General features: G+C 46.9%; 1 protein-coding gene across 1 annotated transcript; it reads right to left on the reverse strand.

The window, feature by feature from the left end:
- Positions 1-7384: 7384 nt before the first annotated feature.
- LOC119444559 (putative phospholipase B-like 2) lies at positions 7385-57646 on the reverse strand. Its single transcript, XM_049662584.1, has 11 exons — positions 57435-57646; positions 56395-56641; positions 48872-48969; positions 46382-46607; positions 38993-39082; positions 36349-36509; positions 20566-20658; positions 17170-17241; positions 15897-16049; positions 9825-9984; positions 7385-7627 (listed from the first exon to the last, which is right to left on the reverse strand). The coding sequence occupies exons 1-11, from the start codon at positions 57644-57646 to the stop codon at positions 7385-7387; spliced, it is 1755 nt and encodes a 584-aa protein (XP_049518541.1).
- Positions 57647-72089: the final 14443 nt, after the last annotated feature.

Genomic DNA, 72089 nt, shown 5'->3' on the forward strand with positions numbered 1-72089 from the left:
TAAAAACTCTGATGCTATTGGTTCATGTTCTGCGCTGGTATCTCGCCCAAACTTTAATGCTAAACGTCTATGATCGCTTCCCAGGCTATTTTTTCCATTTTCGTCTATTATCATTTGGTCTAGTTGTTCGTAGACCATTTCTGAGACTAAGGCGTAGTCGATACATGACTGCCTGTTTCCGCATTGCCGCGTTACCTGTCCATGAAACTTATTCTCCCTGTTAACTACTATAAGGTTCTGTTCATCATACAAATCCAGCACTAGAGAGCCGTTGTAATCACTATATCCGTCTAAATCGTCCATGTGCGCGTTCATATCTCCCACTAATATCAGCTGGCCCGAGTTACTGAGCTCATTAATATCGCTTCTAATGCAATCGACCAATTCCTTATTTTTTTTTCTGCTATCACTACCTGTCCTTACGTAAGCTACTCCCAGCCACGTCTTTTTACCTTGCCATGTACCACTAATCCATAAATGATCTTTACATATCTCGTTTACCCTTCGCCACTTCAGACCTCGCCTAATTAGTACGCCTACGCCTCCGCCTTTCCTTGACCCGGTCATTCTGTTGCACCCTTCCCATACAATGTTGTCAATAACAGGCGGCTGCTCCAAATCTCGTAGATGCGTTTCGGTCAAGGCGTACACGCTAATCGCTTCATCATTCAGTTGCGTTTGAATTTCCAGCCATTTTTCCTGCTTGCGACCACCCTGCATGTTAATGTAGCAAATTTTACCTTCTCTATTCTTATCCTTTCTGCGTCTTTTCCTGACTCCTGGTCGCCTAATCCTGCCCTTTACTGGTGTTTCGCTATGTTCAATACTCAATCCTGCTTCCTGATTGCCTGGGGCCCGCCTAAAAAAGCTACAGCGCGTGCCGCGAATCGACGTCCGACCGGTGTTGCTACACTTTCACTAAAATGTATCCCGTCACGCACAAAAGCGCCTTCGCGGCCTGCTCGGTGCACTTCTCGGTTGATGTCAATGACCGTAAAATTCATTGCTTTAGCTAGAGTCCAAATTTCCCTGTTTACTGCAAGAACTGCCCTTTCAATTTTATAGCCCTGCCTTCAACCTCTGGCACCGTGCACATCGCGATTTGTACTTCCTTTGAAACATTCCGCAGGTCGGTGACCCCTTTGGCTATTTGCTTTGTGATCCCTGCTCCTCGTCCGTTCAGTAAGTCAATCACTCCGCCCATTATCACCACTAGGTGTCTCTCCTCCATTGTGTCCCACATGCGTTCCTTGGCCTTCGCTATCACCTCTCTAATCGGCCTTCCCGGAAGCGCGCTAACCTGGACTCGTTCGTCTGCCCCTACCCTCTCTGCTATCGCCGGTTCTACTTTACGCATGTTGGAATCCCCAACAAGGACAACTTGACGCTTTCCTTCCCCCTCACCGCCGAAAGCTGCCCCCGAAGTCACAATGCCCTCACCTCCTTTCTTATCCTTGCCCTTGGCTTTGTTTTCTTCCCCGGCCGCGTCAGTGGTATCCCCTTCGTGACTATCACTGACGTTTCCGCCACTGCTTCCCGGCGTGGCGGGTTCGGCTGTCTCTGCACTCGCATCGGAGCCAGCTCCGTTCGCGGTGCTCGCCTCGATGCGTTCATCATTGCTTTGCAGAATGGTGGCGCTCAGCTGGATTTCTGCGTTAGCTAGCTTTTCTTCTGCCTCCTTCCTCTGCTTCTGCTCGATTTTAAGTTCCTTTTCTAGCTTTCCAACCCACTTAGCTAACTTATCCTTGTCTTGCTCTAGGCGGTCTAGCCGCGACCCTAGCACACACATCCTACCGATAAAATCTGCACCATTCGCTTCGCGTGCTGACTTAAACCGCGTTTCTTCCAGCGCGTAGGAACGCTCGCACTCAGAACAACCCACGCGTGGGTTCCCCCTAGTACCAACCATCATCTCGTACTAACAAGGCGTAGATGTGGCAAAAAAAAATTTTATTTACCTACTTTTATCTAAGCGAGAAGACCAAGAAAGTGAAAAAGCATTAAAATAATTTATAAAGATTGCCTGGCTAAGCTAACCCTCCTAAAAAAACCAAAAAGTGAAATATAAATAACAAAACTTATCTCTTTGGCACGCTGCTCCTGCTGCGCTGAAATGGCACCTCAACTCGACACGTCCCCCGCTCACTCTGATGAGTGAAGCCGTCAAGTAATGTCGTCGGGCAAACGATGGTGTTTGCAGCGCCACCTCACAGGAATCAACAAAACTATTCTAACAAAAGCATGGCCTCCAAGAACTGCACGCATACAAAACCCGCCGACGCCTGCTTGACAGGCTCCGTTGTGCGATCAAGGCTCATTCACACTAGGCCGACACGACACCGATTTTGGTCAGCCGACTGTTGGCCACAGCAGTCTACATGATGGAAAACGCTGTGGCCGTAACAGCGCACAGCGGAGCCTGTCAAGCAGGCGTCGGCGGGGTTTTGTATGCATGCAGCTCTCGGAGGCCATGCTTTGGTTGGAATAGTTTTGTTGATTCCGGTGAGGTGGCGCTGCAAACATTATTGTTCACTGCAAAACATTGTTATTTTGGTATTATTCCTTCAACTTCTGCTTGAATTTTTGTTGCATTGCATAGCAACGGAAGCAAGTGTTAAGCAGCAGTATAAAGAATAAAAAAATCAACGCATGAAGTAGTAAAAATAACGGAAAAACATTGTCTCCTCCCAAGATTCGAACCCCGGTTTTTTGCGTGGGAAGCAGACATTCTACCTCTGAGCCACGGCGGGCCTGCGTGCTACCGATCGCAGTGCCCCAAGCGGCGTTACGGTCGTTTGGCTTCACTTTTGGAAGCCCGTTCCGGGCACTCTCCAATTCTAGGTCCTGAGATGTTAAAGGCTAAGCGGCAATGCAAAGGAAGGACGTGTTTTGTGCCGTTGTGCCGAAGCGGTTATCGGTCGAACGAAGAAAAGGTGTCCTTGTTCACCGCACCGGCGGACCCAGGATTTCTCACTGAAAACACGGCTTGTGGACTTACGGTTACGATCAGAAGTACGTTAGACTGGCTATCTTTCTCAGCTCCACTGTAGAGTACAACTACATCTTCACGTTGTGTCTAAGTGAAGACAAACTGGAAAACGTTTTTGGCATTATAAGGCAGTCATCCGGTTGTAATGACCACCCTACCGTGTCACAGTTTCTGGTGACTGTTAACTTAATGTCGTTTTATAACCTGGCAAAACCACCGGGATGAACAAACTGCTTACCAGATGTTATCAAAGCATTGTTGAGCGAAGAACCTACATCACAGCCTAGCACCGGGGCAGCCCCACTCTTGAACATTATTGATGACTTATTTGCCCATGGAAAGGTTGATGAAGTTGAAAATGCGATTGACAGTGTTCTGTTCAAAAGTGATCATGCCGGGTACGTAGAAAGAAAAAGTAACGCTGCCTTGACCTACTATGCTGCCGGCTGTGTGGCGAGAAAAACAATCGCAAAAAATGTCACAGTTTCGCCCTAAGGGCGAAGCAATGAATGCGATAGCAACACAGCAATGTCATACGAAGTAAGGTGAGCGGCTTTGGTAGCAATATGAATTGTAGTAAACATGAGCTGATTAAGTAAGCAGGTGTGCTGCGGCGTAAGTAAACCGACATGAAGAGAGACTCGATGACCACGAGAAGGGCGCGTGTGAAACCGTGATGTTGATGAGAAGCGCTTCCCGTGGGCAGCGCGTGCGAAGGGACACACCTGTAGTGCTGCACTGCCGATCCGGGCAGCATTGCATGTGTTGCGTGCGTTGGAAAATGTGGCCCGACTATTACTAACTGAATGAACAAGCGTGGTGTGAGCGCGCACAAACAAACAGGAATAGATCACACTGAACGACTGCAGACAACGACTGTCAAAACGCTGGCAGCGAGCGTATATACACCGCAGCGGGCGAAGGTACGTGCGGTCTATCGCTTCAACGGAAACTGAGCGGCGAATGCACGGCGCATACAGGTCAGAGCCGTGTGGAGATAAGAGACGGTGCGGACGAGCGCGGTTGTTGGCAGCGTAGAAGTGCGCCCCCCCCCCCCCCCCCCCCCCCGCGCTCCCTCCGGCGCTGGCTTCCCGCTTCCTTGCTTGCGCGTGGGTGATTGAGTGCGTTCGCTCTCCGTGAAGCGCGCGTCCCCGCACGCTTCCGCTCGGGCATACGGCGCGCGGCGAAGATTTTATCTATAGGGAACCTCACGGCGACGGCGACGGCAGAAATCCGGTAGAAGTGTCCATATAATTGCTATCGCAATAAAAACACTTGCCCACAGTGTGCATCTTGCCTTTGTGTGACACCAAATGACGCAAACATGGATGAGAGCTCTCACGTCACGGCTCATTTTGGCAATGGTGGGCTTGTTTATCCTCGTTCTGCCCTGTCCACTGCAGTTAAGCTAATCGAGGTGAATTCATCGTCTTCTTTAGCAAGAACATTCTGCAAGAAGAGAGTTTGCTCGATTTCGCAAAGTTCACTCGCACTTCTGCAGCTTGGCAGCTCTAGCCATGAAAAAGAAAATTTGTCCGAAGCGGTCAAGTTCTATAGTCGGGTACAACTTAAGAAGATAGGAGAGGCCCCGCCCAGATGACTGAAGCGCAGCAGCCGATTTCCTCCGCGACTAAAGAAATAGTCCCGCTGACGCGACTCGCCCTGCTTGAAGCGCGGGCTGCCATGTTCTCCGTCGGCGGGGACACCGGCCGTCCGGCTCATGACGCAAGTTTTTAATGCGCGCCCATTGGTGGAGGCTCGTATGCATCCGCCTTTGAGGGGGCAAATGCCGCTGCCTTCTAAAGTTGTACCCGACTATATGTCTTTTTAAAGTTCTGATTTTTTGTTAAGGGCTTGAACAAGGAAAGAGACAGTCAAAGGCAGCGATAAAAACTACTTAAGTTGCGCCGCTGCCAGTAGCGTGAAGTGTGTATAATCCTGGTTTGACCCCTTTCTGTAGTACCTGATTTGTTCTGTGATTGTGTTCAGTGTTCTGTAAATACAGTACTATACGTTTCATGTCTGCAGTAAATGCAAACTTGCCCCTATTTTTGTTTTCATATTCTTATCATTTTTATAGTTTTTAGATATCCCTAGATATAATTCATACACTTACCACTGGCCAGACTCATTGGGGCAGAGCACTTAAACAGTGGTGTAAAATACAGCTTTGTCAGAAGAAGCTTGTTTATTCAGGATGCAAAATGAGAAACAGGTCAAACTGCTGACATGCTTTGGGCATACCATCCTTGAGGAAGCTCTTGGGATCGGTTAAAGAATAATAAATCGTGGTTATAGTATTGTGGGTTAGGCCCTTAATGAGAAACAAATTAAAGTGGCAGATATAAGAAAATGTTTCGTTTTAATGCTCGGCATTGTAAAGCACAACACCTGCTCTAAGATGTTAAACGGCAATTACCTTAAGGTATGTGATTATAAGTTTTTGAAAGCTAATGTATGTTTTCTGTCATTTTCATTAAGTTGTTCATTATTTTTCTTCAACAAAGGCATCCCTTTAGAAGATTTTTAAATATCAATGCTTATTTAAAACAAATCGAGGGTGCCGTTTTAAATTTCACTGCCATATTTTTTTCGATTTCAGCTTCTGATTTCCAGCACAACAAAGCACTTCAGAATCTCACACGTTGCTTTAGTGTCAGGTTATTGCTTGACATTGTTGTCATTCTACATTGTTGTCATTCTACTAAAACTGTCTACTGTATCTGGTAAGGCACACTGCGCTAAAGCTTTGTAGAGTAGACCGCAGCGCCAGAACAAACAGCCTAACGAGTGGTGGAAGCAAAACTGGAGGGACGCTGCATACATTCGCCGGGATACTTTCGATCGCTTATCACGGGGTAGGAGTGTCCGAGTTGTGAAAACGTCGAAAGTGCGCATGCCCAGGGCATAACACTCAGACGAGCGACAATATAGGCCGCTATCGTTTGGAATGGCGTATCATTTTCATCACGTCTCTAGCGGCCGGTGTCGGCGACGCGGGGGTGAAAAATGAAAACGTCGTAGCGCCCTCTGAACAGTACAGGGTGCCTATACAAACGCTGGGGCACGGACTCTTTTCGGCTTTCAGAAGCACTGAAATCTTAGGGTGCTGCACGCCACAAGCAGGGTGCAAATCGCCCCTTCTCCACATACACATTTTTTTAGCTTATCGCGCGCAATGTATACGAAGATGTGCTTTGGGTTCCTGTAGATTGTTGCGATTAGTGTGCTGGAATGGCACAAACCAACTACACCAGTGTGGATATGAAAGTTTTTATTATGCATTCGGAAAAGAAGAAAAAAAATAGTGGACGAGGTTTATTGAGTCCAATGAACGAAGATGATTCTAGCTGTAAATTTTCAGGTAATTACAATTAGCCATCATGCCAGCGCCCTGCCAAAGTTTTTCAGTAATCTGCACTAATTTAAAGATGTGCTGAAGAGTATAGAACGCCGTGTCTTCTAGATGAGTTCTAGTGCATGAAAGCCGCAAGCTTCGAGGCCATAAAACCTTCTACCAAAATTTGGAACAGGCGCTTCTGCAGCGCACTTCCTCACCCGTCGCTTGACGCTTTTCTTAATCTCGACACGGGCCTCGCTCTGCAGGCCCTCATGCATGTGTGACACGGAGCTGGTGTCGTATATCAACCAGAAACTTCATCTTCATTTGTTTTATATGCCAGAATTACCATTCCCGACGACGGGATATTCGTGTGTCCGATTTCGCAGAGTTCATTCGGGCCAGTGCGTTTTCTACGATGCAATATATTGACATCGACAGGCAGCAGGCTCACAGCTTACACTAGAAAAAAAGCACGGGAGTGCATTGAAAATGTCGAAGCCGTTTCAATTTTCCTTTGAGAATTCTACGGCTACCTGCTTGGAGAAATGCAATCAAGAGCAGATCATACAAATCCCGTCTAGATGCATTTATTTTAGAGATGGTCCACGCCGAGGATTACGGAACACACCACATCGGAGATGAGCTTGTCCAGCTTGTCCATTCATGGCGAAGTCGCCATGGAGGCAATAATTGAAAAGGGATATTTTCAGGAAGTTGTCTACCAGGGCAGTAACTAACTGTCTCGCAGCTCTTCGAAGGACCAATGAGTAGCGGGCACATGTAAATAGTCATTTACCGTGCTGCGTTCAATCAGGTATCTGGGAACATTTCATGTTAAACACTACCGCGGTGGTATAACGCTATAGCTTCTTTGGTATAAACATTTTGGAGCTCTCCAACTCGTTTTGGAGAGACCCCGACCCACTGAGTTATGACACGAAGTTTCCTTTTGTTCTAGTAAGAGATCCAGTGGTATACATGTTAGTCAAGCTCAGCTAACTAGAAATGAGGACTTGTTGATTCCATATAGCTGACGCCGCGCCCAGTAGCGGCTAGTAGGCTGTCCGCGACACGCGAGACGCTGCGGAGTTATGGAGCCTCTCCCGCTCGCCGAACCACTGGACTCGCGGCTGTGCCCACTTTCGGATCACCGGCGCGAACTGCCACTTGTCGGGGTGACCGACATGACTGTCCAGGAAACCGCTGGTGCTCCATTGGAACGGCGGCTGGTCGTCCCACGTGGGCCCGCTCACCCCGACGAACTCCAGAGACGCAAACAGTGTGTAGTTGGTCACCTGTAGTCAAAAGAGAATGTAAACAGTGCATTTTTCGGGGATAGTTGGTGTGTATCCACTCGTTCGCCAGTATAACGTTGCAGAAGGATGACAGAAAGAAAACAAGAATACCGCTTGCTAACAACTGATTTTTATGGAAGGAACACAGCAACTAATATAGCTAGAGACAGACATTCTGTTTCCTTCTAGGATAAGGCGATTGGCAGCATGTTCATGCAAAAGCTGCCTTTCTTGCGTATAGGTACCTTCCAATGAAGTTTTCCACAATTGACAGCTGCGCCACAACACACAGTTTAGAGAGCGGAGGAAGCAAAATGGGAGGGACGCGACACGAATTCGCTGGGCCATCTCCGATCGCTTATCATGAGACAATAGTGCCCATGCTTTGAAAATGTCCCATTGCAAATGCTCCGAATCACTCGGCATGCATGCGATCGAGATCAGAAAGCCTGGACATTACTAGCTACAGCTCGGGAGAGCTCGGTACGTAACTGCGTAACATTCAAATGAATGACAAAGCGTGGGTCCTTGTTGTTTGTAATGTAGCATGTTCTTCGCATTCCTAGCGGTTGGTTTCGCCGCCGCTGCAATGGAAGATCAGAGTGTCGTAGTGCCCTCTTGCCGGTACAAGGTGCCTAGAGCCACGGTCACTAGGATGACACGTGCATCTGTGTCATCCTATACTGTCTCAAGTTTCCTCGGTTTTTTTTATTGCGATAGCAATTATATGGACACTTCAACCGGATTTCTGCTGTCGGCGTCGCCGTCGTCGTCGCCGTCGCCGTGAGGTTCCCTATAGATAAAATCTTCGCCGTGTGCCGTATGATAGAGCGGAAGCGTGCGGGGATGCGCGCTATCACGGAGAGCGAACGCACTCAATCTCCCACGCACAAGCAAGGAAGCGGGAAGCCAGCGCCGGAGGGAGCGGGGGGGGGGGGAGGCACACTACCACTTTGCCAACAACCGCGCTCGTCGCTCGCTCGCACCGTCTCTTATCTCCACACGGCTCTGACCTTTCTGCGCCGTGCATTCGCCGCTCAGTTTCCGTTGAAGCGATAGACCGCACGTACCTTCGCCGCTGCGGCATATCCGCTTGCTGCCAGAGTTTTGACGGTCGTTGTCTGCAGTCATTCAGTATGATCTATTCGTGTTTGTTTGTGCGCGCTCACACCACGCTTGTTCATTCAGTTAGTAATAGTCGGGCCACATTTTCCAACGCACGCTACACATGCAATGCTGCCCGGATCGGCAGTGCAGCGCTACAGGTGTGTCCCTTCACACGCGCTGCCCACGGAAAGCGCTTCTCATCAACACCACCGTTTCACACGCGCCTTCTCGTGGTCATCGAGTCTCTCTTCATGTCGGTCTACTTACGCCGCAGCACACCTGCTTACTTAATCAGCTCATGTTTACTACAATTCATATTGCTACCAAAGCCGCTCACCTTACTTCGTATGACATTGCTGTGTTGCTATCGCATTCGTTGCTTCACCCTTAGGGCGAAACTGTGACATTTTTTTTTCATCGCTGTATAAGTTCCTCCATTCATCCAATCAAATTCAGTTGTCAGACAGCGGTGTTCTTGCATTATTTCTATCGTCCCTGCGTAACGTTATGCTGGAGAACCAGTTGAAAATATAAATGCCCGTGGAAAAAAATACTTTTTCGCCAGCGAGAATCGAACCTGTAGTCACAGCATGACGACTAGAGGGCTTGACCAAGTTAGCTAACGTGACGGCTGTGTTAGTGATGCTATTACGTCGAAGCATTAACTCAGCTGCACGTACAATTGACAAGTATTTACCACACTTTTGCTGTAAAACAACGCTGTTTTGCCTAGAAGTCTGCATACGCGATTCCTTATTGTAACTTAGTTTGCTTCCTGTTCCGCAAATGCCCATCAAGCACTAGTGTGCAGTAAAACATCGACATCTTGTAATACGGATACCAGACTGGTGCATATTGAACAAGAACAAGAGATGGTCTCTTTCAAGTGGCTAGTTGAATGTGCTAAAGCTTCCGGGTTAATAAATAATACGAGGGCAGATATTTATTATAACGAATGGCGCCGCCGCTGCATAGTATAGTTTTGTTGTTAGGCATTAAACAACAGTTCGACGTCACCTTGCTGCAACAGCGAGCCGGTTTTTACAGCATTGTCAGCATAACTTGTTTTGGTTTTTTGACAGCTTCTCACCTTGACATCAATGCCGCCCACAGCCCTCGGGTACATCTCTGGTATGTCGTACGTCCTATGCAGGTCTAGCAAGTCGTAGCGCGGAGCAATGGCGTATGTTGGGTTGTACGGTGGCGTGCAATTGCAGCGCGAGAGCGGGTCATTCTTGTAGTCGTTGTACCTGCAAGGCAGCAGCGCGCGGGTGTACTGTACGAGCGAGAAGTTAAATTTGACTGCGGAGCAGCTAACAGAGTCGTGCAACTCCGGACATCGATCCAGACCCTAGTATTTACCAATTTGTAAAACCTCTAATCAAAACGAAAGAAACATTTGTTCACAACTTGTCGCTTTGCTTCTGTCACATCAAATGTGTTATCAACACATTATACCGGGTGTCTCACGAATCGTGCTTGAGTTTTTCTTTTAGAAATGCGAAAGATGAGATGTTTAAAATATTTCCTCTAGACTGCTTTCACCACACTTTTCAAAATGGCTGGGTGAAGTAATTAGACAAGTAATTATGGAACTTAGATTAATAAGTTTTTAACCAATAGAGCCACGCGACTGGTCCCAATGAAAAGAAGAGCGCCACTCGACGAGCTCATAGACGTTTCCAGAATTGGAGAAACTTCATGCGGCCAATTTTTACAGCGTAATGAATTGCGGCCAATTTTACACAGAAAAGCGAAACTGAGCAGCCGAAGAGTGCAACTGCCACGTCCTTAGTAGACGCCCATCAGTGACGCGGCTGTTTACGCCTCACCGTCGGGAAAACATAAAGTAGACAGCTATACGGAGTAGGGATAGTAGTTTTATTGGCTGCATAAACTTGGACACATGCGCTTACTAACTGAATTAAGAAGTGTGGTGTCAGCGCGCACAAGTAAACATGAATAGATCACCCTCGATGACCGCAGACAACCACTGTCAAAACGCTGGCGCGAACGAGCGCGGCCACCGCAGCGAGCGACGGTTCGTGCGGTCTATCGCTTCAACGGAAACAGAGCGGCGAAAGCACAGCGCATACAAAGGTCAGAGCCATGTGGAGATCGCTTGCAAGATACGGTGCGCGCGACAGCCCGCGCCGCGTTGCAGATCGCTTTCAAGATAGCTCCGCGAGCAGCAGCCGCGTAAGCAGAACGCTCCCTCCCGTCTCCCTCGCCTCCTCCCCGTTCCTCGCGCGTGAACGAAGACCATGCGCTTCCGGCCGCCTAAGTCTCTAGCGTGCGCGAGATTAAGTTGCGCACGTACACACTAGCAGCAAAACGCGCGCGGCGGGCCGCCGGCGGCAAGACGCAGCTGCGACAGGGCGGCCACACCAACCAGCGACGCGCCGCTGCGGCAATCACGTGACAGCATAGACTCCTTCCCCCTTCTCGAATTATCTGTCAACTCCGGCCGGGAGCTGACGCGTGCTAGCCAACCTACGCGTGCAGACGATAGTGCGAAACGAGTTTCCGGCTTACACCGGACGAGAGTATGAAACGAGCGGTTGGGCGGGTCCACATGACACCAGTTTCCCGCGCGCACGTTACGGAAGCAGGTCGCTCTCATTGGTCTCCTTGAGCCGCGGCACGCGGCAAACCGTAAAAAATCGGTCCAGGAGCTAGGAGTCCAGGAGGCTCACCCTCGCATGCTGTCACTCACACACACAACGCACGGCGCGCGGCGACGATTTTATCGGCGTTGGACTTTATACGGAACATCACGGGGATGACGACGGCGACGGCAAAAATGCGCTTCGAGTGTCCATATAATTGCTATCGCAATAATAATAAAATAAAATAAATTGGGAAGTGCGCGCGCGAGTTTCTCTCAAAGGGGAGTTTAGGCAAGTACCTCTGCTCAATGTCTGACTTTGTGACTGTGTAGAAGTGATGAAGACGTTACTGTAAATTTTAGCTGCTACTTATTATACGTATTATCGCCTTTCTAACCAGACCAGGGGTGCTATGCAGCATGCGCCGAGTTTGGCGAAACTCGGGATCTTCACGAGCTCTGGCGACGCCCCAAGATGAAAGAACTAATGGTAACAAGACAAAGTTTGTCCGTCGGCACGCCTCCAGTTTCACTGGTTTATCTAGATTCACTCTGGGTACCTTGGGCGTTGCCATATGGGCGGTCGACAAACTGGGGCTCACGTGATCATACGGTCGGTGCATGGTTGTGCCTTCTTTCACTTGTTTGTCGTTCCACCGAGTGCATTACAGGCACAAGCAAGTTATAAAATAAATGCATTTAGTACAATAATGTTAGTGACATTAATGTGGGTTATAAGCATTTTAAAGATTACAAGATGTACACTGAATGTGTATTAGACTAATTTGTAGTATAATACGTTTCGCGTTATAATACCACGAGGGGACGCTTATCCTCCTCTTTTTTCTTTGGATTGGATTGGCACGGCTCGCTACGTACTTGCGCTAGCATTTCCGAGCACCGATTGGTGTGCGCTTGGTTTTCTCACTGGGGTTCCCACAGATCGCTCGTTGCTCTTCTCTTTCCTCTGGATTGGATTGGTGCGGCTCGCTATGTGCTTGCGCTCCCATTTCCGAGCACAAATTGGTGTGCGCCTGGTTTTCACACTGGGCTTTTAACAAATTGCTCGTTGCTCGCGCTGAAGTAAGGCTGCGAGACGAAGTGAGCGTCGGCTAGCGCAGAAGTGGTTTGCCGCGCGCTTACCGCGTAAGCACTCAGGTACGCCGGAAAGCACTCATACAAGGGTCAGAAAACTACGCTTTATTTTCTTTTACTTTGCGATGCACCTTCATACTGTCAAGCGTCGAGCGATGGCTTCTTTATACTGGGTAGCCCGAGCGGTCCGTGGCTTCTAACAGACACAAAAGAGGGTCTTTGCAGCGCACGTGTCCGTTGACCACATCCATCCCAAGTGGGACTCCAGCATCGGTGCAGTTACCCTGTACCCATCGCTGACGAGGTGGCGCTTCACTTTTTGACAAGAACTTTCTTTTTTTTTGCCTGTGGACGCCCGTGATGGGGTCCGCAAAATTCACGCTGTGGTTGACTATTTCCCAATGCAGATTGAGGCATAGCCCCGTCAGCATCCACTAAATTTGTGATATATTTGTATGCGGCCAATTCGTCACTATGAATAATGGTCCCCGGTTGAACATTGGCTGCAATAATGGCGCCTAGCATCGCCGCCTTTCGTCGGTCGACCTTGATAGTCGCAGCACCCCTCTGGTCGCGCAGAACATGCCGAAGACCCATGGGCCACCATCTTTAACACTACCGTAATTTTGGCGGCTCAGCGGAAAGTTGTCGCCCGACATTAGGCGGCCTCGGTTGTACTTTTGCTCGCCACGAAGAAGGCACTCGTCAATATGCGCTATCTCCCCGGGGACACCGAGTGGAGGTTGCGCCAGCAGCTTGGCCCTCGCGAACTAACGGGGGTAGTTCCTCTAGTCGGCGATGGCGTGCTCCGATAGAGGAAACAAGTCGCCGGTCATCTCCTTCAACAGCCATAGGTCTACGCTTTGGCTCAGGCACTACGTGAGCCAAATCATTTGCCGCCTCGAGAGGTGGTCGTTCGGACGGCCGAGGCGGCCCGTGTTGGCGAAGTAACTTCCTTCGCCTCTCTGCCCGTGCAGTGCAGCGGTACCGTGTAACTGCGAAAACTGATTTCGGCAGCTGTGGCATCGGAAGGCAGCCCGGCGTCCATTCTGAGCCTACCAATATAATGTGACCGCTTCGCCTGCGCAGGTTGGTTGGTCCGGGTTGAATCCCAGGTGCTCGCAGGTGCCCCAGTACTCCGATGACGACGCCGGACTTGGCCTGGGGCTGGGGCGCGGTGGACGAGCAGTGCTAGAAACTAGGAGAGAGCTGAAGCGATCGGACGAACTTTTTCTCCGCAGCCTAGTCGCACCACTCTGCGCTCGAAAAGCACAATTAGCCCGCCACGCTGTCTCCGCAGACGACGGCCTTCGCCTAACACGTCACACAGCCAGCGCACTGACGTTTTGGACAGGCAAAATGACGTGAAACTATATACGTCGGTCATGTAAGTGAACGGGTCCTGACGGTCATATTGACGCTTACTACCGCTGGATGCGATGACACAGGCTGCTGCTGCCGCCGCCATGTTCACGAGTTCAACTCGAGGGGGTTTCGCGATGTACGAGTTTGGCACGAGTTCGCCTGTCAATCAAAACCATAGGTCACGCCCCGCGCGAGGCATGTAACTCTTGTGCGCGCCCACGACGGTTGGGCCACGCCCAACTTATTTTTCGGCAACAGCGACGTCGTGCGGAACTGAGAGGCGTTAACAATCTTGACCGGCGAAATAAAACACGCATAACGCACTGTCGTCGGTGATGTACTGAGCACCGCTATCAAAAAAAAAAAGAAAAGCGTCGACTTTCGCGGGCTTATGCATATATCTTCTTGGGCTATGATGGCCCCACAACACGGATGATTGCCTGAATTGTGGCGATGTAGCGCACAGCAAATAATTATCGGCAGGTTACTGTAGCTGCTTGCAAGGCATCGATGCGGCCGCGGTGGACGACGATCCTGAGCAGTGCGTAGTGTTTTCCAACGACAACGTATCGTAGCTGTCATTTGAGATGGCTGCTCTGTCATTAGTGATGTATCGGACCTGCAGTGTCGCAAACAAGGTCAGCGGTCAGCGCAAACGCACCCAGTGCGATGGCATTTTTTTTCATCACAAGCACAACACACTTCTGCGTTCGAAGTCTAATTTTCTAACTGCACACAAGAGCCCTCACCCGCCAAAATGCGATAACTGCACTGTCGTTACGATATCCATCTGCGATCGCTGTTAGCTCAGCAGCAGAGGCAATCGGCAAGCACATTGGAGTGAACAACACACTCAAATTCTGCGTACATGCGCACGGAGGAACCTTCACTGGGCAAGCGAGGACAAGCGATGATTTGTGTCGCTGGGCAGCACGCTCTTCTTCGAAATGCATAGCGGAGACTTTACGCACGCAGATAAACTGCTGCATTTGCACTGTGCTGCGTCACTACGGACCCTACAATACCGCACAGCAATTTTGCAGCGACAGCCGTGGCCCCCGTCTCTATGGATAGAGTGTCGTTTCAGTTGGTAAAGCGCCGGCCTTAATAGCCGCCCCAGTGAAAGCACTTGCGGTGAACAGCCATGCCGCAGTGCTGCGTTGCCATTCCCCTATAATAGACAGGGGATGGACAGATCATTGTCATGACTGACTTTATGCGTCATTATCGCGTCGATTTTATCGAGAATAGCACTGCAGTGCCCCTGGCGACTGCTGCCCGTATATCAACTCCCTCGTGCGTGCGAGTGCGACCCTCTAGAATGTACCCGCTTGTAAGCTTTCGCCTCACTGTCGCCACTCGAGGCAAAAATGTGCAAAATTCATTAATTCACTCGATGTCCGTTTGTCATCGCAAATTTATGGCATTCAAAACGAAAAACCGATACTTTAAGAAATAAAATGTTTGTTATTTTATTTGCTGTATTTCAATGTATTCGATTGAGGGAAAGTGTAGGTGCAAGAATACACCGCATGTGCCCTGTTCGCATTCGACGGAGGATAGAAAGATAATGCTCGAAAGAGGAGGCACGCCCTTGACGCGCCCGAGAAAGGCGTGGCAAGCGGCTCACGGCAAGTGTACAGATAGACAGCGGGGCAGTGAGGGTATTGCTAAATTGCGATAATACGTTGATAACAATGCGCGGCGCTGGCGCGTTTTGTTGCGCAATCCTCTGTGCTTGAAGCGCGGAAGCACTGTGCAGCGCAGGGTGCGCTCATGCTGTCATACGCGGCTTGATCTCGACATTTCTTTTTGCCTGCTGTTATTGCACTTTCCTTACTATCTCCGTTCACTGACTGCCATCGAGCAAACTCGGGTAAAACTCGGGCGAACGAGAAACTCGGCGCATCCTGCATAGCACCCCAGCACTGATTTAGCTCACAGCGTGGCGCGCCGCTACTTTCTCTTAGCTGCAACCAGTAGTTACAGTGCAGTCACGCGCCAGGCAGTGAGATATGACGTGGAGGATCATCCTGCCTAGTGATAACACCTACGTCATAATTACAACACCTACGTTGCTATGATAGGACCTACCTCATAAGCTTTATCATAGAGTTCATGTCCTTGACCTTCACGTGGTCCCTCCGGAAGATCTTGGCACGTGGACAGTTCTCGTATGTGTAGTAGTCGCCGTACCGCTGCACTTTTGGCAGCTGTGCGCTGATGTTGAAGATATCATCGAAATAGCTGGAAAATATGAAGATTCCTTATCACGAGTAGCTCGAGCTGAACTTGGCTTCTAGTAGCATGACATGTATATGTGAAAACTGCCAGTTCGTCGGCCTAATGCATTTGGTTCTTTACGCTTTCAAGTACTTTTGCCAAGAATAAGGGGACTCATCTTTTTATGCAGATTAACTTGAAACACCCTGTGTGCTCTAGCACAACTGCGCTTTTGCAAGGGGGTTATTCCACGGGCAAATAAAACTTGAACAAAAGTACACCTCATCATGAGCATTGAATGAAATTTAATAAGTTTCCTTACAATCACTCAACTTGGGGCATACATTTATACGGCAATGTTAGGGCCCTACAATGTGTGTGTTTAGTTGTGTTTCATTACTGCAACATTATCGTAAAGCTTTGCGAAAAGTTGAGAGACTTCTGGCGTTTTTTTTAAATTATGGGGTTTTACGTGCCAAAACCAGTTCTGATTATGAGGCACGCCGTAGTGGGGGACGCCGGAAATTTGGACCATCTGGGGTTCTTTAACGTGCACCTAAATCTAAGTACACGAGTGTTTTCGCCTTTCGCCCCCATCGAAATGCGGCCGCCGTGGTCGGGATTCGATACCGCGACCTCGTGCTCAGCACTTCTGGCGTTTTTGAAGTACTAGTCAGTGCCATAGGATAGCAGCTGATGGCGTTCTTTTTTTCTTATAAGCGAGTCGTGCCCATGGTAGGAGAGAGAATGCGTTCTTTGTTGCAAGGCTAATTGGCTTGTTAGCCTCATTACACCTACATGGTACTCCGCACATTAATGCAAAATTAGTATACTTGGAGCAAGAAGTGTTAAAAATAAGCAAAACAACAACTTTTGAATAAGTTTATGTTGTTTGTTTTGTAATTACTTTCAGTGTTAACTCCGCTTTAAATGATGACTTACTTTTCCGTAGCTGACATTTTATTTGACTACCTGTTTTGCTTGTTCTCGAAGCATCCTATGTAAAGCGGCACTCGAAATGGGTAGGTTATTGTTCAGTTGTGCTCAAAAAATGAGCGGACCTATTTCCACACCGCATCTTTGCAAACTTGAGACTTCACGTTTTTCCTGAATAAAAATTTAGGCGGAAGTGAAAATAACTTACGCGATATTATAGCTTGCCCAGTACTTGTTGTCACGGAGGGCCCTGCTAATGTCTTCATGCCTCGTCATCTTCCTGCAGGAAATATATGTGGCGTTAAATATGTGAGCCTCAGCACATGCGCGTTTATTGTTTCAAAGAGGGCAATGGGGGCAACCGTTTTATTACGTAGTTTCAGTATATATCTTAAATGGTGTAAGTAATAAATCACGATTATTCTGGACAAAAGGATTTGTGTTGAGATACAAACAAAAGTGCGAGAAGTAGTGAAGATCACATGTCATTTATTATGGCGGCAAGTATTATTAAATAACTATGTTTGGAGGACGCCGCTGCCATCGAATACAATAGGTTATTCAGAGTTAAAAAAGAAAACATCATCGCTCTGGTTCGTGTAACGCAATTATTATAAAGGAAAGTTTTGCCACGTGGCGTTTCGGTTAATGCAACAGCACTATACATGAGAATTATAGCAGAGACGTCCTCACCCTTCAACGTTACCCTAGCAATTGCAAGTTCTGGAGATGAGTGAAAGCCTGTAAAAAATTGAGATGTGCATTCGCAGGAGGAAATGCACGATGTAGTGATTAACTTTACAATTGTTTTATGAAACAATATATTCACGTGGTAGACAAAATGCCCTAATATGAATGAATTCAAAGCACGATAACCCATTGCTTAAGTGCCTGTTTTCGCAGTAGTGATTTCTCTTATAGCGGGGACTAAGCGAAACGGCTTATACGGCTGCCAGAGGAATAATTCATTGATGCTGCTGGCTATTGTTGTTGAGGGGGCTTTAGGCTTACAAACAGGAGTCATATAAAGCCGCACGTCCACAAGCGTACGACAGCTGACACGTTTTAGCCTGCACGTATACGACACATTACCTTTTACAAATCAACGACCGGAACAGGGTAGACACAGCAGCGGTGTTTGCGACTAAAGTACATCCATGACTTTTACCAGCCTGCCAGGTAAAGCTGCCGAAGGCGCTTCGATCAAGTGACTTTAACTGTGAGGACTTGTGCAGCTTCCTTCACTCACATCACGTTCGGATCATTTTGTGTTGTGTTGGTGTTGTCGTTCAAGGTAAGGAATAGGAAAAAAATAGTCCACATCACACGGGCAATTACAGCGCTGCTGACGGAATTGCGATAGGAGTTAAATAGAAAATCGGGCAATTAAGGATAATTTTGCGGGCTTTGGTAAAGCGCAATGTCACAGATGGTGCCACAAGCGTTGCCACTCCCGTATACTTTATTGGTATTCCGAAAATGCTACCACTTATACGGAGAGATGAAATTAACACACTCTTTCCAGACAGCTATCATTCGAGCAATTAGAAATCAGATAGGGATCGCTGTATTGAATCATCGCTTTTGTAAGAAATATCGTTGCTGCATTTGCATCACACATGACATGCTCATACTACGTAAAATATTGTATTCGTGGAACTGACTCAGTTTCAGGACGTAATGCACATGAATGTCGTTTGAAGATGTCGTAAGACTTAGTTCAGTCAACGTGCACGCAGGGCAACCATGCTTCCACACATACGCTAAAGTAATCGCTTGAAGCACACCTTTACTGTACTTCTGTTATGTATGAATAGAAGCCATTGGGAGATATTGAGGCACAAAAGGAGATGTTAGGCGCGACTATGGGTGTATTAATCAAGCACATAATCAACACAGCGCTGTTTCACCATTGGACTAATCTATGGCCCACAGGGCAAAGGATTTAAAATTTTATAATCATTCGTCTATATGTTGATGCTTACAGCATGATTGCAGCACAAAGTATTTACACTTGGTTCGTGCAGGCTGTAGGCGATGGCAGTGTTCGATGATCATCAACCCTCAATGATCCTCAATCCTGGCGTAATGGCGGCGACAGCACTAGATTGTCAGATAATTTGCGATAATTCAAGACATCGGTTTTGCAGTCAGACTTAAATAGAGGATAAACACGAACAGTTTCCTATGTGAGGGAAAGTGGAGGTATTCAAAGAGTTATATATATAGATATTAATATTGGGACAAATATTGTGGAGATGATGCCATCAGGGCCGCAGGATAAGGAAGGCTCCAAGCGTTTAAGGCATTCATTGATGAGCCTTTCATCAAACAACACAGCACTAGATGTAGGAACCGTCATGTGCTGCTGATTGACACCAGTGTTGAAACTTGCCGCTTAATTTATATAAGGATCAGAAATAGGCAGCAAAGTAATCCGCTACTGCTTCGACTTCTACTGCTCTAAAGTTGAGCAGGCGAAAACAATCTTCACGTTTCCCAGAGCGCTTGCGGATATACTTCCAAAATTACGCCGGCCGGTCGGAGGCGCTCTTCTCCAAGAATGCAATATATGAGTCGTGATCATGCTTATAGAGGCGTTTGCAGAAACTCCGAAAAAAGCGGAATCCTTCTGTCCATTCATTAGCCACAGGAATTCTAGATTTTCGATGAACGCGATCTTTATGCTTTAGGACATTTATAAAGTTCAGACAAGAACCAGTGGCGATAATTAGAGAGTTCATGCCTGTATTGGGGAATGAATTTACGCATACTGTTCAAAACAAGCTCCGTAAACAGACCTACTTGGCCAGCAACATTGGTTTTGTCTGTAACCAGTGACCAATGGCTGGTGGACAAGAAATCATATAAACTAACATAATCACCACGCTTGAAAGCAAAGCGAGATTCATTTATGCCACGGGAGGAGCTTTGCCTCAGGGCTGACACAGAGGCAGTTATCTTCAGTGACGGATGAAACTTAGTGGGACGAACAAGGGCCATGTCAGAACGAGAGACATCTAAAACATGAGCATTCGAAATGCAAAGGTCTAGGACATTGCCACAGGAATTGGCGATCAAGTTATGCTGCTGAAGGGAACATAATAACAAAAAGTCCAACAACAGGCCGCATTTCTTCTCTATGCAATGATTGTAATGAGGATATCTAACCGTGTTGCAATCAATTCCAGGTGTATTAAAATCACCAAGAAGGATTACTCTGTGCTTGCTATGGGACGATATTACACTTTCAATAGACGAGATCACCTCATCAAACAAGACAGGGGAAATATGCGGATGTATATAGAAATATCCAATTAACAACATTGTACAGCGCGCTAGGCTGACTTCTATCCAAGCCGACTCCTGCACATTTTCTATGTCGTTGCACCAAACACATCTCAGTGAAATGTCAGCAGCAATAAGTATGCCACCACCTTTTTGTTGAGGGCCACTTACGTCATGGTCACTGCGGAAGACGATGTAGTGCGGTGAAAATAAGTCTGATGAGGAAATTTCACTGCCGAGCCAAGTTTCGGAATTATTATTATTATTAATAATAATAATGATGCTGATGATGATGATAATAATCCGGAATACGCACGGAAGTTGTTCGTAAATCCAAAGCGTCCCGTCTCCAATGGGTGTCCCAGGAACGAACAGCTTGTAATCCAAGATCAGCACCTGACTGTTGCACCTGCACGAATTACGAGGATAGAAAAAATTGTGTTGGCATGGAGATCAACATGGAGATTCTTTTTTTTCGGGTTCATTTACAGTAATACAAAAAGGCTACATCAAAAAGCTGATCATTTGACAGAGAAGAGCAGTATTGGTCTCTAACTAAAAATGGTTTATATCACTCAACGAGAACTTAAAGTAAGTATGACACGGTTATATCGAATCACCTGAATTCCATTACCTGTATTACTAAGTATTGCTCACAATCGCTCTTTTCATCGCTATATTGCTTTATTACATCGACATCTGGCATATTGAAGTTCTGGCAGACTCTCACCGCCAAGAGGCACTTACCTTCCTATCACTATCTGCAATGTCATTGACTATTTTAGCAACCCAAATCTCAAGCGACAACGCTCTTTCCACATCCTCATTTCAAGCGGATGGATCTTGTATACGTGTTGATGGATTTCGCCGTCTAACGACACATATAACCCGCCACGGTGGCTTAGCGGCTCTGGGGCGATATAACATAAAATAATTCCAAACTCTTGACGTCAAATTTACGTAACCACCGACGCAAGCATCGGGCGGTGACCCGCAGCGTTGTCTGAACAACCCAATCAAACACTCTCCTCGTTTATAGGAGGTCACCTTTGTTCGCTTTCAAAACCAATAACATTGTCTACACTCAGCGGTTTTTCTTATTCAATTGGCTGACAAGAGGCGAGGAGCACGCTCTAGTGGAGAGGGTTTCGATGGGGCCGAGCCCGCACAGTGAAAATAGATAACCGCACGAAGAGGGTGGTGCCGGCTTCTTCGATTGGCCCGCTTCGCCTTACCTAGCTTGCGGTGGCTGGTCGAAAATAGCGGCGGCGTGCAACGGAAGGATTAGAATGCCGCTATAACAGATCCTCAGCAAGGAAGAGTTGGCAGAGCAATGTCGTATGCATGTCGAAAGGGCTCGGTAACGTTTTACTGCCACGCAAAAAGGTTTATCATGCGCAAATAAATACATGCTCACCAGCATGTGCGAGTAGCGAGGGCCTGAGTGATCGGCGGGCAGCCATCTTCTATTCCTTTCGGAACGGGGCAGTCTGTGGCTATTCAGAAAACTTTTCAGTTTTGTTCGGCATATTTATGCATTTTTTTCGCATACACGTCACTTTGACATGGTGAGTTTTCGCGGTTTTGTGAGGTAGCGTGACAGACAGGCGAAGTGGGCGTAGCCAAAAACATTGAACCAATAGCAGAGGGCTAATGGTAAAAAGGCGTCGAATCAGGAATGATTATTTTTCTTTTGTGCGGTTTAATCATGCATAATCAGTGTGTACACGTTATATCAGATGGGGAGCTATAGCGGTTTTCGTGACTTCGCGTGACAGACAGGCGAAGTTGGGAGTGGCCCGAAAATGTTTTGACTTATCGTGGAGGCTGATTGCAGAAATTGGTATCAAAACAGTTTGGAATCATTTTACGTTATAGTGCCCCTGGTGTTGCGCTGCTAACCAGGAGGCTGCGGGATCAAATCCCGGCCGCGGCGGCCGCATTGCGATGGGGGCGAAATGCAACAATGCCCTTGTCCCGTGCATTGGTCGCACGTTAAGGATCCCCGGGTGGTCAAACTTAATCTGGAGTCCCCCACTACGGCGTGCCTCATGATCAAATCGTGGTTTTGGCACGTAAAACCCCAGAATTCAACGACACATAATCGCTACAAGATAAATATATGCTACAAAAATTTGTTTGCATATAAAGCTGTTACTCAAAGTGAGATATTTTTTCCTTCCAGGCGCTTAGTGTCTCAGGTTGTTTTTTTTTCTTATTATTTTTGCGCAGCGCCCTTGAATTAACATTTTCTGAAATATTTTTTATTATATTCAGTTGCGGCGGTATACACATGGCCTTTGATATTAGAAGTCCATGCAAAAAAACAAACGAGAATCAATCGAACAAGGACCATACAGCAACTTCCTCATTTCAAAACGAAGACTTCTTAGTCAATCATGAAACTGCCACTGCTGTTAACAACCTGTAACAGAGGAGCAGCAGGTATTAAGTGGATGAACTTGATAAAGTCTACCTCAAGAGCTCCCATTCTGACGTGCTCATTGGCGGCGAACAATTTCTACAGAGCTCGAAATAACGAATACCAGAATGAAGTCAAGTCTGACAACTATGAAATAATAGATATGCGCTTAACGCAGATAGCGATGTTTTTAGCGCATTATTAATGTTAGTCATTCTCAGGATACTAAACCCAACTTTGGTGGGCTGCCAACCGCTATTGCGTGGTAACCTGAGCCATTGCGTATATCTACAACCTTGGCCAACGTCCCAGAATATGTATGCACCCGAATAGACAAGCAGGATAGGAGCATTCGGAGGCATTGGGTATCTGCCACTGAATATCTGTCCAAGTAGACAACTTCGGCCGCTGAGCATGTACCCATTTTTTTACATACTGCAACCCTTTTGGAGTATATCGGGAGTGGGGAGGGAAATAAATTTCGAAAAAAGTTGTAACTCAGGAAAAAAAACAACCAAAATGGGATATACACTTCATAAAAGCAAGGCATCAAGCAATACAACTCTTACAAATGTCGAACGCCAACAAAAGAAATCAGGAACACAGATGGGATGGGAGTAAACGTTAACAATCCCAATTTTTTTTTTTCAGTAAAGCTAGGCAATGGCAAGGAAAGGGCGGTACCGGGTAACGAGTCCCATATATCAAAGGAGCGAGGAAAAAAACTGCATGTGAAGATATTGGTGCGAGGATAGAAGGGAGGTGATATTAGGTTCATGATATACAATGTACCCGTATTGCGGGCCGAAACGTCAGAAAGATTTTCATTTTTATTTTTGTTTGCCGAGTGTACGTTTTCTTCAACCATAATGATGAATAGATTAATTTTTTGCTAGACTTCTATATTTGCTGTCAGTGAGGCGGCAGGCATTATTATTAATTGAATGCAAAAATGTTAAGGAGTCGACATGCCGGCGAGAAGAATGCGATCATAAGTTTACAGATTCGAGAGCTAAGATTGGCGAAAAGTTGTGGTCATACCTACAGACGACGAAACGAATTTCTTCTCTTTTAACGCCGTACTAACATAATAATTTCGAAGTCCTTATAAGAGTTCTAAACTACCGAAGCATATTCTAGTATTGGGCGGACTAACGATTGATATAACGGCAGTTTAGTGTTTCCAGATGCGGAAGTTAACTGCTGGCGAAGATAACTCAACTTTTTCAAACCTTTATCAGAAATTTGGTTCATGCATTTGTTTCACGAGAAGTTTGCTATAAAACTACACCTAATTATCTGAATTATGATGCCCTTACTTAGAGAAACTACATTACAAAAATTATCAAAACCGGATGTGTTTAGTATGGTGGTGAATGATATTACATTAAAATTGTTTTACTGAGGTTTGTATTCATCTGTCATGCGTCACATTATGTAGATTAATGTGAGAAAGAGTCATTGTAATGCTGATGATCAGTTGCACAAGTAATTAGTAATTAAAAAACGCAGTCATCAGCATAGAGTCGGACATTAGACGTGACATTATGGGAGAGGTCAGAATATACAAATAACAATAAAGAATGAAGGACCCTATGGTACTCCTGAAGAAACGTCAACGAAAGATGACTCGATTGAATCAAAGTTAATGAAGTGAGAACGATTAATAAGAAAAGTGGAACTCCAAGATACTAAAGGGGGATCATCAAGGATAGTGTCAAGCTTTATCATTAACTTTAACTAATTTGTGGTGTCAAACTTGTGCAAATAGCGTAAATTTGATTTCCTAGGTTTATGTTTAGAGAGATGTCATGAGCAAATTCACCTAGTTAGGGTACTATGATACATTTGCGGAGGAAACCATGCTTAAACACGTTTAAGGTTTGTTTATTTCAAGGAATGCCATTATATGTTTATGAATGATGTGCTCCAGCATTTTACAAAACATGAGAGTAGGAAATAGGTCTAAAATTAGACAAGGCTTTTCTATCAGCGGCTTTATGTAGTGGGAGAACATTGGGAAGCTTCTAATAAAAAGGCGCCGAGCTCGAATTTAAAGATTTTTTAAGTACGAAAGTCAGACACTGGGAGGTCCATAGCGACCATCATGTTATAAATGAGTTAGAAATGCCATTCGGGCCTACACATTTCTTGGTATTTAAGTTTAAAATTAGATTTAACACGCCTTCTACGCTAACTACAATATCAGAAATGTAAGGTTGAACATTGTTAGTAAATACCAGTGTCTCTCCATTATCTGGGACAAAAACAGACTGAAAATGGGAATTAAAAATAAGAAGTAGTGATGGGATCACTTTTAGTCATAGTATTTATGGTAAATGAGGTTTAAGTACCTTTGGTTTTGACCAATGTCACGGAAATGATATGTACCCGAATAGACCAGCAAAAAATTGGCAAGGAGTGAAGAAGTTGACAGCAGAAGCAGCCGAGTGTGCAAAAAAAAATCGAACTGAATACCCACACAGAAATAGCTACGTGGCAGTAGTCGTAGATAAAAACCAAAAGCCCCTTACACGCGTATCAGTTAATACCAAACATTAGGAGACAGCAGAAGAGGTAGCCATTGCACTAGCATTGGTCTCCACAAACGCTCAATACATAATTAGCGATTCTCAGGCAGCCATTAGAAACTATGCTAAGGGTAGGATCTCTCCTGAGGCGTGGCACATCATCATAGTCAACAAAGCAAAATTCTCTAACGCAGAGAAGAACGGCAGGCAATTGCTCTGGTTCCTAGCACATACGACTCCAGGCATTCACGCAATCAACCCCAACAAGGTAGCACACCGCGAAGCTTGAGGTCTTACTCGCTGAGCTGAGCAAGGAGTGACTTCTATCGGTCAGGGGAACGCGGAGGAGGAGATCTGGAGAGAAAAAGACAGATTAACAAGATTTAGCGATATTACAAAATTCTATCAAAATCAGAGGCGAATATTACCACCGCCTCACACATAACTGAACAGAACTGAGTCCGTTGCTTGGAGGCGATTACAAACAGAAAGCTATGTGAATCCCGTGCAGTTACAGACTTTCTACCCCGAGATATACGCCAGCGATATATGCAAGCTATGCAAGTCTGCTAGAGCCACCCTTCAACACATGTTGTGGGGATGTAAAGTATGTCAAGAAAAAATGGCAGTCTCCCCGGAAAATCTACGGGCGCGGTGGTCGGCCACGCTACTCAGCTCAGAACTCCTAGACCAACTTTGGGCCGTCCAGCGAGCCATGGATGCCGTGCGGGAGCAACAGCTCCCAGTAGCCATCTAGGCGGCCCCAGGCCCGGGCCTCCCAATCGCCGGATTTCAAATAAAGTTATGTCACTCAGTGAACAAACTGGAACTTGAGCGTCCACTAACCGAGGAGCTTTGGGCTACACAGAAAGGAAAAGTCGGTAACAGAAAATTCAAGATGTCGGCTACAGAGAAGTGGCAAGTGCGTCAAAGTACTATCGACCAAAAAAGTTTACGGACCAAGGCATATGACAAAAAGCTGAATATCTCCGCAGCCTCAAAACGCAGCCGGTATTCCCATTTCCAGCCTCTACTGGTATATGCGAACAACGTTGTGATGTACGGTTTTACTGGCTACATTTAAAGGCTGCTCTAATATTAAGCGTTTTCTGAGGTCCCATGGTCCATAAACTTTTACAGCGTAAGCTTTGACGGGCTCATTCCGATAGCCGTTTCGGTGTTCGCTATCGCCGGAAATGTGAAAAAAGTACCCGGTTCCCGCCGGGATCGAACACGGGCCCACTGCGCGGGATTCAGATACTCTACCACTGAGCCACGCAAGCGCCTGCTATAGGGCAGCGGAAAGATGTCCTATAAACACGCCCTAGGCAGGTGCGCAGGCGCAGACGACGATATGCGATTCAGACGAGGCGCGCAATCAACGCGATACCGAGCCTCCGCCAGTATGGTGGCGCCGTCTAGTTAAGGCGCCTGCAAACGCAGCGTGCCCGACATGTAAGTTGCATATAGCAATTGCATGCTGCATGTAAATGGACCTGGTTAACTCAAGCAGGCTAGGTGATTATTTGTCACCATCCCGTTTAGAAGATTCCAATAAACGATCATCATCAACAACAACAACAACAACGTACTGTGCCACGGGTCAAGGGATGTGAGATGTGCGCCACGTATTCTGGATACCTCTTCGGTACATGTTATGGCGTCTCCTCGCAAGGTACGAACTACTGCTGAAGAAGCGAATCGTAGAGCTACGTGTGCGGCCACAAAAAGGCATCATCGGACTCAGTAGACTGCTGTGCAGAGAGCATTACAAGCCGCAGCTCGCCGTCGACGCCGGACGGCCAGTTCAGATCATTCTCGTCAAACGAGGCGAAGACACTTTGCCGCGAAGACCCTGTTGTGCGTGGTGCCGAAATTGGACTACTCTTGAGCCGCTCCACCAGATTACGCTGTGACTGTGCTGCGTAGGCCTGTGATTTTTTTTGGTCGATAGTAGATTCCATGCGCGCCATTTTTGTACAGACGTTTTCGTCACTAGCGTTTAGTTTTGCATAATATTTAATTTAGCATTTGGACCAACACCAAAGAAAAATTCACTTAATACCGTTTCCCGTAAGGCTTCCGTTGCGGTGAGATGGTACAACTGTCGGTTAACTGCGCTGATTTTTTACGCATTAAATATAAAAAACGCAGTTTCGCCCGAAAGGTGAAGCATCGATTGCGATAGCAAATTAGTAGACAGCTATACGAAGTAAGGATAGTAGTTTTTTAGGCCATATAAAGTTGTAAATATTCGCTTACTAACCAAATAAACAAGCACGGCGTCACGCGGTCACAGGTAAACATGAACACATCTCGCTCGATGACCTCGGAACTCGTGAAAACGCTGGAGTGAAAAAGCGCGCCAGCGGCAGCGAGGAAATTGACCTTCGCGCTGGCTCTCGCTTCAACGCGAACTAAACGTCGAAAGCACAGCGCATACGAAGCTACGGGCACTAGCGAATGCACTTTGTCCCCATCGCTGATCGCTTTGAAGATGAGGCCCCCGCGAGCACACACTTCGTCCGCATCGCAGATCACTTTCAAAATAAGGCGCTCGCGCGGCAACTCCGTGAGCAGCAGCAGCGGGAGCAGAACGCACCCCCCCCCCCCTTCACACCCCCCTCTCGTCTTCGTCGCCTCCTCGCCGTGCCTCGCGCGTGAACGAAGACCGCGCGATTTCGGCCGCCTTCCTCACTCGCGTGCGCGAGATTAAGCTGCCGTTGCCGGCTCACCCTCGCGCGCTTCCACTCGCACACACAGCGCACGGCGCGCAGCGACGATTTTATCGCCGTTGGACTTTATACGGAACCTCACGGCGACGACGACGGCAAAAATGCGCTTGGAGTGTCCATATAATTGCTATCGCAATAAAAGGGAGACAGGCGTAAATGTGTGCAAACTTTCAACTGTTTATTGTACGTAGGTGCATGTCAGGTATATAAGACGTGAACAGGTGGGAGTAAATGAGTTAAAATAAGAAATGGAAGAGGGTAATGACAGTCATATAAGCACTTCTCAAATCGCGAAGGCAAAGATGGGTTGACATAATATTCGTCAATGAATTTGAAAGCTGTTTCTCCAAGCGCCAGACACGGTGTGCTCACGTGGTTTCCCGAGTCATTTTTAACATAAAATGAGCTTTTAAGATTTCGCGTACATTTTCAGAGCTGCGGCTGACCAAAGTTTCAGTTCTGTTGAAGATAGCCTTGCAGCCGCACCGAGAGAATTGTGCGCCAAGTTTTCTAGTGACGCAAGCATTTCTGACGTGCATCTGTGCTCTCAAAATGTGACATTATTGCAGCGGCCTGTCTGCCTTAGGTTTTGCCGCACGGGAATAGGATCTTGCAGATAATGTTCTCTGCACATGCTTAATATCCGTTTGCATGCTTTATTTCGCACGTGTTCTTGGCTGGCTTCATCACCCTCATGTTTGGCTTCCTGGCTCTTTCAGAGTCAACTTCAAGATGCCTGCGCATGCTCTAGGTGCTGAAGCATGAACGCAGGTACTAATATTCTGCCTCTATATTTGGAAGATATGTGCAGCAGCCCAGCATATGCGCAGATACTTAGGGAGCTTTCCAGAAGCCAGGTGCGAAAATATCTGAAATGTGCAATTTAAAATTTTACCAAGGAGGGAAGACAAGAACGTGAACGACTTAAAATCGGTAAACAACTTCGCTAGTATGGAAGTTCAAGATTTTGTGCTTGTAGTATTTGACAAGGTTCCTAAGCTTGCGGTTCAGCCACAGCCAAGCCTGCTGAAGTAGTGGAAATGGTACATAATGTTACGGAGCAATCCATACATGGATCAACGCGATGCTTGGCAGCGCGCCAAAGACGACGATGAAGACGCTACCTCTTGGCCCGGATCGGACGTCCCTTGCCGTAGCCTCCTCTGTATATATTTTGTAAATACATCCTTCGCCTCCATCTCGCTTCCGTCACACTTTGGTGGTGGTGCGGGGTACGTCTCGCCTCACAACGGAACTTCGCAGCGGCCGTCGTTTCGGACATCTGTCTGCAATCGCGGAAGACACAGCGTCTACATCAGCGCCCGCCACTTCAACGGTCGTGCTTGTGCAACCCCGGGATCCTGGCACGTTCTCCGGTTCCGGTGACGCGGACGTTGAAGACTGGCTGGCGTAGTACGAATGCGTGAGTAAAAACAACCGATGGTACCCTACCATGATGTTGGCAAACATAATCTTCTACCTGACAGGCGCTGCGAAGGTATGGTTTGATAATCACGAAGCTGAGATTGGGAGCTGGGACACCTGCAAAGAAAAACTCCGAGAATTGTTTGGGAAGCCCCTTGGCCGGAAGATCGCCGCGACAAAGACGCTCGCGTCACGTGCGCAGACGGCTACCGAATCTTACGTCGCGTACATGGAAGACGTATTAGCTCTATGCCGAAAGGCCGACGCCGAGATGCCGGAGGACGACAAGGTTGGGCATATCTTGAAAGGGATCGCCGACGACGCCTTCAACCTTTTAATGTGTAGAAATTGTTCTACAGTCGACGCCATTATAAAGGAGTGCCGGCGCTTTGAGCAGGCTAAAAGCCGGCGCATTGGCCACTCGTTTGCCCGGCTTCCCAACACGGCGGCAACGTCCTCTTGCGAAGACCGCACGGCTGCACACCCGTCGGTTCTGCACACTGCGTCGGTTCCACCAGATCAGCTGACCCGTATTGTACGCCGCGAACTTGAGGCCATGACCCCTGCTCCAGTTCACGCATGTGACTCGAGCTCGATTACGGCTCCATTCGTTCAAGCCGTTGTCCGGCAGGAGCTCGCCAACATGGGTATTCACTCTGTGTGCACCGTTGCCAGCCCAACACAAACTTCGTGGCGTCCGCCCTCTTCTTATCAAGAGCAGCGATACGCTACTCGATATCGCGACCCTGCTGCGTGGCGAACCCCTGACGATCGACCGATATGTTTTACTTGTCACCGTATCGGCCACGTCGCCCGTTATTGCGCCACCCGCTGGTCCTCGGCGCCTCGAACGCTGTCTACCCCTTACCGCCGTCCCGAGAGCACCCGCATTCCGGCTTCAACCCAGACCTATTTCCCCAACGACGGTGTTTCCCCCAGGATAAGTAGCCGCTCGCCGTCGCCGCGTGGTCACCAGTCACGCTCGCCTCCAGGCCGTCGCCCGTCGTCGCGCTCACCACAGACTCGCCGCCCGTCGTCCCCCTTCAACCCTGCTCGTACCTATCAGGAAAACTAAACAATGCAGCGCCCGGAGGTGACGCTGCATTAACGACTGCCACCACAAATCCTCTTCTGACGCTGCCGATAAGACGAAGCTTGTTAGACGTTGATGTTGACGGCGTAACTATTTCTGCACTCATCGATACTGGCGCGCACATCTCTGTAATGAGTGCAGATTTTCGTCGACGCCTTCATAAAGTGCTCACGCCTGCCGCCTCCCGCATCCTCCGCGTCGCTGATGGAGGGACTCCTGCCGTTCTTGGGATGTGCACCGCCCGCGTCTGCATTGCTGGTCATCCCACTTCCGTCGAATTTGCCGTCATCGAGAAGTGCCCCCATGACCTTATTCTCGGCTTAGATTTTTTGTCCACTCATTCTGCCCTCATCGATTGTGCGACCGGTGCTCTTCAGCTTGAGCTGCCCCATCCTCCCGACAGTCCAGCTGACATAACGCCACGCTTATGCTCTCGCCACCACGTTCGTTTGCAGCCTCAAGCTGCTACATAGGTTACTTGACGTCTTCACATGACATTCCCGATGGTGACTACGTCTTGTCTCCGATTATCGACGTCCTGTTAGCCCGCGATGTCGCCCTGGCTCACACCATTGTTTCCGTTGCTGACAATACGGTGGTCGTGCCGCTTCTCAACGACAGCCTGTTGACTCAGGTTATCCCGCAAGGCATGTCGCTGGCCACCATTTCTGCGCTTGACCCCTGCAAGATTGGCACTTAGGATGCCGATGTTTCGCCACCTTCTTGCTCGGCTAACTTCGTGCCTTCGTCTCTCGACGACATTAACAAGATGATTGCTCCCGATCTGACCCAGGCGCAAGCCCAAGATCTCTACCGGGTCCTGGCGTCCTATCGTGACATCTTTGATTTTGACGGCCGTCCTCTAGGCCAAACATCTGTCGTGGCTCATCGAATCAACACTGGTGACGCCACTCCTATACGCCGACATCCATATCGCGTATCACATCACGAACGTCAAGTCATCGAGAACGAGGTCGACAAAATGATTACAAAAGACGTCATAGAACCTTCATCTAGCCCGTGGGCCTCCCCTGTCGTCCTCGTGAAAAAGAAGGACGGCAGCTGGCGTTTCTGCGTTGATTATCGGAATTTGAACAAAGTCACTCATAAAGACGTCTACCCTTTGCCTCGTATCGATGACGCCCTCGACTGCCTTCATGAAGCCCAATATTTTTCTTCCATCGACCTTCGGTCTGGCTATTGGCAGATTTCAGTCGACCCTATGGACCGCGAAAAAACTGCCTTTATTACGCCCGATGGCCTATACCAATTCAGGGTCATGCCGTTCGGTCTGTGTAATGCCCCAGCAACCTTCGAACGTATGATGGACTCTCTGCTGCGGGGATATAAGTGGTCCATCTGTCTATGCTATTTAGACGATGTGATTGTCTACTCGCCTACGTTTGAGAGCCACCTCACCCGTTTATCGGCCGTTCTTGCCGTCTTCCGAAGAGCCACCCTTCAGCTGAACTCCACCAAGTGCCGTTTCGGGCGGCGCGAGATAACTATGCTCGGTCACCTTGTCAGTGCTGCCGGTGTTCAACCAGACCCCGACAAGGTGCGAGCAGTACAACAATTTCCCGTGCCGCGTTCAGCCAAAGACGTCCGCAGTTTTGTAGGATTATGTTCCTACTTTCGTCGCTTTGTCCGGAACTTCGCGGACATCGCCCGCGCTCTTATGGAACTCTTGAAGAAGGACGTTCCTTTCGTGTGGGGACCCGAACAAGCAGCTTCGTTTTCTGCCCTCGTCCGCCTACTCACTACACCACCAATACTGGCCCATTTCGACCCCTCGTCACCTACGGAACTTCTCACTGATGCTAGTGGTCATGGAATTGGGGCTGTCCTTGGCCAAACACAGCACGGCAAGGAACGTGTCATCGCCTACGCCAGTCGCCTTCTGTCCTCGTCTGAACGAAACTTTTCCATCACTGAACGCGAGTGCCTGGCTTTAGTGTGGGCTGTCACCAAATTCAGTCCTTACTTGTTTGGCCGAACTTTTTCTGTAATTACAGACCATCATGCTCTATGCTGGCTTTCGTCACTGAAGGATACGTCTGGACGTCTAGGCCGCTGGGCATTACGGCTTCAAGAATACTCTTTTGATGTGCACTACAAATCTGGACGATTGCACCAGGACGCAGATTGCTTGTCCCGTCACCCTGTCGATGCTCCCGACCTTATTGAACCTGACTCCGACGCCTGCGTACTGTCCATCCTTGCTTTGGATGATATCCCCACCGAACAGCGACGAGACGCGTCCTTACGGCTTATCATCGACCGTCTTACCTCTCCATCACCAGACCATTCTGTTCGCCTGTTTGAGCTACACGACAACGTTCTGTATCCTCGTAATCTCAGCTCAGATGGCCCAGAGCTTCTGCTTGTCCTACCTCGCCATCTTCGCTCTAGTGTTCTTCATCAGCTTCATGACATACCAACTGCCGGTCACCTAGGTGTCTCGCGTACTTACAGCCGCATCCGACGCCGGTTTTTCTGGCCTGGCATGTACCGTTATGTGCTCCGCTACGTCGCTTCTTGTGAACGCTGCCAACGCCGCAAGCGCCCTTCAGCGCTGCCTGCAGGCCAGCTACAACCTATTGACATCCCTGCAGAGCCATTCTTCCGCGTCGGCTTTGACCTTCTAGGCCCTTTCCCTACGCCCATCTCGGGGAACAAATGGGTTGCGGTCGCGACAGACTACGCCACGCGCTTCGCAATCACCAGGGCTTTACCGACAAGCTGTTCTACAGACGTCGCTGACTTTCTCCTACACGACGTAATTCTACATCATGGCGCCCCTCGGCAGCTCCTCACCGATCGCGGGAGGTAGTTCCTATCAAGAGTGGTAGATGACATCCTTCGTGCTTGCTCCACTGAACATAAGCTCACCACCGCTTATCATCCGCAGACGAATGGATTGACCGAGCGCCTGAACCGAACGCTAACCGAGATGCTGGCCATGTATGTTTCACCAGATCACCGTGACTGGGACTGCACGTTACCCTTTGTTACCTTTGCGTACAATTCCTCGCGGCATGACACCGCCGGATATTCGCCGTTTTATCTGCTGTTTGGCCGACATCCTGTGTTGCCCTTCGAGACTCTCCTTCCTTCGGCTCCTCACTCTCCTACTGAATACGCCAGTGACGTCGCAGCTAGAGCCCGTGCAGCTCGTCAACTTGCCCACGATCGACTTTCTGCTTCGCAAGCAGCCCAGAAGTCCCGTTACGATAGCCGACACAGAAGCGTGCACTTCACGCCTGGCTCTCTGGTCCTCCTATGGTCGCCATGCCGCCGCATCGGCCTATCAGAGAAGCTCCTCTCACGTTACACAGGGCCCTACAAGGTCCTTCGTCAACTCGGTGACGTAAATTACGAAATTGTACTCCTGGATCCTGATTCTTCGACCTCATCGCTGCCAACTGAAGTCGTTCATGTTTCCGGGTTGAAGCCATACTGCTCTTCCAGCTCCTCGCCTTCATAGCAAGCGCCAGGACGGCGCTTCAGCCGCCGGAGAGTGATGTTACGGAGCGATCCACACATGGATCAACGCGATGCTTGGCAGCGCGCCAAAGACGACGATGAAGACGCTAGCTCTTGGCCCGGATCGGACGTCCCTTGCCCTAGCCTCCTCTGTATATATTTTGTAAATACACCCTTCGCCTCCATCTCGCTTCCGTCAAAATAATATTGCAAACAAGGTGCCAGAACATAAGAAGGAAGTTTGCATTTCTGAATACATTACGTGCCTAAAGAACGAAATTGGCAAGAAAAGAAAAATAAGACGGCAACACACAAACAATAAAATTCTTAAAAGAAAATGAAATAAGACTGCTGATGTCAGATCAAACTGGCACATTCGTCATCATTTATAGCTATGATTACAGGAAGAAAGCCGGTGAAGCAATGAATAAATAGTTTCACAAAGTTCACCAAGCTGACAACAAAATACTTTAGCAACAAAGAAAACAGCTGTCCGGCAGTGTGACGAAGCAGAGGTAGAAAAATAAGCCTGGGAAATTTTTGTCCCCCCCCCCCCCAGCAGAGATAAACGCAAAACCATTCTTCCCCGTAAATACACGTTAGGAAGGAAACCCTTTCCGTGTGATCGTTCAAGATAGGGACACCTGGCAACGTAACCTGGCGACGTTTCTGTAGCAATAACTTTGCGTTCTCCTCTGAGACGACCCGTTCCACGTCCGCAGCTCGGAAGTAGTGGCTGAGTTCCTCAGTAGAGCATGATCTGTCAAGCGTCTTTCCATAGTTGCCAAATACCTTTTCTTTGTAGCCGCCTTGCAAGCAGTAGAGAAATGCACTGACACCTCCAAGTGAGTGCCTCCAATCTTTAGACATGAAGTCGCTAATCAGTGAAACTCACATATGCTAGGAGTAGAAAAGAAGGAGTAAAAAGTTTTCCCCCTTATGATTCATGGCATTCCTAGTTGGTAAACCGAGTAATCTGCACCTCATGCATCAACCAAATTATTAGAAAGTGATGTGATCATAGGGTGAATGATTGCAGCGGCAGGTCGCGAAGGTTAAGAAACATGGTTAACCAGCCCCACTGATAGCGTTCATTGCCGAAAAAGGTTTGAGAAACTTAAGTCACAAAAAAGAAGCCAGCAAAAAAAAAAAGATGGCGAACATAACAGGACGGTAACCGTGATCCCTGATATGCACCACATTCCACATGGACTCTAAAATATTGGTGACAGGCATGGCGCCAATGTTGTTTTTTTTCAGCTCCATTAAAGATCAAAGGCCCATGCAAAAGAGTTAATAACGCCACAGAAAAACCAGCCCAGAACATGTGTGAATTAAAGCCCGACAATAGGTATATATAACGTGTAAATAACGTTGCATACAAAATCGATTTCACATGCCGGAAATCATACATAAGGCAGACAGGCCGCGGCATTATTATCAGGATAAGAGAGCACAGATGTGCGGCAGAAATTTTCCAGTCACCAGGAAATGTGGTTGCATAAAATGAACGGTGTAGCAATACGAGGGTGCTTAGAGAGAGAGAGAGAGAGAGCAAGGAGAGGAAAGGCAGGGAGGTCAACCAGAAGAGCATCCGGTTTGCTACCCTGCACTAAGGGTAAGGGATAGGGGAAATAGAAAGAGAAAAATAGGGAGAGAATGAGCACTGAGTACACGTGGGACGATGTACAGGGACACTATAGGCGGTCTCTTAAGCCGGTGCACTTCAAATACTGTACTAATGCACGCAACGCTTTTTGTGCCAGTGACGGGTGTAGCCACGGTCCGAGTATCTTTGACTCAGAGAACGGTCTCGAGTCCAGCCGGTTTAAAGTTGTCCTGAGAGAGAGACGTTGTACGTCGTAGCGAGGACAGGTACACAATAGGTGCTCGATGGTTTCCTCGCACATAAAGGAGTCGCACATCGGGCTCTCGACCATTCCCATACGATGTGAGTAAGCGTTCGTGAACGCCACTCCCAGCCACAAGCGGCACAGCAAGGGTGCTTCGCCGCGGGAAAGGCAGTTGTAGACGTGCAGAATGGCAGTTGTAGACGTAGCAAGGGGTCCAACTTATACAATCGGCAATTGAAGGCACTTGGATTCCATAAAGCTTGTGACGTTTTGCGTGCAAGCAGGCGAAGTTACCTGGCAGTGTCCGTCCTCGCCAAAGGTATTGTACGCATCTGGTTGTCTTCGTGGGCAGATCTGGCAGTCCTGTTAGCAATGTCACGAGGATGCTCAACTAGCACTAGTGTCCAGTGGGCTGCGCGCTTCAAGTGTGCTACCAAACTATTCTCCTAGCTGCAGAAAAAATTGCGGGAGAAGAAGACAACGAACATCACTCGGGTCCAGAACGCGACTCTGTCTATTTGTATAACGTGAACGCAGCGTGTGCTTCTACTCACGTTCCGCTGTTCTCCCTGCCAATGAGACGGACCCACTCGATGCCCGAGGTAGCCAGGCGGCTAGCCACAGCGGCGCTCACCCAGGTAAAAGGACCACTATGTGGCACCACAAACTTCCACAGATCTGCGTTGTCGTTCACGATTGACGTTTCTGTGATGGCCTGCAAGCGCCACAATTAATCTGTTGGAGCGGCCATCATCTTCCTCGCGTGCAGCAGAACGCACGACGCCTTATGGCAGCTATTGTATACTAAGTGTCTCAGCTGAAATGCGGCACGCTGTTTCGTGCCCACGAAACGTCTGTTCAACTTTTGCTGCTATTTTAGTACTTGAATAGAGCAGCTACTATCAAGATGCAACCCTTTAGCCTCCAAGATCTACCTATGTTGCCAGTTCCTACCGATATTGCGATGGACGTGTCTTATTCGAATGCCCCGCAATTTCTTTGTTCGCCTGACAAAAACAAATCATGCACGTCAGTTCATTACACCACGAACTGGCAGATTTAGGGCCCTAATTCATATTAATTCGTCGGTTACAGTAATTTTACTATCATGTATGTGCTAATATAATATTTACAGGTTTATTGTATTTTAAAAATGGCACGCACTTTCTGAAAACGCACTTTTTTACATGGTGTATTCTTTAAATGCGAGGGGTAAACGTCGCATTTGTAAAATTGGCCCACACCTCATGTAATACCCCTTTACTAGGTGCCTTTGAGGTAGCAAATAATTAGAAAAAAATAAATATAAGCAACATTGCTCTGATGAAGTCAAAAAGTTTGTTGTAGTAAAAAAGAAGGGACATTTTATAACTTTTTTCCCTGAGAGGACTTCAGGGTAAAAGAAACATAAAAAATTATGCACATTATGTTTATTATTTAATCGAAGGGCCTTGAGAACCATTGCTGTCTTTTGGACGTGTTTCACGCCTGTGTACCCTAATTATAGTGAACATTTTTATGCTAAGACGAATATGCGATTTTATAGGTACGACTTCAAGGCAAGCATTCAGATATTGCGGTCCGCCCTACGTCCGAGGACTCATGCGCCGTTAGAATCTAAGAGAAATAAATATCTCAATCAAATTCTCAATAGAGAGCAATACATCATATTTCAGCTACTAGCATCGGTAATTGCCCACAGAAGTGGATGCCCCGTCTGACAATGCAGTTTCAATTTTTTGAAGGCAGGGTCTTAGATGACTTCTTCCGGGGAGTGGCGTATCTGGGATCTCGTTATCTCTTATACTGTCACCCCTTGTATCGCCCTCTTCGGTGCGAGCGCGGTGGAGAGGACGATAGAAGGACGACGAAAGCATTTTACACGCTTGCATGGTTTTCCTCCTTGTCTTGGCCCAAGAAGGAGTACGCAGTGATACCGGCAGGATGCTGAAGATCGACGAGCAATTGTATGAGGCATACTTGTGCACGTTTATAGCATCCAACCCGCTAACAAAGACATGGTCGATTGCATCCCCATTGCAAGACGTGGTAGCAAACTGGTTTTGGCGCATGTTGAAGCGGGATATCAACTTGATGCCATAGGTATACCCTTCGTGAAATCGAGAATCAACGTGTTTGGGGGCTGATTGACGAATTGCTTTACTTGCTTGCTCGCAGTACAGCGTAACAAGAGGGGGAGGGAAAAGCCGTTCAAATGACGGCTTAAGGGGTCCTTCGCTGCCTGTCTCAACAATGACAGCAGCTGAAAGACAGCACAATATCACATCACTGTTCACACACATTGTTTTAAACAAATATCGACGTTAACGTCCCTTATGATGATCAACACATCTTCTTGTCTGTGTCGTTGTCGTAGCCTGAAATTACACTTATGGGGGGGGGGGGCAAACTGAAATAAACATGCCGCCCTTGTTCACAAGCCTCCAACCCCTCCCCCCCCCCCCCCCCCAATTCCTCCCAACGCACCGAAATGGCCCGTTTGTCACCCCCACCCACGTTACCCTCCATCATTTGGAAGCGATTTGCTTTTTCCCAAAACTAGAACGCCGCTGATTTTTCTTTTCTTTTATCTTTTATTGAGGGGCTTCTTGCTCAAACTTCCCTCTGAGCCCTACTCAGTGAGACAGAACCCTACGACATGCAGCCTGGAATAGTCGGCAGTAAATAGTCGGCAGTCGGCTTTAAAGTAAATCCACTTCACGCTATATGATTGTTGCTGCCAATACGTTTGCGCAAGCATGTAGGTAGACTGTGGTCATTAAACTTATTTTTGTGTGCTTTATTTGATGTTACCATCAGAAGATGGCGCCACTAGCACTGCTGCGAACGTCTGCGTCTCCATTGTTCCGGTATACCATGGGCTGTAATACGCGTACGGACAGGTTACAATTACCTAATGGCTTTCTGACAAGATTCTAACGTCAGAAATAGCAATTAGTTTTAAACATTATAGCATAAAAACTACAAGAGCAGGAACATGAAAGACACATGCGCCCGTTTATAGAACAGCTGGCATGGCTGCACACCACTTGTGCGGCTCGCCTATCTCGTGGGCGTCACTGGCCACCTCTGTCTTGTGCACAGCAGACATGTCAGCGCACACACGTGTTACTACATCAAGGCGCCAACTTTTGCATTCCGGACGGGTGGGTTCCCGCGAGTTCGAAATCAGCTCACCAGTCCTGCCGACGTAAGGTAGAAGTTGTCCCACGAGACCACCTTTCCAGCGTAGGACGACATGGTGATCGTGTGGCCCGGGATTATGTGCTCTGAAACGAGGGCGTGAATTCGAGACGCAATCTCCATTGCACCCACAGAAGTAGTGCAACCTCGCGCCATCTTCAGTGCATTTTGCTGGACGCTTCTGTATTCAATGCATGAGAAGTTGGCACGCACGAAAGCACAAAGCCACATGGTGAATCCCGAACTGCAGCAGAAGAACGACTACGTAAAATGCTCCTGCTGAGCGCATTGAATTGTTACCTTAGCCAAACTCTGATGTGCCACTAATTATGTCCTTCCGCGAGCTACGTGCATGAACACGTATCGCTTGTGACGAAGGGAGAAAGCGAATAACGCCTCATATTAATATATGTGGGATAATTTCATTGCTAAAGGCTGACAAGCGCAAATTGTTCAAGAGTTCTGTTTCGGGTACGATGAGGACTTCAGAACGATGATAATTACTTCGGTGTCCATTATTACGGACTAATTTTATAAAAGAGTTTGTCGTTTCTTAAGCGCTAATCATCATCATCAGCCCATTTTTATGCCCACTGCTGGACGAAGGCTTTTCCCTGCGATCTCCAATTTCCCCTGTCTTGCGTTAGCTGATTCCAACTTGCGCCTGCAAATTCCCTAACTTCATCACCCCAACAAGTTTTCTGCCATTCACGACTGCGCTTCCCTTCTCTTGGTACCCATTCTGTAACTCTAATGGCCCACCGGTTATCCATCCTACGCATTACATGGCCTGCCGAGCTCCATTTTTTTCTGTTAAAGTCCATCAGAATATCGGCTGTCCAAGTTTGTTCTCTGATCCACACCGCTCTCTTCCTGTCCCTTAACGTTAGGCCTAACATTTCCCGTTCCATCGCTCTTTGTGCGGTCCTTAACTTGTTCTCGAGCTTCTTTGTTAACCTCCAAGTTTCTGCCTCATATGTTAGCACCGGTAGAATGCAGTGATTGTACAGTTATCTTCTAAACGACAGTGCTAAGCTCCCAGTCAGGATTTGGCAATGCCTGCCGTATGCACTCCAACCCAATTTTATTCTTCCGTAAATTTTCTTCTCATGATCAGGGTCCGCTGTGAGTAATTGACGTAGCTAAACGTACTCTTTTACAGACTCTAGAGGCTGACTGGCGATCCTGAATTTTTGCTCCCTTGCCAGGTTATTGAACATTATCTTCGTCTTCTGCATATCAATCTTCAACCCCACTCTTAGACTTTCTTGGTTAAGGTCCTCAATCATTTGTTGCAATTCATCCCCACTGTTGCTGAATAGGACAATGTCATCTGCAAACCGAAGGTTGCTGAGATATTCGCCGTTGATCCTCACTCCTAAGCCTTCCCAGTCTAAGAGCTTGAATACTTCATCTAAGCATGCTGTGAATAGCATTGGAGAGATTATGTCTCCTTGCCTGACCCCTTTTTTGATAGATAATTTTCTACTTTTCTTGTGGAGAACCAATGTAGCTGAGGAATCTTTGTAGATATTTCCCTACGCTAATCGTAGCACAAGTGAAAAGCATGAGGCTTTACAGACGACAAGAGAGAGAAAGAATGTAGAGAACGACAGGAAGGTTAGTCGGAGGTAGTTCTGATTGGCTACCCTACACGGTGGAAAATGTAAGGGGGATAAAAAAGAAAGAGCCACAAACGATGTCAGCCGCGCACACAATCGAGCGGTATTTGTAGACAGCATTTTCAAAGTCTACTATGTAGGCACGCAGACCTCCAGGAACTTGAACAGCGCCGATATTATAGCCTTATGCTCGGAGTTACTTCGGGAGTACTGGCCCAGAACTGTCTGCTCCGAAACAGGTGACAAAGTTGTCTGATAGTTATATGGGACCGTTTGCTAGAACGCACTTACACCCATCTAAAATTACACAGGTGTAAACCAGAAGCAAACCTTCGTCGACAAAAGGAGCAGGTTGTCCCTAGAGTTAGTGGACCCTATAGGCAGGCGTTTGTCATAGCACCTAGGCCAATAATTCCAAGAAAAGACAAAGCCTGCGCGATCCTGAGTGACGTATGCATTGGGTGTCCATCGAAGTCGGGAAACGTCATTATTCCATTGCTTGCTGCGGCGGTTTGCCGCGTTTTTTAAAGTACGCTATTTCTTTACGAATATAGTACGTGCAATAAATCAGACACGGCATGGACATTGTAACATATGAGCTAGATGATTCTTAAAGCGTAAAATACAGACTGTATATATAAGCCAGAATTATTTTCAGTCTCCTTCTTTGTACAGCACCAGCTTTACTTGAAGCCGAGCAACTGGCCGATTAACAAAAGCAAAAAATTTGTAGTTTATCTCGTTCGGAAACATATGGTACACTTGTACAGAATGACACGCGAACACAAGGAAAAACTGAAAACCGGATTTCCCGTCATCACTTTTGCCTCATTCTGACAGCGCTATGGTTAATTCACTGACGCTTACTTTTGGGGCTAGAGCTCATTTAGAGCATGGCTTCACCAAGAATAGATATCGATGTTTCAGGCAAGAGAGCGTAATAGGTGTTCTGTCTTTCTTTTATTTCTCTTTATTTTCTCGTTATTTTGTGCTGTGCTGCATGACTATTTTCGCGTGACGACCGGTACAAGAACACAAAGCCCACGACTGCTAACAACATCTGTGAGACTGCAATAATCATCTCAAAAGCTATTCAGTCTTGAATAAGCGTTTGCAAGCTGAGTTGACTAAATTGGCTTAATACGTATTTCCGGGTTTTCGGTGCACTATTGCGATTTCGACAATTACACTGGGCAGTTCGAGAGAACGGATGGCATGTCATAAGAACATGCAAACAGGACGCATAGCCTTAGAGAGGGGATGCATGCCATATTTCTGAACTATAATGTCCCTAGAATATTCGTCGCGAGTTTTTTGTGTTAAAAGAAATTAAATTTCCGGAGTAATTTTCGGAAAGCCTTAGTGCTTGAATTCCTGCCCCGTAGGACCACATAGAGAGAGAACTGTCGTCACTGGACGAATCTGTTTGGCTAGAAAACAGCCGTGCAAGGTAGCCAACTTGCAGAATTTTTCAAATGTTCCATTGCGGGCTCATTATTGCTAGTGAAGGCCACAAACTTCTGCAGTGGCATCGTCCCAATCGTTTAGAAGCCTTTTTCTTAGTGCTGTAAGCAGCTGAATATGCGATTAGTGAGTGTATGCAGTGGTGACGGCTGCTTTAATCACGCATGTAGGCCTTGGGCAAAGTGAAAGCTTTTACATTGACTTATTAAAAGACGCAACCTTTCTTTATTTTGGGAATTACCTCTAAACACACAAGAACTGCAGCAAGCTCACTGTAAGGATATTTGTACACACTGGTTGCTCACTCACTCACTAGCCTATCTATAAACTCGTTTTATTCGCTCCCTCATTTACAAAAGGAAGAAGAGAAAAAATATAACGTTGCACCACTATTATAATGCTCACCACGCCCATCGCCTTTTTTTATGCTTCACACATTAATTTGTGGTTTATAAAGCGCTTCTCAGTATAATTTTTGTGATGCATTTTATTGCGATAGCAATTGTATGGACACTATTTGCCAATGTTTGCCTCTTTTGTCACCGTGAGGTTCCGTATGAAGTCCATGTGCGATAACATCGTATCGCGCTTCGTGCGCCGTATGCTGTGGGTTCGAGAGAAAGCATGCAAGGGTGAGCCGAGAAGGATGGTGGCTTTATCAGCACCTCCTAGATAGCACAAGGCCGGTGCACTTCGATCCATGATGTCCTGCTACCTTGCACTACTGCCATGGAATCTAATGGGAATGCTCCCTAGTAAATCGCGGTCATTTTGACGTCACTGCTTTCGTCACGCTGGGCTTGACGATAGAAATTTCAGTCCAAGTAGCATGACGTCAGAGTGCACAGGCCTGCTATCTACGACGCATTGGCTTCATGCTGCCCATTGTTGCAGATCGCGTGATAAGGCGCGCGAAAGGTGGAGACAGGGAGTGTGTGGGGGGGGGGGGGGGGGTGCGAGTGCGCTCTACCGTGGTCAAGCACGCGCTAGGGCGTGCAGGAAAGGACGCGTCTCCTCCGCTAGCCCGGCCGTGGCTGCGCATGGCTGTCCGCGCGGCTGATCGTGTACACCGCCCCCGCCCTACCACGAAAGTAATATAAGGTGGATGCAAATACTGGGGGAGCCGAGCTGGCTAGCGGCAAGGTGCGACTGTTTTCACAACAAATTCGTGCAGGGGCGGGGCCTCGCCTCGATGACGTTTCACCATTTTTCCCGGCGCGCCTAGTGCCCTGAGGTGACGTAATCGAAAGTTTAGGAGACGCGTTGAAGCGGGAGGCAGCAAAAGCGCTCGCTCCCCTCAATTCGCGTTTTTATTACGCCAGCGTTGTGACAGTGAGTGTTCGCGGTCATCGAGTCAGATCTGTTCATGTTTGCCTGTGTGCGTGTGACACTATGTCTGTTAATTTAATTTCTAAACGAATGTTTATTGCAATATTTACGACCAATAAAAAAACTACGCAGCTTGCTTCGTGTAGTTGTCAAATACATTGCTATCGCTAGCAATGGTTAGTCTGTCGTGTGAAACTGACTTATTTAGTGGTCGGATACCATTGCTCTACAAGAAATATTAAGCACTGTCTACCAAATAAATAATCGCAATAAATGGCATTTAGAAATATGAAAAGTGCTGAAACAGTCCGATTCTTTTTAAAGTAAGACCTTCTTTCGGTGCTTCATTCGGTGCTTTTTCGGTTTTTCATTTCATTCCATCTGAAGTAGATTTTTTTTTTCACTGGCGGAGACAAAACTTCGTACATTTAGCCACTGACTGCAGGAAGTGGAATGACAATACGGGATTGAGCTGTGTCAAAACGAATCGTTCCTTGAGATGTAGCACTTGAGAAGTGCACGCGTTACCTGAAACGGGTGTTCTTCAGCATGCTCCAATATGTTCCTACGTGTTACCACAATCGTTTCCCCGCCACTGTGGCTTATTGGCGTTTGGCGTTCTCCTGCTGAGCATGATATGTTGCGGGTTTGAATCTCGACCATGTCGGACGCATTTCGATGGGATCGGAATGCAAAGAACGCTTGCCTACTTAGATTTAAGTGCATGTCTAGAAATCTTTGGTGATTGAAATTATCCCCCTCCCCCCAACTACGTAGTCCCTCATAATAAACTGTGCAGTTTCAGTACGTTAAATCCCCCAGTTAACTAAAGACAATAGTTTACTCGACTGGTTTACCCCACTGCGGCTGAAGCCGCAACTGACTGATTTCTGACAACGTAACATGAGCGCTCCCATAAATTTAGGTACACACTGTGTGTACACAGTGTCAAGCGCGACTGTGTTTGCTGAAAGGACAGGTGCGGTGGGATCGATGGAGCAACGAAAAAAATTGGCCGCCATTCCGCCCTGCGAACGTGAATGTCCAGTGAAGCTGAATCAAACACCACACATGGTAGAGCATGATATTCACGCTTTTCTTCTGGTGTCTTTAGTTTGCGTGGTCAACCCATGGCAGCCTTAGAACCAACTCAATGAGTTGCTAGACGGGTCTCCCTTTTATATATGAAAGCGTGGTGACGTCACTAAGTATATATACATATATATACATACATATATATATATATATATATATATATATATGTATACACATCGTGTCCCATCTATCACGCAGCACGATTGAAAAAAAGGAGGAACGGCGTTACGCGAAGCAAACCTAATGCGCATTGTTTCCAGTGTAGTGGAGTAGTCGCCAGTAATTTTTGCGTTACTGAAATTTAATTAGCTCATTGTAAATAATTATCTAACTCGAGAAGTACTGTGCTAATTGTCAAAGTGTCACTGAGAAAATTGTAGAGCAACATGAAAAACTCCCGATACAGCTCTCTGTTGGTCAGTGCGTGCTACATAAAAGTGTTTTTCCGATCGGGAACGAAGCCCGTGAATACACGCTAAGTGCCTCGAGTGACCAGTCGCGCGGCAACCAGCCATCCGGTTTAACCCGCGGGAAGTGAATCCGGGCTCGAAAACCGGTTATCCGGTTATCTGGATTTCAAGAAACTGATATTCCGTATATTCGGTTTAAGTAACCGGTTGGTCGAATATTCGAATTTCTGACGCGAATATTTCATGTCGCTAATAGCTGATTAAATTTTATTATATTGCATGTATAAATCTTACCTATATATTACAAATACATTACAAATATAAGAATACAAGAGAGAAAAAGAGATAATTTTGGCACTGGTACAGAAGAACTAGTATCCGGCTATCCGAATATCCGGATACTATTACCCGAATAACCAACCGAATAACCAGTGAATCAAACCGCCGGATAACCGGTTTCTCCGCAAAGCCAGTTTGATGTTGCTGCAATAGTCGGTACTATTCAACGGAAATGGGCAATGCTTATGAACAATCAATACAAAATAGAGTAGACTGGTTAATTCGATTTTTTTTCGTAATTCAATACCGACCGAACGTCCCGGCCGGTGCCTATGCATTTCTTAGGGTCTAAAGTTTCGTTATGTCGATCGTATGATAGGCCTTCGACGGATAATTCAAATTTTACCAGTCAGCACGCACGCGCCTGACCCCTATCGGGACCCGATGGCGGCCCCTTTAGTGGTAGCGTCTGCCCCGGAGGAGCTTAGGGGACAATGACGGCGTTGATCACCCGTCATCGCTCGTCGAAAACGCCTATTTTCGACCCGCTCAAGGAAAATATTCCCCCAATAACCGTACCTCACAATGTCTGGTTACAGTTTTCACCTCCTTCTAACGCATACATTTCTCTCTCTCTCTCTTTTCTTTTTTGGAGAAAAGTGGGCCGAAAGCTGCCTTCGCAATAAATGTATGCTTGGCCGCATAATACAAATGTGCTGCGGCGGCGCCGAATTTGCAAATCTTGTGGCAAAGCTGACTTTAAGAAACCAGCCGCCTTTATGCAAGACCTTTTCTTGCTAAAAAATCGAGTGCTTGTCAGATTTCTACTTTGTTTAGGAGCTTTATTGTCATTCCCATGTTAGTTTTCTAACTTGGACACATAGAAAGTGGGCGCCCATTTTAATCGGGGGCGTGTTAGAATAGGGAAAATACTGCCAAATGAATCAATGGTGTGTTTTGGTGTTCTTTTTCTGTATCTTGTTTATTCCAACCGCCGGATAACTCAATCAATTTCGCTGGTACCGTCAGAGTCGAATTAACGGAAGTCGACTGCAAACCCCCTAAATCGTGGGATAAAATCGCCGCGGTTAGGCAATGTCACGTGATGCAACTTTCTATGCGAGAACGATTGCAGCGCTGGTGCTTCTAGTAGGGGCCCTCGCGCCCAAGACGAGCTTACCGACGCCGGTGCGATCAGCCGTGTAGTGCCAGGGGAAGATGTACTTCTTCTGTATGCGAAGCATTCCACGGTACAGGAACCAGGTGTCATGGGAAAAGTAGATGTCCTCAAAGTCGCCCACCACTTTGACAAGAGCTGAGCAGGCCAGGATCTGGGCGATCGAGTTGAAGTCCTTCTTGCGCTCCAGAACCTGCTCCAGGTCGAACAGATCTCCCACCAGGCTGAAGTAGCTGGACGTTGCGCGGGTTGCACAGCGAGAGACGAATATCACAAAAGGCAGCCCTGTCCATATTTTCACACTTTCATATAATTTGTCATGTGGTGGGATCAACTTTCGGCGGTGTTCTTTTTTTTCACTTTTTCTCGGTCCTCACATCAAGGGGAAAAAGTGCTTTTAGGAAAGTAACTCATGTTATGCTTCAAATGTGAGTGTATCGGCGGGACCATATCGGCGTTCAGCGATGCATGCACTTCAGTCTGACAACATAATAATATATCGGCGCATGTTGTTCTTTTTACTTAAACCAATATGTAGATTTTACAGCGACGCAATTAACTTCACAAGCGTGGTCGGATACATGCCCCAAAATTTATCCATTGCGAACAGCACCGCTGAATGTTAGTGACTCTTTTATTCACATGAATATGTAATGGAATTTCGGCTCCCGCAAATGCTGCGAACTAGCTGCGCTCCGTTTTGGGGGAAAATGAACATGCACCGATACATTCATCAGACTCAAATACGTCAAGGGCATTTTGTAGCAGTAATGGCTCCTTTAGGCTTCCTTAGTTTTCTTCAACTTGTGCACCCGCTACGATAGAAACCTCGCAACTTTATATGAGTTGGTCTTTAATGAGTCCGTTTAGTCGCTATAGCTCTCCGAAACCGAACATCGTGCCCGTCACCGCGGCCCAGCTTACTAGGCCTGATGTGGGCGCACCGAGCCCCGTTTGTAGGGAACACAAGAAACTGCCAGCCGCTGAAGTAGAACCGCTAGTGGCATAATTAGAAGCTCTCTCCAGCTGTTCGCCCAGTCAGCAAGCTTCAGGTGAGATATCGTTGGCTCACGAGGCGATGCCAGTAAACTTTGAATTTTAGCAAGCGCACAGCACTGACTTCCAAACGCCTTGAGTTGTCAATGTTGCTGAACAGTTCAGCAACATTGACAACCCGTACACCAAACGACCACTTTAAAATTGCCTCCACCACCCCTTAACCAATCCTCTCCTGACCTATCATTTTGCATTCACACCAGGGGCGCTATAACGTAAAATGATTCCAAACTGTTTTGATTCCAATTTCTGCAATCAGACTCCGCGATTGGTCAAAATATTTTCGGGCCCCTCCGAACTTCGCCTGTCTGTTACATAATATCCCGAAAAGCGCGATAGCTCCCCATCTGATATAACGTGTACACACTGATTATGCATGATTAAACCGAACAAAAGAAAAATAATCATTCCTGATTCGACGCCTTTTCACTATTAGCCCTCTGCTAGTGATCCAATGTTTTCTGGCTACGCCCACTTCGCCCGTCTGTCACGCAACCTCACAAAACTGCGAAAACTCACCACGTCAAAGTGACGTGTACGCGAAAAGAATGCATTAGTATGCCGAACAAAACTGAACATTTTTCTGAATAGCCACAGACTGCCCCGTTCCGCAAGGAATTGAAGATGGCTACCGGCCGATCGCTCAGGCCCTCGCTACTCGCACATACCGGTGAGCATGTATTTATTTGCGCATGATAAACCTTTTTTGCGTGGCAGTAAAACGTAATTGAGCCCTTCCGGCATGCATACGACATCGCTCTGCCAACTCTTCCTTGCTGAGGGTCCGTTTTAGCGGCATTCTTATCCTTCCGCTGCACGCCACCGCTATTTTCGAGCAGTCACCGCGAGCTAAGTAAGGCGAAGCGGACCAATCAGAGAAGCCGGCACCACCCTCTTCATGCATTTTCACTGTACTGGCTCGGCCCCATCGACACCCTCTCCACTAGAGCGTGCTCCTCGCCTCTTGTAAGCCAATTAGATAAGAAAAACCGCTGAGCGTAGACAATGTTATTGGTTTTGAAAGCGAACAAAAGTGACCTCCTATAAACGAGGAGACTGTTTTATTGGGTTCTTCAGACAGCGCTGCGGGTTACCGCCCGATGCTTGCGTCGGTGGTTACGTAAATTTGACGTCAGGAGTTTGGAATCAAAACAGTTTGGAATCATTTTAGGTTATAGCGCCCCTGACCAACAATTAAGGCATGTGGGTGAAAACGGAACGCACACTCCGAATGTAGCTCCACCGATCGCAGTGGAAAGTTAGAGCATGAGGTGCATAGATGTGAAACAAGGCATACGCTACATAATTCGTACAGAACATTCTTCTTGTAGAGTTCTGTCCTTTATTTATGCTTTGGTGTAACGTTTCAACTGGTATGATCCAGTGCTTAAAAAAAAAACATCTATAATCAGCAGGAAAGCACTCATCATCAATAGCTTACGATGCTCGCGTGACATTGTCCAGTTCGTGCGAATAGTCTAGCGTCTCATTCTCGAAGACATCGCTTAGTCCGGATAGCTGTCGCATTAGTAGATGCACCTGTGGTGAAAAAAAAAGAGTCGTTAACTTGCGCTCGTAGTAGTTTACATCGTTTGCTGTATGTCCTATAAATCAGTGAGCTAGCTCACCATCTGTGATTTTTATCACGGCGCAGAGCACGCGTTTCATTATAGGGTAAACGTGTGGAATGCACTGTATTGATTAATAGGCGGATGTTTCTCGATTTGCAGCTCTAATTGCATGCGGTGCAGCTTTGCTCCGTAATCTGTGCTTGTCGCGTGGAACAATGCTGAAAAAAAAAACCACAGTCGAGCCACGCATTCAAATCCGACTTGTGCAAATCGCACCATGAGTTCTCTGCAGCAACAAAATATATTGCTACGCATTACAGCCGCGACAAAGTGCAATACATGAGACGCTGTGGAAATACCGCAGTATTCAAGTTTTTTTTTTATATATAATACTTCGTATTGAGTAAAATATGCATAATACTTCGCTTTTTATGTAAAAGACTTTGCATGCAAAGTGACGTTGTTGTGAGGCTCATTAGACCTGGAGAAAAGCAAAACAAGACGAGCGCTTTTGGAAACACAATAAGTTGAAGGTAACGGACACCTAAAAAACGCCTTATTTATTTCAGCTTTCATTTTAACATTTTATTGCGATAGCAATTATATGGTCACTCCAAGCGCATTTTTGTCGTCCCCGTCGTCGTCGCCATCGCCGTCGTCGTCACTGTGATATTCCGTATGAAGTCCAACGATAATAAAATCGTCGCCGCGTGCCGTGCGTTGTGTGTGCGAGTGAAGGTGTGCGAGGGTGAGCCGGCAACCGCAGCTTATACCCCTGAGACACGGGCACTCTAAAGTCCTTTAGGTAAGGGGACATCTACCGGAAAGGCGTTCAAGCGCCGTGACACACGACAAAGGAGTATTTCCCTCCCGACTAAGTTCCTTTGCGGGAAAGAAGATCGGGCATCTACTTTTCAAGCGGAAAGGTGTACTCTCGCATACAGCGTGCACAACTCATCAATAGAAGAAAACCTGTTACATAACTAAGGTGCCCTGTAAGTATTTGTTTTACCTGGGGAAATGTTTCAAATTTTAGCGGTAATGCGATTTGTCGAACAGTGAAGATTTACTCTAGCTATACTACAGTGTTCTAGAAGGTTTGTAGTGGCAAGAGCGAAGCGGGCACCCGTGGGAGGCGCTGTGATAGAAAAAGCTGCTCGCCGCGTGTCGCGCTGCTGTCACTATCCCGAGGAGAAAACTGGACTGACTGGACGCACGCAACACGTGCGAAGGACTGCTTGGCGAGCGGCCGTGGCTTGGCGCAGCTCAACCCGCGAGTGCATGCTTGCGTTGTGGTGATTCTTTTCTATCGTATTTTGTGCGTTCGGAGTCGCTGAAGCACCCTATATCCTAATGGATAACAAGAAGAGAAAGCCGGACACGCATTGCTTCGCGCCGGGTTGCCGTACAGGCTACCCCGGCCATCGCGTAGAAAACGGACGAAAGATTTCGTTGTTTTCGGTGCCAAAAGAGGAAGACCGCCGGAAAGAGTGGGAGCGCAACCTTAAACGGAAGGACAAGCCTCTAGCCCAGACATCTGCGGTGTGCGAAAAACACTTTGCTGAGCATTTTGTTATTCGCGATTACGTGCATGTTATCGGCGGTAACGAAGTGCGAATCCCCCGGGGAAGGCCTGCGCTTGCAGCAGGTGCAGTGCCAACGCTCTTACCCGACCTACCTGCATACCTTTCAAAAGTACTTGTGAAGCCAAGACCAGAGAGAAAGCGTCGCAGTGTTCCCTCGTCTGAATCGGCCAAGAAAGTACGGTTGTCTCGCCGCGATGAGCAGGAAGCGAGCTTGGCCGAGGACCAAAATGTCGACCCGAACGCGAGGGCCTTCGAAAACGACGAAGTGAATTCTCTTGTACCAGCTGATCTGCGGGCCCTGGCCGACTCGCTATATGTTCCAAGGCTGTGGACGAAGCTTATTACACCAGATCTGGATGTCCTGGTTTATGCCACGACACGCACAAGAAAGGAGCCTTTTGGTATTTTCCATGAGAAAGTGATGAGCTTCACCTTAGATCAACACAATGACATTGTGGCAAGCTGCTATTTTAATGGCAGAGAGAAGAAGTACGGAAAAATTAGTTCCCTTGTTGATGCAAGAAATATTTTTGAAGTAGTAGACTCTGCATTGCTTTGTGCAGGTGCAATGAGTAGAGACACTTATGAAGACATTGCTCAGAACCTGACTGACAAGATGAAACGCACGCTTACTCCTGCAAATGATGGTGTGTTCAGCAAGCACTGCCTTGGAGTGGTGACAGCTAAAGGTATGTAAGAGCTTTTCTTTTTAATTAAGATGAGTATTTTCTGTTGTGGCTAACAAAGCCTCTTAATTTGTTCCTAACCTGATGTTCAACCAGCTGAATCACATTCTTCGTAATTAAAGTGAATAATATTCAAGAAAAAATGCTGGACAGGGACTGCTATATAAACACGCTCCAAATAGCTCTACAATTCATTTTTTAGATGTTTGTCTGCTCTATTATCTTAGTTTCTTTTCGGCTGTCTTGCACTTGGTTACATTTTAGTAAATAGCTCATTCTGTGTTTTACATTTTACAGGAGGCATCTGCATTCATTGTCGCTACCTGCGAAAAGCACTCTTGGCCCGGAAATCCAAGCTGAAAAAAAAAACGTGTCGCACATAATTGGTTCCACAGACTTCGAGTAGCCAATCAGAAGGCAAAGCGAACTGCTTCACGCTTGTGTACACTGCCAGGTCAAATCCGAGCTATGAAAGAAGAAAACTGTAAGCTGAGCAATGAAGCTTTTCTCGGCCGTATTAAAGAACTGCCTCAAAAGCAGCAAGAAGGAGCTCTGCACATGTTCAAGGCCGCAAAGAGGAAAAACATTAGAGGCATGAGATACTCGAAGGAGTGGATTTTGGAATGTCTGATCATGCGTATGAAAGGACCTAAACTGTATGAAGACATGCGTAGGCAGAAAATTCTTGTCTTGCCGAGCAAAGTGACTCTGCAGAAATATATGAGGTCTTACAGGACGGGATTTGGCTTCAATGCAAAGGTAATGAGCGTGCTGAAGGAGAAAACGTCTACTATTGATGCCTTCAAAAGGCATGGGGGTCTCATCGTTGATGAGATGAAGCTTTCCGAGAATCTCTCAGTGTCATCGTCAGGCCACATAGAAGGCTTTGTCGATATCGGTCAGCTAACTCCTGCCACTGCCAAGCATAAAGTGGCAGACCATGGCATGGTTATAATGTTTGTTCCGTTCAACGGCAAATGGACACAAATACTTGCTTCTTTTGCCACACAGGGCAACATGAAAGGAAATCTACTTTCAAAAGTGATGCTGGAGGCAGTTATCTTAGCAGAGAAAGCCGGGTTATTTGTAGACTTTATCACCTGTGATGGTGCGGCCTGGAACCGTAACATGTGGGCCACGATGGGTATTCATGCGACTGTGTCCAGCACGAAATGTAAAGTTCAGCATCCAGTAGACAACAAGCGGTCACTCCATTTCATTTCTGACTTCCCACATCTTGTTAAATGCATCAGAAATGGGCTGCTCAAGTCAGGCTTCAACACACCAACAGGACCAGTAAGTGCAGAAATTTATTCTGTTAATGTGATGAGCAAGTTTTGAAGTGAAATCTTTCAAAGCAAAAGTAAGGTGGTAGTTGTGCAGCATCTAATGAAATATTTTGTTCTTCCATGCAGGTGTCACTTCATCCCGTAAAAGAGGCTCTGAAGATGGATGGCTCAAATGTGACCCTTCAGGCCATGCCTGGCATCACGACACGGCATATTCAGCCCAACAACTTCGAGAAGATGCGGGTGACCTTTGCCTACCAGCTCTTCAGTGACACTGTGCTAAATGGCCTGCGGCTCTACAGAAATGACATAGAAGCCATCTGTGGGAGTATCCAGCCCGTCTTGACGTTTTTCGGGTAAGTACTGACACGGTATTAGCAGCACACCTTCATTACATTTTTTTGTTTGTGATTTACATTTTATTTAAAATGAAGCAACCAGCGCCTCTGCTCATTGTTTTAACCTCTCATTACATGCTTTATACGTTTCAGCATGATGAGGGACCTCATTGAGATAATGTCATCGCGATTTCCGGCCAAGGCTCTGCGTCCGGACTCCGCTGCCGTGGACAAGTTGCTGTCATTTCTAGCTTACCTCGTTGAGTGGGAGGTTCATGCAGCAGGCCGTGGTGGCTTCTTGTCGGCCTCTACAACAGTTGGATTGAGGGTCACCATTGCAAGTGTCTTGTCGCTGCTGGACTACCTGAGTCAGCAACTTGAGTACAAGTTCATCATGACATCAAGGCTGAGCCAGGACCCACTTGAAAACTTTTTCGGCATTGCAAGGCAGGCGTCAGGCTGTAACACACACCCCACTCCACAGCAGTTTTTGATAACAGTTTCTTGTCTGACTTTTTATAGCCTTGCCAAGTCTGTCACAAACGGTAATGCTGAGCCAGGTATGTTGACTGCTTTGCTTGGGGCTGACGCTGCAGATGGGAATGAGCAGAACAAACAGTTTTTGTTAGACCAGCTCATTGCTAATGGCAATCTTTGTAGTGCTGAACTTGCAGTTAACAAGTTGGAAAAAAGTGCACCAGATCATGTTGCCTGCATATCTGCAAAAAGCGATGAACGCTTAACTTTTTATGTCGCTGGATACGTGGCACGAAAGTTCTTGGCCAAAACCAGTTGTGATGCATGTAAGAAGGTCCTGCTTGCAGACAAAAAAGAGCTCCAAAACCTTCGTGCTGCTGAATTTACACAGCTGAAGGATAATGGTGGCTTGTTGTACCCGTCGGGATTCCTACTAAGGTTCATACAAAACCTGGAAAATCTTTTTACAGGTTGTTTCAGTGCACAAGAACTTCATCATGAAAGCATCATGGATGTAATTTCCCTTATCAAATCCCAACCACGGGACAGTGTCGGATGTGCTGAGCATGCTGAAGTGCTTACGGCTGAGATGGTGGCATTTTTTGTTACCACTCGACTGCACTTTTTTGTAAAATCGCTCAATCGAGCCAGCGTGCAAAAGCGTGAAACAGCGAAGTACTTAAAGCTCAGCCGTTGTACGTAGACTGCTCTCACCCCCATTTTGGTGTTATGTTTGTAGGAAGACCATGTTTGTTTCTTCAATGTGATGAAGCTACTGTAAGAAGGCTAGTTTTTATACCATTTCTACATTTGCATACAATTAATTTCTGCAGTTGTCTTTACACTGTGTGAGAATTCAGTGCTTATGTAAAATTTGTCTTCGTACATTTGTGTGTTAAATTATTGTTTAAATGTTCATGGTGACTGCCCTTTGATGTATTGTACTAGTGTTCATTATTTGTGCTTCCCATAGAGTGATCTCTGTTCGACATTTTTTTTATTTATTCACATACATCATTGGCTTCAGGTTTCATAGGAAAAAAACCCTTGATATTTAGTTTGGTAAACAAATGGATTTGAGGAAGTGTTGTTGAAGTAATAAATTGGGGGACCCTTAAGCTTCGCGTTTAAGAGTTGAACGTGACAGCGATATCTGCACGCACGCTCGACTTCCCAATCGCTGCCCTTCCTTCGCTTCTCGGTGGAGACCTAAACTGTGCCGCAAGGAAAGCCGAAGTGCGAACGCTCTCCGGCTCTTATCTTTATTTTCATCTGCCTCGAATTTTCGCACAAGGCTAATGACGCCACCGCGGACATCGCAATTTCTGCGAAACGAGCTCTCTAACGCTGTCGCGTTAAAATTGTTTGATTTCTCAAGTGATCACACACTTTGTCGCTATTTGCAACAGCATGTCCTTTCATAAGTACTATTTTCTTCATAAATAAATAAATAAATAAATAAAATGAAGTGCGTGGTTTGTACATGGTTTCTTTTGCTCAAGTTACGGGAAAAAAATCGTGAAAATGTTTTCAAGTTTTAAAGTAAACCACAACTGACCGGTAAATTACTCATGTAGTTCACTTTGCTGAAAAGAACAAAATAAAAAGCCTTCGGCAGTGCTTCAACTATCACCCCGCAACTATATGGTTTTTACACGCAATGCATCAGGAGAAAAAAAAAAGTTTGCGGCGTTGTACCGCGCTATACCCGTTTCCCCTTAGCAGCACCTCGCGGTAGCTACTGCAGCGCCACCGGCGGAGGCAGCTTTTTGAACCTCACGAGAAGCTCCTCGCTTTTGCCACTATAAAGATGTTCTAGTTCACTGTAGCTATACTCTCAAACGCCCGCACCTCGTCACTAGCGCCGCCATGTTAAATTCCAAATATGCGCATTATAAGCCATAAAAAATGGGCAAAAATGTTTTTAGGTTCTACAATCACTTAATGTAATCTACATGCGCAGCTTCTTGTAAATGTTTTCTCTCTTGCTGTTTTAACAAGCAGCGCTTTCTTTTTTTTTTTTTTTGCGGCGTTCATTTGAGGAACCACCTAAAGAATTTAGTGCACTGCCGTGTGTCATCGGCGCAACTCCTTTCTGCAAAGGGTCCTTAGAAGTAACAAAAGGGATTTCCTGCAAAGGACTTCACTTTTGCCCGTGTGTCAGGGGTATTACCAATCTCGCGCACGCGACAGAGGAAAGCGCACGCTCTTCGTTCACGCGCGAGGAACGGGGAGGAGGCGACGGAGACGGGAGGAGAGGGGGGGAGGGGGTGCGTTCTGCTTACGCGGCTGCTGCACACGGAGATATTTTGAAAGCGATGTGTGATGCCGCTGAAGTGTGCGCCCGCGGCGGCCTCTTTCTTCTTCTTTTTGGGGTTTTAGGTGCCAAAACCAGTTGTGATTATGAAGCACGCCGTAGTCGAGGGCTCCGGATTAATTTTGACCACCAGGGGTTCTTTAACGTGCACTACAACGCAAGCACACGGGCGTTTTTGCATTTCGACTCCATCTAAATGCGGCCGCCGCGGCCAGGATTCGATCCCGCGATCTCGTGCTCAGCAGCGCAACGCCTTAGCTAACTCAGCCACCGCGGCGGGTTCCGCGGCGGCCTCATTTGCAAAGCGATCTGCGATGGGCCAAAGGGCATTCGCCGAGTGCCGGTAGCTTCGTATGCGCTGCGCTTTCGACGTTTAGTTCGCGTTGAAGCGAGAACCAGCGCGAAGGCCAGTTTGCTCGCTGCCGATGGCGCGATTTCTCACTCCAGCGTTTTGACGAGCTTCCGCGGTCATCGAGCGAGATGTGTTCATGTTTACCTGTGTGCGCGTGGCACTGTGCTTGTTTATTTAGTTAGCAAGTGAATATTTACAACTTTATATGGCCTATAAAACTACTATCCTTACTTCGTATAGCTTTCTACCAATTTGCTATCGGAATCGATGCTTCGCCTTTCAGGCGAAACTGCGACTTTTTTTTTTTCAGTTCAAAACTGGCTTGTTGCAAAAGTTGACCATTCGTACCATGTTCCAGTAAGGATCGCTGTACTTGAAGCGGTGCTGTTGCTCGTGCGAATGCGCCAGGTTCTTGACGATGAACTCATTGAGCCTGCTGCAGTACTGGGTCTGATTTTCGCAGTAGCGTGAGAACAGGTTCTCCCACTGGTTCTCCATTAACTGTCGTGTCAGGTAGGCCTCCAGGGCCCCGGCTGCGTACGCTTGCAGTTCGTCATGCACGTACGGACTGGACTCGATCTGAAGGTAAGACCAGCTACACGAAGGAGACAGCAGGTCCGTGAGTGACGGAGAAACCAATATCCGCGCACAGGAAAGAAGACACTGAGATTATAACGTAGACAGAATGAAGTAGAACAAATTTGTAAAGGAAAGTCGGAAAGAAGTAACCGGTGATATTTCACGCTCACGGCGGTTCAAACGTTTGGGGAGCGAGCAGCACTATCCAATGCTTGCGTATAGAACTGGCGCACCAGGAATGTGAAATGACCCTAAAAGGGCGAAACAACAACTTCTGTGGCAACGTAGAAGTTGATATCCGTGGCTCAAACAGCGTGTGCACGTTGTCGCGCTGTGGGACGTATCAACCCACACAAGAAACGACGTATTTTTTATCTCCTTCTCACGTTGTGGCGCAATGCTGCTTTCCTTCTCGACTCATGCCTGACCACGCCTCCAAGTGCGCATTTATGTAGTTCTCATATCTTCATGCCCTCTAAATCTACGCTTCTGTAGTGTGCATTCTTCTTATCGTGCCACCCCCAAGTTATCAAGTAATTTCTCACTTTTGAGTTACCTTTTTTTAATGAACATTTTTCATTATTTTATATGTTATGCTGGCTTCCGTGAGAAAGACATAAAAGAAATTTAAAAATTAAAAAAAAAACTACGCATCTCTGAGGCGCTTGCCATCCTTGTGCAGAATGTCCAATAAGACTACTTCTTTTCAAGACTCTCCTTCGCACATCTATATTGTGTGCCAAATAGCCGAAACGTGCCAAGTACCAAGCAGCGACAAACGGTGAAAGAAAGCTTTTCATGCCACTCACCCACTCTCGTGTATATCGTCCTTGAAGCTTGCCCATGCCACGGGGACGTGCGGCGCTTCCGCGAAGGAGTTTGCCTGCGGGGGCTCGCCGTCATAGATCACCAGTCTGTTCACCCTGCGCTCCACCGTCGCCCAAGCCCAGCGCGTCGGCTCCGCTTTGGCTATGGCCGCCAGCATGGCTGTCAGCAAGATGACCAGGGGGTGCCGATGCATCGCGGAACTGCGTCGGCAAGCAGTGAACTTGTTTTCACAGCCTTCTTTTTATTAAAGCGATGCAAAAATCTCACTGCATCGAAAAAGTCATTTCATATGACACCTTCCTGAGAACACAACTAGCGCGAGTTTTCAGCTCCGCGCCATACTCAGTGTCACCTATAGAAGTTGCGTGTTATTCTGAAACCGAGTGAATACCGCAAAAGCCCTAATTTCGTCTCATTTCTTCACAGAAACAATATCAGAACGACAAAAACGTCATTTCTGTCCTTAGTTTTTCTTTTTTGTTAGATGACCGTACTAGGTTAAGCACACAAACATGACGGGACGTGATGCTATCAAAGCCTAACGTCACTTAGCAGTAACGTTCACGAAATGTTTTGATGGCTCATAAAATTAGAAATCTTAGTGATCTATATTTCTGTTATTAATCATTGCATCTTTCAAAGCCTTAAATTTTTAGTGCAGCTAGCAGTATAGCAAACACATAGGGGTCGATTCGCTTCCCTGTGCCGTGTGAAGTCGCCAAGCAGGTCGACAACAGGCAGTGACGTGTGGTTGCACTTCTGCTCGTGTATTGCAGGGAAGAAAACAAATATTTTCACCCAGCGGTGTAAAAAATAAACTGAGAAGCCAGTGCAGGCTCCCTATATACAGTTTTACATGAACGCGTGAACACTCGCACCCATGCATGTTATATTTGCCGCGAAGAGGTTGCGCCGAAGACGAACCAGAGGCAAATTGCCAGAGTGGTGAGAGACAATTTCAAAAACTTTTTCTCGCTTAGACCAAAAATTATGTTAATAAAACTTGCTCAGTTTCAAAAGAATACAGTGCACCATCAGAAGTACTACTTAGAGTATATTTGCAAGGACCGCCTTGACGTGTAATTAAGGGCTAAGCATAGGCGAAAATTGACTTTTTTGCATATTTATCGACGCCTGTGAGCACCTCTGCGCAATATATGTGCCCAAGAACATTTACCACGTAAAGTACAGTTTCTGGGTAAGTAGCTCGATGAAAGTTTGTGTTTCTGTATGAAGCCTCTTTTTTATAAAAAATCCTAAATATGGACCAATTTTCTCATTTTTAACTCACAAAAAATTGAGGAATTGCCTCTATCTGATGAATTCATTTTTAGTTGTAAAAATGTTGTAAGGCCTTTCTTCAGTATGCTGAGAAAAATACATGTTGATTTTTTACCAACGAAACTCAATTTCTGGCAACGCCTTTGATGATGCATACTTCCTTGCCTTATAAGAGAGCTCAGGTGGTAGTTGAGTCGGTGAAAACTTTTTTTTTTCGGGAGAATATATCGTGGAATGACATTCCGTGTTGTCCGCAAGCGTCTAAAATTTTTAGAAAGGCATCGCAGATGCTGAAGGCACCAAGATTGATATCGCTGACATGAAATGGCCCATAAATAAACACAAGTATGAAGCTATATTTGCATACCGGACAATCAGCACATTTGTGCCCCACACCGCAGGCCAAAACTACTAATCCAACATAATGATAGAAACTACCGTTTATCTCAACATTGCATTAAGACCGCCAATGCACGGCAGAATAGACCACGGGTGAGACGAGGTAGTACCTTTTACTAACTGGTCCGTGAAAGCTAGTCGCTGTTTCTTTAAGGAATTTTGATGAAGCAGCGCACACAAACCTGTAACACAGGCGCTTTGTTAAGGGAGCACTCAGACAGACAGACAGACAGACAGACAGACAGACAGACAGACAGAGACAGACAGACAGACAGACAGACAGACAGAGACAGACAGACAGACAGAGACAGACAGACAGACAGAGACAGACAGACAGACAGACAGACAGACAGACAGACAGACAGACAGACAGACAGACAGACAGACAGACAGACAGACAGACAGACAGACAGACAGACAGACAGACAGACGGACGGACGACGGACGGACGGACGGACGGACGGACGGACAGACGGACAGACAGACGGACGGACAGACAGACGGACAGACAGACGGACGGACGGACGGACGGACAAGGAACTTTATTGAAGTTCCTGAGAGGCTCCGATGCTCTTTTTCAGGGAGTTGATGAAGCCGCGGGCTAGCTCACACGTTGGGACGGGAAGGCGAAGCCTCACCGCCGTATCGTGGGCTCTCTGGACAGCCCATACTTGATGTGAAAGCTTGGAGCTCCGTAGCGCAGAGCACCACTCTTCTTTGGTGCAGCAATGCGGGCCTGTCTGTAACTCATTAAGTCTGATTTAAAGAAGGTAGTAAAGAGCTTGTAGAGAGGTAGTAATGGGTTTTAACGTTGATAACCTCACCCATTACTAACATTTTACGAACTTTTTGATGCGAAAGCGTCAACTGGCCCATTGAGCGAAAAAGCCGGCGTCTGTCCTCTGTAGAAGCGAAACGGCACCTAAACTCGCATTTCCATTGGCTGCGACGCCACGTACGAGCTGCGCCTCGGCGGAGCAGAGCGGGCGAAAAGAAACACCTGATGCTGCGCTAGCCAACGCCGTTAGGACCCCATGCTACTTGGACTGAAATTTTCATTGCTAAGCCCGGAGTGACGAATGCAGTGACTTCAACATCCCCGCAGGTTTACTCAGGAGTACGTATGCCTGTTAGATTGTATGGCAGTCGGGCAAGGTTGCATGACGACATGAATCGAAGTGCACAGGCCTTGTGCTATCTAGGAGGCGCAGCGATAACGAGCCAGGTGTTGCATGAGGGCATGGGACATCGCCGCGACGCCACGTTATCTTCGCTCTCGACGGGGCAGAGCCGTTGGCAGAGCGGGCGAAAGGGAACACGTACCTGCTGCGGCGCTAGCGCTCCAGGTGATGCGTCAGGGGAAGGCATCGGCGCGTCGGTGACATGCGGCGTTGGCGCCGCAGGCTGCCGCTGCTTGCTGGCTTGGGCGGCACGTACCGCTATGGTATATTACTCGCAGCGCAAAAATCGAAGGACCACTAAGCGCAGTTCAATTGGACATTAACACTTTCGCATTCGCCGCGCATAAGAAGTGCTTACGTGTCCTCGGATTTTTTTAAGGGTGCACCATTTAAATTTCGCCACAGCTGTGCCAGTCTTCTGCACAGACTTAGGCGGGGTGGGGCGTTTACGCGTCGTTGCGTGCTCCTAATGCAACGCACCGAGTCTGCTGACTGTGCGTGGTGCCATGTGCGTGAGTCTATAAAATATGTGCTGTGTGACGGCCCTCAGTACGTGGAAGAGCGACAGAAGTTGATTGATCACCTTGTGTGCTTCGGCAGCAAACTGTTGTCACAGGAAATTATACTGAGCCCTTGACTTGCCTCTAAGCCAAGCTTTCATGCCATCCAGGCTTTACTTGACTTTTTAGAAAGTTGGGACTCTAGGCTTTCAGTAGACCGGCCTGTTATGTATTTTGCATCAAGGCCAAGTGCTTGGCGAGTTGATACATGATAAGCTAAAATGAAAGTCAGAGAAAGAAACACATACGAACGAAACACGGAGCAAGGAAACCAGAAACAATTACCAGCATCGTCCTGTGCACTCGTTGCTCCTTGGTTATGCGTTTCTTTTGCTGGTTTTTATCTTAGTGTTTTGCATTTTCCTTCTGTCGTCATCGTCATCCTTCGCACTCCTTATTGTTTCCCTGTTCCCCATCTAGTGCAGAGTAGCTTGCTAAACGAATGCACCTTAGGCCAACCTCTCTGCCTTTCACATAACGAAAGTTTTCTTTCTCTCTCTCTTACGAACAAGTTCCCGCAAGTAGTTCGCAAATCATGACACATATGAAACAAGTTCAAAATGCAAGTTCACAAGCTAAAGCACAAGTCATATGGTTTGAATTGTTATGTAGTTCATGTAATTATTGTTCTTCATGCTGAAATCTCGTTTACGTCATCGACAGCTGCGGCACTCACAGCCCGCAATGACTCTCTGCTTTTATTTGGAACTCTGAAGAAATAGGCCATATTTCATGATTCGAGAACAGTCTTACTGTGTCTGTATTCAGCTTTCCGATACAGAACTCAAAAATAATAGCCCTTTGAAATCATGAAGCTTGGCATGAAGTGAAAAGAAGTGATCAAGTTTTTTTCTGAGCCGCTACCGGACCACTTTGACATAATCGGCAAAGACAACACAGACGAAGATACTGCAACATCACATGATGAGCTTCCACCGGGCTCGTATTGCACTTTTATGGATAAAGGTTCCTGGGCATCAATGCGTATTTGCTCTATCATTCTCTGAGTGTGCGTAATGACCCAGTTGTAGCACGCCCTACAGATTACCCTCTCTAAACTGTTCAGTGCTTCCGCGAGCTTCACCCGGACAACTTCGACGCCCTGCGTAGCAATGACTTCCAGTTGCATTCACAAAAGCCTACTGTGGCCTCACAGGAAACGTTCTGCGTCCGACATCAATAATCTCTTTTGTCGCTGGTTTGAATTTGATACAAAGGGGCAATCACCTGAGACTCATATAGATCATTTAAACTTGTCACATTGAAAACAATTCTTCTTTCCGTAACTTAGGCAGTCTCTGCCTCTTCTGTGAGTTTCATCGCACACACACCATGAACATATATTGTCACCGTCTCTCAAATTGTATCAGTCATCCAAAAGCCGTCTACCAACTCTCGGCGTTCAATTTGGCATATCAATGAATTTATTCGTTAGCACAAGGAAATACTAGAATGACTTGCCCACCGACTATGTTGTTCTGTCCGATCTATCCCATTACCGTCCCCCCTCAAGGTAAATGCCGAAAGAGATCGAGCCCACCCCTCATGCAAAACCTCCGTGATGTTCTAGTGAAGCATCTAAAAAAAAAACTATACCGCAAGTCAACAAGATAGGAAACAGAACGAAAACAGAAGGACTTCCTGTACTAAATCTCCAAAGCGAAGTGCTCGAAAATGACTTTGTAAAAATACTTTTCTCAACCAGTTTGTGGTATACCCATCGCAGTGACGAAAATTTCTGGCTATTCGCGCTAAGGAGAAAAAAATCAGTGCTGTCGTGCTCACCTATGATGTTACGGGCACTGTGTTCGTCTAACAGCCTGCGATGTGAGATGTAGAAGCATAAAGACACTTCTTCTGTTGTGATAATAACCCTTGCGTTGAATTGGTCTGCAGAGGAAGTTTGAATTTGTAGGTTTTGCGCCACACCAGGTGTGCGGCAAAGAGCGGAAGCAGCAGGTATTAGTCGGAATTACCACTGACGTATAGACCTATTACAGCGACCAAATCAGACAATTGTCCCAAAAAATTCCATAACACATAGCTAGTGGTAGTTTATTTGGCGAAGGGATTACATTGTCTCAGATAACTCCGGAGAGCGGAGACAGGGATTGCGTTCTTTGCATATATTCACCCATTATTATCTCTGTCGATATAGCTTTGTACTTCAAAAACTAAACGATGACATATGTTAATTATTCGCGCACGTGAGAATTGTGAAGGCTATTCATATACGAATAGTTCCTTATGTTGGCTCAAAAGGAACCAGGGGTTTCAGTTATGTTCGGTTACAAAACTTTGTTTTCAACTGGCCGTTAGAACGTACTCTGCACGTTCCCTTGTAATAGGCAAGACCAAATTTGCCTTCACCGTATCAGACTTGGCGTGGCCTACGCGAGCTACTTCAAGTGCTACATTCAACTGACGGACTCCCCGATGAGCTCCGAATGTGACGCCCCTGAAGAAGTGCAACGTGTTCTGTGCAACTGTTGCTGCTACGCGTCAGAGAGACAGTCTTTGGAGGCAGCACTAGACCTGCAACGAAAATCGAGCTTAGAACGGCGGCACATTCTCCGCTCCTGGCAAAGCACCAGCGGCGCGTCACGCGCCACGAAAGTGCTGCGTACGTTCTTGTGGGCCACAAGCCTTAACAAAATTTGTAAATATCTCTGTAGTGCAAGTGTGTGTGTGTTTCACTGCATGTGCTGTCTAAGCGTTTATCACTGAGTATATTATAATCATCACCAAGCACCTGGAGGAGCATGTCACAAGATCATCTAGGCTAGCATCTCCAGCACTCTATAAAGCTTGTATCTCTCGCTCTTGCAATATTTAGTTGGAACAAAAAACTGCCTTTGACAAGTAAGTTTATTGCGCGTGAGAAAATAAAGCCCAAGCTAGTTCCTACTAAGGTGCCTCGATGCGCAAGCCACCTTTACAGAGAGCACATGCATCGAGGCACCGTAGTCATGGCCGGACATACGGTCTCCCCTCTAGTCCGGCCATGCCCTGGTTCCTACAGACATGCCCTTACGTTGCGTCTGATCCTAAGCCCGGCAAGCGTCTAAACGTCGCAGTTAAATATTGCGAACCACAAGGAGTCCAAGCAGGAGAGGGCAAACATAGACATGTACATCCACGGTTACAAAATGGTAATGAAGTTTGTAAAAAGAAGAACATGTCAAAGTTAAAAAAAACTACAATACTTCAGAATCATCAAAAAGAGCAAAACAAACACTGAACCAAGTAACTTTGAATTATGAGGCAGGGAATTCCACTCATCTGTTGTTCTATAGGAAGAGTATCTGTAATGGTCTGTGCGTGGCTAAAACAGGTTTCACACTCTTGCTGTGCTTATGACCAGATGCTGTTGTCGTATCCGTTTTTATATGCTCTTCTGGTTTTACACCCAACTTTGCATAGCAGAGTAAATGGAAAAAGTTACATCTTGCTGGCTTACGTCTATCCCTCAACGAGTCTAATTTGGCTGAGGAGAGCATCTCAAACGGAGAGTCTCTGCGCGTGATGCGGTTGTAGACAAACCGGGCGGCTAGGCGTTGAATTTTTTCCAGCTTATTTTCATCGGCTGTTGTGTGGCGGTCCCAGATGACGTTGGAATATTCGATAGAGGGTCTGAATATTGATTTATATGCCGTTAAACTTAAGTGACAGACTGAGCTGCCTAATTTATGTTTTAAGAACCCTAATTTGCGTCTAGAATTGCAACAGACGTTAGCTATATGTTTTGACCATTTTAACTGACAAGTTATTGTCACCCAAATAATTACGATGCTCAACATGCGTCAGGAGCTTTCCATGGATATCATATGGAAACTCGAAACTTTAGATTTTGTACCTTGCGCCATATTTTTAATTTTCCTTCCTTTTACCGGCTTGGCTAACGTTAGCTGGGACACCCTATATATGCGACCTTGTGAAGAAAGCAAGGATGATGCCACAGAAGCTTTGTGTAGGCTACACATATTTTTATCGATCTCCGAAAACCTCCATCTTTTTATCCACCTTACATCTTTTTCGGATGATTTTAGTTCGCTTGTTTCAAGATTCCTAGTGGCGTGTCGTGGGTGCGTGCCGTTATTTCTACATTGTCTAGACCCTGTTGACGACCGGCAGAAATTATAATGTGGTTAAATGTGCTAGATTGTGCGTATACGTAAAAGCGCTCGCTCTAAGCGCATATCAGCGCGCCTATTGCGCACTCAACACAATAGGCGCTGCATATACGTCGATGTTAGCGTTAATCCTAGAGTGAATATATATATATATATATATATATATATATATATACATGAAAAAGTTACAGAGCCGTACATATATGAAGAACGCGTGTGATTGTAATTTATGGGAATCATTATTAAAAGAGACTAATAAGGCCTATCTACCCATTTCTAAAATTCATGCACCTGTGGCTGATCTTGGATTGGCAGGGCCTGTTTTAACGTTGGACTTGGTATACCTAAGTACTTCTATGCTTTACCCTGACTATAACTGTGAAGGCTTCTCACAAATACTTTCCTTTCAGGCCATAAGACTGCCGTACTCATACACTCTGCTTTTCTAAAGCGTCCATCGCACATCATGTGGCACGTTTACTCGCGGCGGATCGTGTTATTATTTATTTTAAAGGATATTTTTTTTGTCGTCTGCAGAGCAGCACACACCCCGTGACCAAAGTTGGCGTCCAAAAGGTACATTGAAGACCAGCACGGACCGAGTGGCACACACCCCGTACTCGAAGTCGGCATCAAAGAGATTCTTCGAGCAGCGGCACCTATACCCATTCAGGGGTCTACAGAGACCCATGTCGGCGTGAAAAGGGTTCGTTGAATAGCGGCACGTATATGCAGATCGACACATAATCAGTGACCCAAGTTGGTCTGATGGTGAGTTTCGAAGCCTGTTACTTCAGCACAGCAGCCGGATACGCTAGCCATTTGAACACTCGCTACCCAGCGACCCAGGTATGCAGGAAAACGGTTACGTAGATAGATAGATAGATGGATAGCCCCCGGAAAGTGCGTGAAGTAGTCTAAGAATGTCATCGTTCTGATTATTGATCAAATACAAATCACAGTAAATTGGTAGCGCTTGTTTTATGGGGAAACATTGTTTGCCTAAGATTTCCTGTTTTAAATTTAAAACGATAGTGGTTGCCATCGCCAGTGACGTGAAATGAACGAAATTAAACAAAACGAACGAACAAAACGAAATAGCGCATGGTCGCCGCGGCCCGAGCGCCTCTCCTGCAGTCGGGATGAGTGGCTTTCCGGCATAGTACGGATGCCTAAGCGCGCGAGATGGCGGACTTGCGCGCAACTCTTCGACCTTTAGTAGCGTATACAGTAACTTTATTCCATAAGAACACTCGCCACCGCCGCGAAGCCTAGAGTGTCATCTGAAATGCATGGCGCATCGGTGAGTGCGAACGCTGAGAAACGCGCCATGCGACAACCGGGCTCATCTCACGCTTCCATGATGATGATGATTTATTGGCATCCTCTTTTAAACGAGGTGGTGACAAATAGTCACCTAGCTTGCTCGAGTTAATCAGGTATGCTATACGTGCTCTTCATTCTAGCAGTTTTGTAAACTGCTAGAATGAAGCATGCCCTGGCGTAACTAAGCGAACGAGCACAGCGAAGGCTGAAAGAGCGAACGCGGAGCGCGAGGAGGTAAGCGCAGGAGGAGAGTATGGCGAAATGATGAGGAGGAAAGCGGAGTGCCGCACGTGACATGTCCACGGCGGCGACCAGGCATGCGGCGAGCGCGTCCACCGATACCACATATATACGGAAACAAAGCGCTGGCGTGGGCTTCAGACCCACTGCGCATGCGCTACTTCGTCCTGCGCCCGTGGTCACCCTTTCTTTCTGAACAATGAGCGACGCAACCGGGTGAAATACTTCGTTTGCCGCTGCTGCTAAACGAGGCTCAGAGAAGAGGCTCAGCGCCGCCACCGAGAGGACCCTGTCGTTTAGAATCAAATTCTTTGCCACAATATATCGCGAATTCAAAACACCTAAACAAATGCGCTCAAAATTCGAATTTAGGAGTATCGTAATCGTCGGTGATTTTTTTTCCCAACAATACTCTAAACGTCTTTTGCTTATCTCGACTGCTGATCGGTTGATGCTTCCATCCACTTACAATCCCAAAGCTTCTGGAAGGTTCACATTACCTACGGGTCTTACTGGGTGAATCTCTTCGCATTCCATTAGGATGTGTTGAGTGGTCTACGGATTTTTGCTGCAGCATTCACACGCCTCATCTAGTTCCGAATATTTGCGCTGGTATATTTGCTCCTTAGGCAACCGGCTCGAGCCTGAAATAGCAAGGCACTGCCCTCTGTATATCATACAAATTTTCCCTTTTAATTTCTTTCTTCTCATTCTTGATGGGGGCGAAATGCGAAAACACCCGTGTACTTAGATTTAGGTGCACGTTAAAGAACCCCAGATGGTCCAAATTTCCTGAGTCCCCCCACTATGTCGTGCCTCATAATGAGATCGTAGTTTTGACACGTAAAACCCCATAATTTTCTTCTCATTCTTCTTGGCATGAGAGCAGGCAAGCACCATCTGGTGGTGTTGCTGGAAACCCAGCGGCGTGCGCGAGACAGTTCACAGCAGCGCCCTGAAAGACGGGAGAAGAGGCAAAGAAAGCTTCTCTTTTAAAGGAAAAGTATAGGTGCGCAGTAGCTGTGGTAGAGGTGCTAAGACTATCTTAGTACGGAATACCAAATATATAGCGAGCAGTATACAGAAAATTACTAGCTATTGATTGCGCGGATTCAAGGCACACCGAAGTCAAGGTGACAACCCCGAGTGGTACTTCTAACTGATGTTTCTTCAAAAAATCAGGGTAGCTTGCATTAGTGGCGCAAGGTTAAAGACACAGCGGAGCTGATCGGTTCCTAGCTGGTCATGGCCATACGAAGTGATGTTAAGTTATACGAAGTAATACAAAGTGATGCTAAGTTATACGAAGTGTACAAGCATTTCCTCGTGGTCCGTGGCATAACGCCTCGTGAAGCATTTGCCCTCCGAGCACACGTAGGGGAAGTGGGGGGGAAGCTATTTATTTATTTATTTATTTATTTATTTATTTATTTATTTATTTATTTATTTATTTATTAGTACCTCAAATATGAGGTGGAGGATAAGTCCTCCTACCCAGGTGACCTCTGGCTAGACCTCTGTAGTCCACTTTACGCATGCTTCAGACCAAGTCATATCCCAACCTGGCCCTTTTTCATTCGATCACTCCAGAGGCTTTTAGCTCTAGTTGCCCCGACTGTGCGGCTGTTAGCAATCTAGAACACATGCTCTGTCGATGCCCCTCGTTACAGGGGCCCAGTCACATCACGGAAGAAGAATGGAGCTCTGCCATCCAGAGCTCAGAACTGTCACGACAAACTTGGGCTGTCCAGAGAGCCCACGATGCGGCGGTTAGGCTTGGCCTACCCGTCCCCACGTGGGAGCGGCCCGCAGCTCTGCCCTAGGGCAGGGCTTCTCAGGACCTATTTAATAAAGTTCTTTGTCTGTCTGTCTGTACCTCAAATACCCCTTTCGGGGTTTTATATGAGGGGTGGGCATATCTATTAGGTTACATTTTCGATGAATGCCTTGAACGATGAATGATTGGATTGGTACACCGCTTCGGCAAGTGGATGATTCTAGTCTTTCGCTGTCTGTAAGAAGAAAGAGTTAAGATGAGCGGCGATGCGAGCTTTCGGGGGGGGGGGGATAAACTGCCTTTGAATGGCTATGACGGGATGAAGTTCGATGCGCAGGTATGATGTCGGTCTGGTGAGGCAACGAGTGATAAAACTTAAAAATAAGACAAAGTCTTGCTGTTTTGCGGCGGTGCTCGGAGGGTTGGAAGGTTCAGCGATGACTTAAGTTTAGTGACGCTAGTGTGGTAGGAGTAGTCGGAGTGAATGAACCTTGCTGCGCGATTCTGTATAGATTCTAGTGCTGTTGCTAGGTTAGATTGGTATGGGTCCCACACTGAGCATGCGTATCCCAGTTTGGGTCGAACAAATGTTTAATATGCTAGTAGTTTTACTGAAGGAGGAACAAGACGAAGATTACGGCGAAGGTAACATAGAACACGATTGGCATCATTTCTAATGTTGCAAATGTGTGAAGACCAACCGAGGTTACTGGATAGGTTAACACCTAGGTACTTATAAGAAGTGACGGCACATATTTCAGCACCAGCGATAACGTATTTAGCTGAAATAAATGATTGGCGCCGGTGGAAAATAAGTAGCGACGTTTTCTTGTCGTTGAGAGACATTAGCCAGTTATGTTTCAATGATGTTAAGGTCGGACTGGAGAGAACGAGAATCAGCGTCGTTAGTAACAGGACGATAGATTACGCAATCATCAGCGAAGAAACGAATTTTCGAAGAAGAACCTTTCGGTAAGTCGTCAATGTATATTAAGAAGACTAGTGGTCCTAGGACAGTGCCTTGCGGCACACCGGTGATAACGGGTGATAGATTAGACGAGCATTGGTTAGCGAAAACGAACTGTTGACGGTAAGTCAGAAACTTGCGTACCCATTGGAGAACAAAAGGGTTAAGATTTAGACGCGATAGCTTTAGGAAGAGTCGTTCATGAGGAACCTTGTCGAATGCCTTTTGGAAATCTAGAAAGAGGGCATCTACAGGTACGTTTTGATCAAGATGTCAGCTTATGTCATTAACGAACAGAGCTAGTTGAATCTCGCAGGACATGCCTTTCTGAAAGCCGTGTTGATTAGGATTGAAAAAAATTAGCGGATGTTAGGAACTTTACAATATGAGAGTAGATTATATGCTCCATTAGTTTGTAACAAACACTGGTGAGGGAAATTGGACGGTAATTGTGGCACGATGACGATGATACTTTTTGGCACTGGAATTATCTTACTTATTTTCCAGTCCTGCGGCACCCCTCCCGATGATAATGATTGCTGAAAGATATGACACAAAATTACACTAGAGATGTTCGCAGTGTTCTTAAGCATTTTGTAATTGATTCAATCGATGCCGGCCGACGATGTTAATTTGAGGGATTCTATTAGCTTGGTGATGCCGTATGCGTCAAATGTTATGTCTGGCATGGTTGGGTGGTTGAGGCAAGGACAGTCTGGGAGGTCAGTGTTAGGTTCAGAAGTGAAAACGGAAGAGAAGACAGAGTTTAGAATTTCACATGCTTTATGGTCAGGAACACGGTTATTGTCATCATCATACAATAATAATGGTTTATAGTTTTTTGGGTTAGTGTATTTACAGAATTGTTTGGGATTATTTTGCAGCATGCTAGGGAGCGTCGATGAGAAAAACGATCGTTTCGCTGTTGCGGCCAAAGAATCAAGCGCCTTTTCACTGGAGTGATATTTTTCCCAAGCAGGAGTGGTGTTACAATGTTTGGCTGTGCGAAATAGTCTTTTCTTTTTATTGTTTAATCGTTTTAATGAGTTGTTGAACCATGGGGACGAAGGTTTCTGGTTAAGGTGATAGTTGGTGTGTAAGTCTCAGCCAGTTCGAGCATTTTATTTTTTAAAAGCGTCCAGTTGGTGTCAACTGTGCGCTTCGGGAAATCTATAATATACCAGCTGTAAAACTCGGTTAGTTCATTGTTAATACGGATGTAATCACCTTTATCGTAAAGTGTTATTTTTTCTTTCTTTTGTTTTACTCTGAGGTAGTTGACAAGATAATTATGCATGCAGTACTGAGTGATCACTTAATTCTGGTAGATGTGTTATGGAAGAAACACTGTCGGGATGGGATGTTAAGATAAGGTCAAGTATGTTAGAGCACTGTTCGTTTTTTCGCGTTGGGGTAGATACTAGCTACGTCAGACCAAAGGTGAGGCATGTGTTAAGGAAATTACTTTCGGGGTTATTTTTAGACAGAGTTATGGCCGGTTCAGATCATGTTATACCGGGAAGGTTAAAGTCGCCTAAGAGGAGTAGTTGCGCATGACTGAATGACGTCGTAACAGATTGCAGTGCCTCGTGGAAGTGAATAGTGAAGGAAGCATCGGCGTCGGGGGGTCGATAGCATACACCGATAATAATTGGTTGGTATGAGGAACTGCACAAAATGAATAAAATTTCTAGAGGTGAAGTGATATCAACAGCCGAGCAACATAGACTGCGATGGGCAGCTATCAGGACACCTCCTCCGCGTTTGCCTATACGATCCCGCCTGAAAATATCAAAATCTTGGAGGAATAAGTTAAGTTCTGTGTTATCGACGGTTGAATTCAGCCATGTTTCTGTTAGTACTAGAAGCTTACAAACGGAGAAGCGCGATTGGCGTCGGCAGCACCTCTGCGCGTTGCCTCATTGATGCTGCTACAATTTGTTTCTCTCTCTCGCTCGCTCTCATTTTCTCTTTCTCTCTCCCGAGCATAGCGCGCAACGCTTCGCGAGGTGGTTGCTAGGCAACGCAGTGGCAGGCAGCTGTGGCGTCGCTGGTTGCCATGGCTACGGCGCGGCCGGATTTTCGTGAAACGCGCACGTTTTACGGCTGGCTTAAACAGCTTCGATGTTACAAACACGAGACATGAATGTGCACTCATCTTAGCTTGTTGCAGAGAGAACAAACCAAAGCCACCCAGATAGCTTCGCAAAGAGGTGGGAACTTTTAGGGCGGAATTTTTTACTTCTTTCTTTATTGCGATAGAAATTATATGGACACTCAAGGTGCACTTCCGCCGTTGTCGTCCTCGTTGTCGTCGCCGTGACGTTCCATACAACATCCAAGTGCGATAAAACCGTGGCCGCGCGCCGTATGCTGTAGGTGCGAGTAAAAGCGTGCGAAGGTGAGCCGTGGATCGTGGCTTGATCTCGCGAACGCAACGGAGGAAGACGTGGAAGATGCACGCCGTCTTCCACCGCACTCAAGGCACCGGAGGGGGGGGGGGGACACTGCATTACAGTGTCTCACATGCCCAGGTGTTCCTTTAAAGGGGACCCTGAAACACTTTTATTGCGATAGCAATTATATGGACACTCCAAGCGCATTTCTGCCGTCGCCGTCGTCGCCGCCGTGAGGTTCCGTAGAAAGTCGAACGGCGATAGAATCGTCGCACGCGCCGATGCTGTGTGTGCGAGTGAAGGCGCGCTTTCACGTAGAGCGAACGCACGGCGGAGAGCAAACGCGACGTCTTCCGTCGTGCGAAAGACCGTGGAG

This window comes from Dermacentor silvarum, chromosome 1, assembly GCF_013339745.2.
Source record: "Dermacentor silvarum isolate Dsil-2018 chromosome 1, BIME_Dsil_1.4, whole genome shotgun sequence".
Lineage (NCBI taxonomy): Eukaryota > Metazoa > Arthropoda > Arachnida > Ixodida > Ixodidae > Dermacentor > Dermacentor silvarum.

Bases quoted from the DNA above. Each gene is read 5' to 3' on its own strand.
- LOC119444559 (XM_049662584.1), bottom strand. From the start codon at position 57,646: ATGCATCGGCACCCCCTGGTCATCTTGCTGACAGCCATGCTGGCGGCC. The intron at 46,608-48,871 runs GTAAGCTATTGA...CGCAACGTCCAG, and splicing joins GACAATGTCACGCGAGCATC to CTACTTCAGCCTGGTGGGAG. The intron at 17,242-20,565 runs GTGCGTATTCCG...TATTTCCTGCAG, and splicing joins TGGATTTACGAACAACTTCC to GAAGATGACGAGGCATGAAG.